Source organism: Neoarius graeffei, chromosome 4 (assembly GCF_027579695.1).
Source record: "Neoarius graeffei isolate fNeoGra1 chromosome 4, fNeoGra1.pri, whole genome shotgun sequence".
NCBI classification, from domain to species: Eukaryota; Metazoa; Chordata; class Actinopteri; order Siluriformes; family Ariidae; genus Neoarius; species Neoarius graeffei.
Window position 1 is genome coordinate 61562855 of NC_083572.1, and position 72089 is coordinate 61634943.

General features: G+C 42.1%; 1 protein-coding gene across 1 annotated transcript; it reads right to left on the reverse strand.

The window, feature by feature from the left end:
• Positions 1-30158: 30158 nt before the first annotated feature.
• On the reverse strand, positions 30159-58059 carry slc2a1b (solute carrier family 2 member 1b). Its single transcript, XM_060919447.1, has 10 exons — positions 57676-58059; positions 44005-44100; positions 39193-39353; positions 38425-38665; positions 38017-38179; positions 36688-36875; positions 35960-36064; positions 35725-35826; positions 32293-32496; positions 30159-32171 (listed from the first exon to the last, which is right to left on the reverse strand). The coding sequence occupies exons 1-10, from the start codon at positions 57688-57690 to the stop codon at positions 31968-31970; spliced, it is 1479 nt and encodes a 492-aa protein (XP_060775430.1). The 5' UTR covers positions 57691-58059; the 3' UTR covers positions 30159-31967.
• Positions 58060-72089: the final 14030 nt, after the last annotated feature.

A 72089-nucleotide genomic window follows, 5' to 3' on the forward strand; every position in this document is an offset into this window, starting at 1 on the left:
TATTCAGACACCTTTACATACTGCTTTTTGTGAACTACTAGAATGGAAGTATGCATATTTGGATGTTGCCATTGATTAAATAAACTTTATGGATATTAATCTATAAACAAAAATGCATAATGACAAAGTGAAAACTTTGCTTTTGGAAATGTTTCTTAATTTATTAAAAACCAAAATGAAGTATTTCATTTGGCGAAGGATTCGTACCCTTGGTTGATGTGCTTCAAACTGAGATCAGGTGCATCCTGTTTGCGTTGATGATCTTGAGCTGTCTCTGGAACTTGACTCAAGTCCACTGATTAACATAATTTAGAAAGGCACACACCTGTGCGTATAAGATCTAACAATTCACAGTGCATGTCAGGCCAAAAACCAAGCCATGACATCCAAGGAACTTTATGTAGACCTCTGCAACCAAATACATAGATCTGGGAAAATGTACAAAAGTTTTCCAAAAGCTTTAAATGTTCCCAGGAGCACAATGTGCTCCACCAAGATTAGAGCTGGCTGTGCAGCCAACCACAATACCAGAGCTAGAAGGTCCTTGATCAGGGAAGTGACCAAGAACACAATGGCCACTCTAAGAAGATTTGGAAAACCTAGTGGAAGGACAAGTATCTTAGAAATGCTTCATCAATCAGACCTTTATGCTAGAGCAGCTAGACAGAAGCCATTCCTTATTGATAGGCATATAGCAAGTAAAGGACTCTGAGAGTCTGAGGAGACTCAGGTAATGCTCATCAACTGAGTAATGACATTCTGGTGGTGGTAGCATGGATGCTTCTCCATGGTGAGATTGGTCACAACTGATGGAAGAACAAATGCAACCAAATACAGAGAGATGCATGTAGAAAGCTTATTCCAGAGTACACATGACCTCAGACTGGTCACTTGAAGGTTCACCTTTCAGAACAACAACAACTCAAAGCATATAGCCAGGACAATGCTGCAGATGCTTGGTGGAGACACCTGAAGATAGCAGTTCAAAGATGTTCCTCATCCAATCTGATGGTTTGGGTTTGAAAGGACCTGCCTGGAAGAATGGAAGAAACAGACCAAATACAGGTGTGTCAAGCTGAATACTTTCTGAAGCCACCGTATATATATGAAGGTCTGGTTAACATCCACAATTCTGATTCATGATATTATATTAAATGTTTATAAGCATATTTATAATCACATAATGATTTTTCATGTTTGTTTATCTTGTTTAGCTCCTGTGACATTTGTGGGTTCCGACTGGGTGTTTAAAAAAATTTGATATCATTTCACAATCTAATAACTTTGCCAATTCTTGTTCAATTGACCTCAAATTTTAACAGCATGTGTAGAAACAGGTCAAAATTTTTACATTTTATGTTTTTTTGTTTTTATCTTTTTAGGTATAGAAATGCCATTCACTGGAAAAGAAAAGGTGTTTTGTGTGTTAGAATACGCTCGAACACAGTTGAACAAGACTGTGCAGCGTGCATTTATGAGAGAATTCTCTAAAAATGCACCAACTGCAATGCAGATTTGGACACGGCACAAAAAGTTCAAAGCGGAAGGCTGTGTGTGTAGGGCAAAAAGATCTGGACGACCACCAGCATCGGAAGAGATGGTCGAGTGGGTTTGCGAATATTGAAAATTTGTGAAATCGTTCATGGAATCCACATACCTTTGAATTTCTAATTCAAATTTTGAGGAATAAATCTTATATTGCTCAACATTAAACCTGTTCCATTTCATTTGCCTAGACTATTGATATTTACATCTCAAATAACATCAAATTTTTTCAAACACCCTGTACTTATATACATTAATTAATAACAGACACTAACAGCAAAAGAAAGAGTGCATGCCAAGAAAAGAAACAGCCATTTCTTTTAGAAAGAAAGGCTGTTTCCTTTCTTTTTTTTCTCCTCATACCTCATACCTCATACTGTACCAGCAGGAAACATGACACTTATTTATGCCCCTGGACTCACTGCTACTCTTCATAACACCTTGAAGCAAATCCTCTTACAGAGTTATATTATATTCTCAAATCTGACTGCTCACATGGTGTTGATTAATGTAATAATACAGCTCTCACAGGGGTAAATCACAGGTTTTTGATAATGTACTCATTCTAACATGTTATCATTTCTATTGTGATCACTCATTCACATGGACTTGAATGGCAGGTGCTCTGCAAAATCTAAGCCAATTAATAAACAGATTTAAAAAGGTGTTTCTATTTAATGTACAATTATGTTGATATGCTGAAGGTTTTTTAAGGACACATCAGTGTTGTAGTCGAGTCACTAAACCTTGAGTCCGACTCCAGTCTCGAGTCCCCAGTGTTCAAGTCCGAGTCAAATCCAAGTCATTCAAGAAAATTTCCAGTTGAGTCCAAGTCAAGTCCACTACTGATCCGAGTCGAGTCCGAGGACAGGACTCCAACTGCACCATTTGACGGTGGCTGTTGCTGCCTTTATGTAAAACCGTCTCTGCTAATGTGTTGGACTAACGTTACTGCTCGACTGCCCCATTTTAGTTAATCGGCTACAGATAAAAAGCTTGTTCATCAATCAGCAAGCCCCGCCCACTATCAACAGGGCAAATAACATGAGAGAGGGTTAACACTAGCTAGTTCATCGGTCAGCAAGCAAGCCACGCTATCAACAGGGCAATGAACATAGCATGTCACTTCCTTCTCTGGGTGGAGTCTTGCCAAATGATGATTGAAATTCGAGGTTGTCCCCGTCGTCTCCTCAATAGTTCTTCTACATATGGAACACATAGCAGTGCATTTTTTTCCCCACTGCATGAGAAGTCTGTATAAGCAAAGCGGACAATCCTAGGGGCTTCTCTCCAGGCATTTTAGCGCCATTAACGTTAGTTTGTTCCTGAACATGACGTATGAGCAGGCGAATATGCATTCTCTTGCATGAAATTAGTATAAAATTAATGTAGATATAAATATCTTGTGTCAAATTCTTATGGCATGTTACAAAAAATAAAGAAAAAAATTAGAGTCCTCGTCTCCACTTTACGAGTCCGAATGTAGTTAATGCACGAGTCTGAGTCCGAGTCATCAATGCTCAAGTCCAAGTCAAGTCACAAGTCCTGGACTTGAGTACAACAAGCCTGGGACACATTTATTTAACATTTATTGACGGAGTCTCCAATGTCAGTATTTTGTAACAAGTTTTCTTCAAAGGGAAAGTCTTCAGGATAGAGGAATTTTCAGTTTCTTGGTAACATGACGAAAATTACTTTTTATAGCTGCCATAATGTAAACGATAACCAAAACTAAATTGTCTTGTGGTCATTCCAAAACTTTAGTGTAACTGTAGCATAGCTGCCCACTGCTCTGGGTATGCATGTATGCTCATTGCTCCTCACTTTTGGGTGCACATGTGTGTTCACTGCTTTAGATGGGTTAAATGCAGAGAGGAATTTCACTGTGCTTTAGTACATGTGACAAATAAAGGCTTCTTCTTCATCATCATAAAAAGCATAAAATGAAAATAATCAGCTTTGTATCTGGCTGCATATCACTACCCCAGTACTGATTATTTTTAATGTACATGTTTTAGTAGATTATTTGTTTTATTCCTTACCTACAGTGTATGTATACTTAAATGTTCTATTAGTAATGATAAACACCAGTGAATTAGAGGCGCACACACACACACACACACACACACACACACACACACACACACACACACACACACACAATACTGACATGCTGAAATTTGTCACAGCTACACAATGTATACCTATGCATGAATGCACATACATGCTGTATACAATTATATGTGCTTTTTTCCCCCCGCAGAAGCTGTGCATTATCAATAATGTCTTTCTGGGTCTACATTTGCAGCAGATAACGATTAAAGTTCTTATCTCTGTGAAAGGATCAAATCAATAGTCAGTGTTTCATTTTAAATTCAATGTACGGTACAGACGTAATACTGTCCATCTCTGTGTGTGTGTGTGTGTGTGTGTGTGTGTGTGTGCGTGTGTGTGTGTGTGTGTGTGTGTGTGTGTGTGCATATTTAACAGATGGACAGTTGAATCAGAGGAGCAGACACATATATTGTGATCACACGTAAGTTACCATGGCAATGCCTGGACACTGAGATGCCACTGTCAGGGCTATTACATTACTGCTCAAGTTTCAGAACGTGAAGACTATTCATTCAGGATCACAGTAAATCCTACCTTGGAACAGTGGTCATGAGGTGGAAACACAGCCCGGATGGGACGCAAGTTCATCTGCATGGAGATTATTTGCTATGAAAATACACATTTCAACTAAAACTCAACACTAGCATGTTTTTGAGGGCAGGAGGAAACCAGAGAACCCAGAGGAAAGCGAGAAACGCTACCTGCTGCATCAGCATGCCACCAACACTGATTTAAATTATTAAATCATCCTTTCTTAATCCATCCATCCATTATCTGTAGCCATTTATCCTGTGCAGGGTCGCGGGCAAGCTGGAGCCTATCCCAGCTGACTACGGGCGAAAGGCGGGGTACACCCTGGACAAGTCACCAGGTCATCGCAGGGCTGACACATCGAGACAAACAACCATTCACACTCACATTCACATCTACGGTCAATTTAGAGTCACCAGTTAACCTAACCTGCATGTCTTTGGACTGTGGGGGAAACCGGAGCACCCGGAGGAAACCCACGCGGACACGGGGAGAACATGCAAACTCCACACAGAAAGGCCCTCGCCGGCCACACTGGACTTGAACCCGGACCTTCTTGCTGTGAGGCGACAGTGCCAACCACTACACCACCGTGCCACCCTTTCTTAATCCAAAAAGTGTTTATTATTATTAATAATAATAAAGTGTTAATTATTATTATTATTATTATTATTATTATTATTATTATTATTATTATTATTATTATTATTAATTAATATTATAATACAGTGCCCTCCACAATTATTGGCACCTCTTGAAAAGACTAGTAAAAAAAATTCATCTCTTGATGAAGTCGCTTTATCTCACACTGAAAAAATGAGAAAAATCCAACCTTTAATTGAAAGAAGTTTATTCAGAAAAAAACAAATCCTTCGTCAAGAAATAATTATTTTCAACAAAAGCACTTGCTACTATTATTGGCACCCCTGGAAATTATAGTGAACACAATGTAACTGAAGCATGTTTCCCATTTAAATTGTACAGTTTTGAGTTGATTGGAGAGTGTAGGAACTTTCAACCTGACTTCCTGATTAACTGGGGAACAAATATGAGGTGAGACAGAGGCCAAATTCCCTTAGTTATCCATCACCATGGGAAAGATAAGAGAACTCACAAACCAAATCAGGGAGAAGTGTGTTGACCTTCATAAGTCAGGGAATTTTTTTTTTTAAATAGCTACTTGCCTGAAAATGCCCATTTTTACTGTTACAGCAATAATAAAAAGAGGAAGAGGACCCAACTTTATTTTGCTCCCATGCACAGTGAGGAGGAGGGTAAGAGATGCAAAATAATCCCCAAGGATCACTGTTGGTGAATTACAAGAAAAAGTAAAATCTTGGGGTTTCCAAGTCTCCAAAGCCACCACCAGACTCCACCTCCATGCCAACAGATTATTTGGAAGTTTTGCCAGACAAAAAAGCCTTTTCTGTCACTTAACCACAAACATAAGCACCTGAAGTTTGCAAAACACTATTACAACTTTGACTGGAACCGTGTTCTCTGGTCTGATGTAACAAAAATAGAGCTTTTTGGCAATAAACACTCACGGTGGGTTTGGTGTAAAAAGAAGGATGGCTAGAATGAAAAGAACCCGATCCTAACTGGTGGAGGTTCTGTGATGTTTTGGGGCTGTTTTTCCTCCAAAGGCCCTGGAAAACTTGTTAGTGTACCTGGCATCACGGACTCCATGCAATAGCACAACATTTTAAATCAAAATCTGGCTGCCTCTGGCAGGAAACTAAAACTGGGTCATCATTGGATCTTCCAGCAGGACAATGATCTGAAGCATATGTCCAAATCAACACAAAAAAGTTCAGCTGACCACAGAATCAAGCTTCTGCCATGACCATCTCAGTCCCCTGACCTGAACCTCATTGAAAACCTGTGGGATGAGCTGAAGAGGAGAGAGCACGAGAGAGGGCCTCAGACCCTGGATGATCTGGAGAGATTGTGTAAAGAGAAATGGGCTCAGATGCCCTGCTTTGTATCGCCAACCTTATAAAATGTTATCGGAGACTCAGTGCTGTTTTACTGGCAAAGGGAATTTGTACAAAGTATTAAATGCAGGGGTGCCAATAATAGTGGTGCATGTGTTTTTGTTGAAAAATACTATTTCTTGATGAGAGATTTGTTTTTCCCTGAATAAATTATTTCAGTTAAAGGTTGGATTTTTCTCATTTTTTCAGTGTGAGATGAAGCTACTTCATCAAGGGGTGGATTTTTTTCTAACACTTTTTAACTTATCTTGACAAGGGGTGCCAATAATTGTGGAGGGCACTGTATAGGCATATAGTAGATATAGCTTGTAATTGACTTTATGTTTATGAATGTGTAAATTGGTACACTGAACAACATTCCCTTCAAGTTGTACATTCAGAGTGAAATAGTTGCCTAATTTTCATTTTAAACAATGACCTTGCCCTGTTCTTGTGTGGTTGATTCATTCATGCCTTATTCATGTGTTCAAGGCATTGAAGCTCAAAGGGAGGCTGGGAAAGAAAACACTGATCATCAATCCTGAAATCCATTCGACCTCACCGACCAAAAATGGTTCTCGCTCTCTTTCTAGATCTCGCTTTCAGTTACATTTTTAGCCTTCCTGTTTTCTCCCTCCCATTCTTTTTCCTCTAACCCTCAACTCATTATCACATGTCCTGGTGCTGCTATAAACCTGGAGCTATCATTAATTCCTCAGTCGTCTTCTTTTTATCAAATGATCCATGTATGCTCTCTCCACCCTATTTGTTTGCTGAGCAATTGGCATGATGATGTGTCTTCTTGGAAATCTGCTGGATAATTAGCGGAGCAGGAAGTTTCCTTTCCATATTTTTTTTTTTTACCCAGAACCAGTGGCATGTTTGAAAAAAGATTGCTGAAACACAACAAAACAAACTCTGGTGCAGAAAACTCCATATCAAGCCGGCGGCTTTTCAGGCTTGCAGTCTGTCAGCGACGTTGCATTTGTCTATATGATTGCCGGAATCAACCCACGTCTTGAAAATATCCAATGGTCTTTTTTCTAAATGGCAGAATTATACTGGTCATCAAGTTGACTTTTTAAGGAAAACTTGGCCAAAAAATTGTGCTCAAACATAGTTGATGAGCAAGACACTTTTGGTATTTGACCTTTGTTGCTTTAGTTTAGCCCTGGAGATACAAGGATCTAGCCACCAGTTCATGAAATCTGTATATACCTCAAACAGTATAATGTCATTAAATAATCTGAAATAGACTTGCATTTGCAGTTTTTGACATGATGGTATACTGATAAGTATCACAAAACAGAGAAATACATGCTGCATATCAGTGGTGAACCGTTACTATCAGAGCTGGGACTTCAGCTCAGCCAAAACTTAGCCAGACACACCAAAAAAGACTCCCAGGTAGCTCTGTTGTGTGTAGTTGTCAATGTTGATTTTAAATGTAATTAAGTAAATAACATAGGGTAATCAATACTTAAGTATGAGTGAAAAATACTGTGGCGAGTGTGTGTGGAAGAAGAGTCTGGAGACAGAAATCTTAGGCCCTGTTTACATTATTTCGAATCAGCGGATCATCAGATTAACGTTTTTAAAACGATTCGCGTACACACACAAAATTTCTGTGCCCGCAACAAAACCGTTTCCCGTGCACACAGCAACGCCAATACACGGATACGCTAATCACATGACTAATTAGACGGCACGTCACATGATCCCAGTGCATATCGGGCATGCGCAAGTCACTCACCACTTGCAAGTGGAAGGATGTCGTTGTAAAAAATGAAGTATGCCAGTCTGTTATCGGCGGTACTGGTACTACAATGATGCCTTTTTTACACTGTGTATGGCCTTCGTGTTTATGCTAGAAGGATCTAACAGTGTTCGGTACACTCTTCACCTCTCAGAACGGCCATTTTTTGCGATTACAACAAGACTATTTAGTGCTACGGTAACCAACACACTTCCTGTATTGCTCATTCACTTAATGACTTCCTCAACACACTTCCTGTATTGCTCATTCACATGACCAACGTGGCATGACCAATGCCAGCGAATCAGGAAGGTGGATGTCACAGTGACGTTGTCCAATGACGACGTCAGCTAGAGCTCAGCACTGCGTATCCTCGTTCCTCAATGTTTACACAGCACCGGATCAGATACGTACTGGGTTGAATACGTGGGCCCTGGCGGATTCAAACTGTTCCGCCTGTGGAGTCGTTTTCTGGCGTTTTAATGTGCACGGACAGTGCATCTGCAATGAAAACGATACGGATACGGTCTAATGTAAACACCACCTTAGTTTCTCGGTCGTTAGCCTGTGCTACTTGATTTCAATAGCACTGGCATGACTGCTTTATTAGCATTTGCTAACACTACTGATGAATGCTACACCGGCTGGAAGGTGACTTCACTGCTGCGCTGATGGCGCCAACTCACGGTTAAGCTCAAGTTAGCCTTCGAGGAGGCCTAGGGCGATAAATTTTCTGTCCCTCCCACTATAACTCAAAATCTGATTGGTTAATTCATCTGTCACTTCCTACATAAGCATACACTGCCATGGCCTTCTGTCCCGGTAATGAAGTCCTAAACAATGAGTGAGCAGCTCTAAACTCTTCTCAGCCTAGAGACAACAAACCAAAAAATTTCACTGGATAACTCTAGTTTAATGTTTCCAGGACAGTAACCCTTTCATTTCTGAAGCAAATTTGATAGAAAATGAGGCCAAATTAGAATTAGAAGAGAATAATTATAATGAAATTATGAAAGAATGAAAGAAATTCAATATAATATTTGAAATGCTGATATGTCTGGGCTTTCTCTGAAGGCAGAGAAGGCCCTGATGGTTCCCTTCTGCTGCATATGTGACTCAGCTGTGTTTACATTAAGTACATTCCATAATCAAGCTACATATATCCATAATGAGAAGGTGGAAATAATTGCTCCAAGTGGTGCAAATGTTCTACTATTGTTCTACTATTCTGTAATTGCCAGTGGCACTGTGGAACTAAACAATGACTTTTATAAGAAGTTCAGTCATTCAGTTTGTACAACAGCCTCATTATGCAGCAGGTGGTCACAGCTCCAGATCCTGAATTAGATCCTGAGTTTGGGTTGGTGTCTGCATGGGGTTCCTCCCAAATCCCAAACACATGCCGGTAGGTGGCCTGGTGAGCCTAAATTGCCTCTAGGAGTGAATGAGTGTGCAAATATGTATGTATTGGTGTATTCCTGCCGCATGGCCTCATGCCCAGTATTCCTGGTTTTGGCTTCCAATCAGGATACAGGATAAATCAATTACTGAAGCTGAATTAAAAAAAAAAAAAAAAACCAGCTATAAGCTGACCTTACTTGTTGCACTGAGGAAGGAAACATAAATTAGTCTTAAACAATTACTTATATTTGAGATAAGGGACTATCATATGCATTTCCTTTTTGTTTATTTTTTTCCAGGTTAGAGAGACTTTCCATCTTTGGATAATTACAGGTTGCAGATGAAGATTCATTGTACAGCACTTGGATAATAACTATCACAGAAAGCATTATTTTCCCTCAGACCTACTCTCAAACTTCTATTCTTGGGTTTCATGTGATGTCACATCCGCCTCATTAGTTATTCAAAACTTTACCTGGTGCTCTACCAAAGCTCAGTTGACAAAGTGTTTGTACGGAGAAGGTGCATTGCTCACGTGAAAAATGCCTTATGCTTGCATTGTTTTAGTTTGTTCGAATCGATCAAACCGTGAAACTGATAAAAGTTTTTTCAGGGTTCCCTGTGAACTAATAAAAAAGGGTGAACGAACACAGGATTTCACAAAAAGGCGTCGAGAAAGGTGGTTTTTGAACCGCTCACTGAAATCGAAAGGAGCCGAGTCGAAGCATGCTCGAGTTTGCAGTGATCACTTCGTGAAAGATTTGTATATCCCTCTCAGATAGTGTTTTCCAAGTACTTTTCTTGCTATGTGTCATTATTTTATGGTACTTTTTTTAGTCATGATGCCATACAGTTACAATGCGCCGTGATCACTTCTCCGTCTTGTTTAACTAAGATCCAGGTCTTTAAAGGGGTTTCTGATGATCTTTGTGAATGATTTACCTGAGATATAAAAGCGAACACAAGTCAGAATCAAGCCAACTGTTGTTTGTTTACACTTCAACTTGCAGCGCTTCATTGTGAAGACGTGAATGAAAAGCTTAAAAAAAAACATACTTACACGGGCAAAAACAATCCAGGATTAATTCGGCAGCAGCTTGATACAGAGGTCCTTTACCCAGCCACATACACAAAAGTTGTAAGCCTCCATACTCTTCCACGCTTTCATCTGTTTTGCGGTGTAGAAGGATGTCTGCAACACCAGATAGTTCGAGATGTCGGGGAACTCGACTGAAGGGTAGTTTTCGAGATCGTATCACAAATCCTTCTTTCCCAGACTGTCGGGGTCGATTCCATTGCACATAGCAATCTTCTGAATATATCTAATGCGAACAGTGGCTTCTAGATTATGAGCGTACTCTGATAAGTTATTGCTAGTTGTTTGCACTACGGCAGCCATTTTGGTTCGCTTGACCACCAGCTGTTTTACCGGAAGTGAAATCGCTAAGAAAAGTCATGTGACTGAAACCCAAGAATAGTATTTGCCCCATAGAAGATGTGTGAACTGGAGGATGTGTTCACCAAGTTTATGTCCTGCATTTTATAAAGGCCCTAATTTCTGGGTGTGACCCATAGATTCATTCCTAGTGCTTCAACTCTTTAAGAAATGATCAGAAATACAGTATCAGACTGCTCTTAAGGCAGTTCATCAACACACACACACACACAGAGAGAGAGAGAGAGAGAGAGAGAGAGAGAGAGAGAGCAACACATCAGGATTTTCCAGAAACACCCACATTATAAGTGATATGGAGGAAAACACTGCATTCATCTTCATGTATTAAAGCACTCTTTGTAATTTGTGCTTCACTGAAGTGTGAACCCAGTGATGCAATGGTCAGTGTTTCAGCCTCACAACTCCAGGGTTGTAAGGTCAACTAGAGGTTTGGGTTACTGGCTGTTTGCAGTTTCTGTGCATGTTCTCCTCATGCCCTCTGGGTTTCTTCCATCTACCAAAGACATGCCAGTAGTTCGATTTCTTCTTCTTTCGGCTGTTCCCGTTAGGAGTCAATACAGCGGATAATGTCTCTCCATCTCCTCCTGTCCTCTGTATCTTCTTCTGTCACACCAACCATCCTCATGTCCTTCTTCACCACATCCATAAATCTCATCTAGATATGAACGTGTGTGCTCGCAGTGCCATGCCCTGGTGTCCCATCCAGGCTCCATTCCCATTTCATGCCCTATACCTGGGATAGGCTCCATATCAACCCGAACAAGAAGAAAGTAATTCTAAATTTTTTGAAAAAAATTATTTTTATTTATTTTTTTGTCATAAAATTAATTTAGTGGCGGCACGGTGGTGTAGTGGTTAGCGCTGTCGCCTCACAGCAAGAAGGTCCTGGGTTCGAGCCCCGTGGCCGGCAAGGGCCTTTCTGTGCAGAGTTTGCATGTTCTCCCCGTGTCCGTGTGGGTTTCCTCCGGGTGCTCCGGTTTCCCCCACAGTCCAAAGACATGCAGGTTAGGTTAACTGGTGACTCTAAATTGAGCGTAGGTGTGAATGTGAGTGTGAATGGTTGTCTGTGTCTATGTATCAGCCCTGTGATGACCTGGCGACTTGTCCAGGGTGTACCCCGCCTTTCGCCTGTAGTCAGCTGGGATAGGCTCCAGCTTGCCTGCGACCCTGTAGAACAGGATAAAGCGGCTAGAGATAATGAGATGAGATGAAAATTAATTTAAAATAAAGCAAAAGCAAGTGAGTTCATGAATCATGGACAAAATCTTGTCCATTGTTGAGAACCGGTTTTCAATAACCATCGCTTATTTTTTTACTTCCACAAATTTGGATGTCACAATAGCTCCCAGAGGACTTATTAAATTATTAAAAATTCAGAACAATCCTGAATTTATTATACTGTAGTTCTTAATAGTTTACTATATATTGTCTTACACAACACTTGAGTCCTTATAGTGCTTCTGACTAAATATATAGAACATCAGTTTCTTTTTCCCCATGAGCTCCCAGAACATTTCTGCCAAAATAGTCGTCGTCAGTTTATTTGTATCGCACTTTTAACAACAGACATTGTTGCAAAGCAGCTTTACAGAAAAATAAAGACTTTGAACATATGAGCTAATTTGATCTCTAATAAATTTATTTATCCCTGCTGAGCAAGCCTGTGGTGATGGTGGCAAGGAAAAACTCCCTCAGACGACATGAAGAAACCTCAAGAGACTCAAAATGGAACCCACCCTCATCTGGATGATAACAGATCGTGTGATTATAAATAACTCACTTCTATAACTGTGTCCTATGGACCCTTTTCACGTGACGTCACGACAAACGCGGCCGCCATTTTGGACATGTACTACCAGTAGTTTACCACAGCCAGCATTGAGGAACGGCAGCAAAGAAAGTGTTTATTTTCAGCAAGACTTCCATCATGCCACTATGTTGTTGTGCACCTGGATGTAGTAACCATCAACAAACAAGGCAAGGGTTATCATTTTATCGGATCCCGGTAGATGCTGACCGACAGAGAAGATGGATAGCGGCATACCAACGCTTGTGTAATGACCACTTTGTTGGAGGTAAGACGAATAAAATTAGCCAGAAAAGGCATTACATTGCTGTTAACATTCCATTCTAGTTTACTGTAATTATGATCTGGCAGCTATTTACACCGGATCCAGTGTAAATAGCCGCCGGAGCCAACGTCCGAGGTTCCGGAGCGCGCTCGCTCGCGGCCCGGCCGGAGCCGGCGGCCGCGGAGCCAGCGCGAGCTCGCTCGTGGCCCGGCCGGAGCCAGCGCGCTCGCTCGCGGCCCGGCCGGACGTTGGCTCCAGCACCTATTTACACTGGATCCGGTGTAAATAGCTGCCAGATCATAATTACAGTAAACTAGTAAATACAGTTTTCTGCATCTCGCTCCTTTTTCTTTTATGTTTGTCGCCTTCCTCGCATTCAAACCGATTTGAGCCGAAGTCCACTACATGTCCAAAATGGCGGTCGCGTTTACGAAGGTCACGTGACTGAAAAGGGTCCATAGAGGCACAAAGTATAACTGTGTAACCAGGAAATTCATTATAGTTTTAACACGAAGTCTGTTTTGTTGAAGTTATAAACTGTTCACTGATGGAAACTCGAGTGCAAAACTGTTCATGACAAATACAGTCCTAAAGTTATTGTGGCAATTGTCGTTCTCAGCCATCATAGCAAAACTGTAAGTGTCCAGAGTATCTTCCAAGTGCGACTTTCAACTGTCCATATGGGCCATGAGCGATGTGATGAGACTCCAGCCAGACGTAGGGCATCAGAATGGATCAGGTACGTCCAAAGAGCAGAAGAGGTCAGCATCACTGGTGCCTCAGGATTGATATGTAACTCAACAGAGGGAGACAGACAGAGAGAGGGAGGGGGGAAGAGAGAGAGAGAGAGAGAGAGAGAGAGAGAGAGAGAATAGATCAGCCTTTTATCTATTCTCTATTGCATTTCCAAGGTTCCTGAATTATTCCAATTCTCTCAATTATTTCCAGAAAGAGATATAGCGAGTAGGAGGCTTTCAACATCCCTGATGCTTCCAGACAGCATTAGAGCTGATGGGGCACTTTATTCACCAATCAGTCTCTCTGACAGAGAAGGTCCAGGGTGGTTGTGATAGTGATCCTCCTTCAGTAATTGCATTGAACACACCTCAGTAAGAACAATTATATACTGTTCAGTTCCTGCAGATGACTGTGATGAAAGAAACATAAGATTAGATAGTACAGTACATACCTTGTACTGAATATTTTTCTTGAGAGTTTGTTTTTTCATCTACTTGTTCTCCTATCTGCAATTTTGTATTGCATAACAAACTCCCCTTTCAAAAAGGAACAACACATGATTTTAATTAGAATTGTTTAAATAAGGAAAATGAAACGGCTTAAGGCAAATCTAATTTACAACCCCGATTCCAAAAAAGTTGGGACAAAGTACAAATTGTAAATAAAAACGGAATGCAATAATTTACAAATCTCAAAAACTGATATTTTATTCACAATAGAACATAGACAACATATCAAGTGTTGAAAGTGAGACATTTTGAAATTTCATGCCAAATATTGGCTCATTTGAAATTTCATGACAGCAACACATCTCAAAAAAGTTGGGACAGGGGCAATAAGAGGCTGGAAAAGTTAAAGGTACAAAAAGGAACAGCTGGAGGACCAAATTGCAACTCATTAGGTCAATTGGCAATAGGTCATTAACATGACTGGGAATAAAAAGAGCATCTTGGAGTGGCAGCAGCTCTCAGAAGTAAAGATGGGAAGAGGATCATCAATCTCCCTAATTCTGCGCCGACAAATAGTGGCGCAATATCAGAAAGGAGTTCGACAGTGTAAAATTGCAAAGAGTTTGAACATATCATCATCTACAGTGCATAATATCATCAAAAGATTCAGGGAATCTGGAAGAATCTCTGTGTGTAAGGGTCAAGGCCGGAAAACCATACTGGGTGCCCGTGATCTTCGGGCCCTTAGACGGCACTGCATCACATACAGGCATGCTTCTGTATTGGAAATCACAAAATGGGCTCAGGAATATTTCCAGAGAACATTATCTGTGAACACAATTCACCGTGCCATCCGCCGTTGCCAGCTAAAACTCTATAGTTCAAAGAAGAAGCCGTATCTAAACATGATCCAGAAGCGCAGACGTCTTCTCTGGGCCAAGGCTCATTTAAAATGGACTGTGGCAAAGTGGAAAACTGTTCTGTGGTCAGATGAATCAAAATTTGAAGTTCTTTATGGAAATCAGGGACGCCGTGTCATTCGGACTAAAGAGGAGAAGGACGACCCAAGTTGTTATCAGCGCTCAGTTCAGAAGCCTGCATCTCTGATGGTATGGGGTTGCATTAGTGTGTGTGGCATGGGCAGCTTACACATCTGGAAAGACACCATCAATGCTGAAAGGTATATCCAGGTTCTAGAGCAACATATGCTCCCATCCAGACGACATCTCTTTCAGGAAAGACCTTGCATTTTCCACCATGACAATGCCAAACCACATACTGCATCAATTACAGCATCATGGCTGCGTAGAAGAAGGGTCCGGGTACTGAACTGGCCAGCCTGCAGTCCAGATCTTTCACCCATAGAAAACATTTGGCGCATCATAAAACGGAAGATACGACAAAAAAGACCTAAGACAGTTGAGCAACTAGAATCCTGCATTAGACAAGAATGGGTTAACATTCCTATCCCTAAACTTGAGCAACTTGTCTCCTCAGTCCCCAGACGTTTACAGACTGTTGTAAAGAGAAAAGGGGATGTCTCACAGTGGTAAACATGGCCTTGTCCCAACTTTTTTGAGATGTGTTGTCATGAAATGTAAAATCACCTAATTTTTCTCTTTAAATGATACATTTTCTCAGTTTAAACATTTGATATGCCATCTATGTTCTATTCTGAATAAAATATGGAATTTTGAAACTTCCACATCATTGCATTCCGTTTTTATTTACAATTTGTACTTTGTCCCAACTTTTTTGGAATCGGGGTTGTATATTGTAGACAAAACTAATCTCTGGGTTGTCCAAGGTGCCGATGAGGGTAATGAGCCTCTGCATTTCATAACCCCTGACTGACCATTTAACCAGAGGTGGACAGTAATGAAGTACATTTACTTGAGTACTGTACTTAAGTACACTTTTTGAGTATCTGTACTTTACTTGAGTATTTTTTTGGAAACTTATGACTTTAACTTCTCTACATTTCAAAGGCAAATATCGTACTTTTCACTCCACTACGTTTCTGTCAAGGTCCTCGTCACTTGTTACTATGAAGCAGCTTTGAAAGTGGATGATTTTTCTTTTCTTTTCTAAAACGTGATTGTTTTTTTTTCACAGGTGACACTGAGACAGTCTATCAGTAATCACTCGGGTCACGTTACGTCCATAGACTGTATAAAATCAAGTTCAACGATTTCTCAGCAGCGTTATTGAACACGATCAGTTGATGGCAGAATGAAAGGAGGCGGTTCTTCTGGGGAATGCACCATGTTTCAGTTTTCTGAAAGGATTAAAGATTTGTTTAGCTTTAAATGTTTGCTTTGTTTGCCAAAAACAAACCACATCACGGCCTACAAAAACTCGCCGTCCGACCTGCGGAAGCATACTAAGGTATATAAATGTTTTATTCCAAGAGAAAGCTTGCAATAAAGTTGCCTGTGCTTTTAGAGCTAGCGATAATGTTGAAATAGCTATGCAGTCTGGTTAGAAAAATGACTTTCTATGGATTTGCCCGTCAAGTTGCCATCGCCTTGTCCACGGCTAACGTTAACACATAGCTAGTTAACTTGGACACTGTTAGTTAGCATGTAAAAACAGAGTTACACTAACATGAATAATGTTAACTTATTTGAAGTCCTTTCAGAAATGTGTTTTAGCATAATCTTGCCAAATAAACAAAATGTAGAAATCTTTCTTTTCTAATAGCGTTAGCTACCCAATATGATTTCGAGTTTGAAAAGAGCTTGCTAGCATGTTAGGTGGTGTTTCACTGACTAGCTAGCTTAACGTTAAACCACCATGATGGCACAGCATGCGTTCATTTTGTGAATTCGCATTTCTGTCTTTGGTAACAGCATTAGGTTTTGTAAGCATTGTGGCAATAATACAACGATGCGTTAACAGAAAATGCACTTTTAATACTTAAGTATTTTTAAAAGCAAGTACTTCAGTACTTTAACTTAAGTAAAAATTTGACTGGACAACTTTCACTTGTATCAGAGTAACATTTGACCAGCGGGATCTTTACTTTGTCTTAAGTAAGGGTCATTCCGTGCCAACTCACCTAAATTTCTGGAAACTCCCCAGGTCACCCTCTCAGATTTTGCTGAAAAAAATTCTTACATGTAGATCTATATGTTTCTACAACCCCTGTAAATTATTAGCTTTCAATTCCTCATAGTTTCTGAAAAACAGGCCTTTGAAATTTGACCCCCAAAAAGCTAAATTTGCAAAACGTGCTTTCTTCCAACTTCAGGAGCTTATAATTTTAAAATGGATTAAACCTAGAAGCCAATATTGCAGATATTTACTAAATGGCATCGAAACTTTTCAATTATGCCATCAGTTAGCCTCTGGGATGCTTATTTATTACTCTATAGGAAGCCAAAAATGGCTTTTCGGCCAAAATGAGCTAAAATAGGGTGTAACTATAGGAGCCATTCTGGAAAAATGGATCAACTCAGACTTTTCTCCTCATAACACAGTAATTATATGGTCATTATCTGTTCATAGATACATTTTTGATGAATTACAAAAGTTTTAACATAAGCCCATCTCTCCGAGGGCCCAAAAATAGCCCATTTTTGCCCCCCAGTTTGACCATGTGGCTAGGGGTTTAGGATCTTCTAATTTTTTCTTGATATTGTCTCCTATAAAATGTATCAACTGACCAAGTTATTTTAGTGAACACCTATGGCTTCACATTTAAATCAATTTTTATGTAAATGAACGTTTTTTTCATAAATCACTGTTTTGTCATATTCAGCACCTTATAAATCTGAAACAGAACTATATAGAAAAGTGATACTGCACAGATCTATAAACTGGCATACACATTTTCATATTCTGGAATGAGAATGCCTGAAAAATGCTTAGTTTTCTATCTATGGGAAACTGAAAATGGTAATTTGTCCCAAACTGGTAATTATTTATGAAGAGGTCCTTAAGTGAGGTTATGTGACAACATTGATTATTCTACTCATAAAGTACTGGTAATAATGTTAGGTACTTTTGCTATTCATAAATATCTTGTTTCAATCATTATCCATACATGTTTGGAGTTTTATTTAAAAACCTGTCCAACAGTACTTTAACAGTTTACTGAAGTCATGTTAGTTATGGCATACACCACCAGATGGAGTGACAGTCTAGGGACAGCAGAGTCAGCCTGTCTGTCTGGACATTCTTTGTGTGGTTGAGGCCCCCGACATAAAATCTGGAGGACGTCAGTATCAACTGTCACAGCATGACTTTAAGCATGTTCAAGATCTGTTTTCTAAGATGTAACATTATGCACCTTTTAATACTAGATATTAAGAGTCAGGACAGGTGAAAATGGCATTAAGGAGTTTTCTAAAAGTGGTAAAAATGACTCTTTGTCTTTGTATACATGCATATTATATAGAGTGTACATGTGTGTATCTGTATGTAGTAAAGAAATGAGATGCTACTCAAATAAACATTTTCTAGAGGTATTCTGATACAACAATCTAAACTGTTTTATGGCAGCTTATAAAACTCTGTAGTACCTCTGTCCAGGATAGTTCCATTTCAGGCCTATAAGCTGATAAATATGAGAAAAATGGAATAATCATAAAAAAAAGTTTGTGTACATAAAAATTGATTTAAATATGAAGCCATGGGTGTTCGTTAAAATAATTTGGTCAGTAGATACATCCTATAAGAGACAATATTTAGAAAAAAAATGAAGATCCTGAACCCCTAGCTACATGGTCAAACTGGGGGGCAAAAATGGGCTATTTTTGGGGAGAGATGGGCTTATGTTAAAACTTTTGTAATTCATCACTTACCAGTGTTATCTGGGAAAAAATGTACCTATGAACAGATAATGACCATATAATTACTGTGTTATGAGGAGAAAAGTCTGAGTTGATCCATATTTCCAGAATAGCTCCTATAGTTACACCCTATTTTAGCTCATTTTGGCCGAAAAGCCATTTTTGGCTTCCTGTAGAGTAATAAATAAGCATCCCAGAGGCTAACTGATGGCATAATTGAAAAATATGGATGCCATTTAGTAAATATCTGCAATATTGGCTTCTAGGTTTAATCCATTTTAAAATTATAAGCTCCTGAATTTGGAAGAAAGCACGTTTTGCAAATTTAGCTTTTTGGGGGTCAAAATTCAAAGGCCTGTTTTTCGGAAACTATGAGGAATTGAAAGCTAATACTTTGCAGAGAGTGTAGAAACATATAGAGCTACATTTAGAAAATTTTCCAGCAAAATCTGAGGGGGTGACCCTAGGTGAGTTGGCACGGAATGACCCGTAATGAATTAGGGTACTTTGTCCACCTCTGCATTTAATGATGATATTTGTGCTGCGATGCTTTCGGGAAACTCGGGCCTGATTTTGTGTCAGCCTGGTTAAAGATCAATATTCCGATTACTGTCTCAGACAGACAGGGTTGTGGGTCACTTTTCAAACAATTATTCCAATAATCACAGTCTGCTCTTATCTTCTTTCAGCTGCTCCTGTTAGGGGTCACCACAGCAGATCTGTTCCACATATTTGATTTGGCTTAGGTTTTACACCAGATGCCCTTCCTGATGCAACCCTATAGACGCAATCTATCCAAGCTTGGGAACGGCACTAAGTATGCACTGTCTTGTACAACCCCAGTGGCTGGGTATTTTTACCTAAGCTGCATGTCTTTGGACTGTGGGAGTAGTGAAAGGTTAATTCAGCAGAATGATAAATCGTCCTGTAATGCCAGCTGGATGGCAGGAGTGCAAACAGATGAGGTGAGTGGGGTCTGAGCAGATGTTCGAAGCTCTCCTCAGATGCAAGCACGAGTAGTGAATCTCTTTCAAGGATAGAAGCTGGAGCCCAGTGATTTTCTCAGAGCTGCTGTTGGCCTGATGTAGAGATTTGAAATGAAATGCTTGCGTATGTTTTAGGTTAATAATCTGATCCAGTTAATATAGCTAATATGGTCCTACGACGATAATTAAGAATACTTGCAAACAATCTTTAGACACCTAATTAATTGGACAGCCTCGGTGACTTAATTGAATCGGTTAATGATTGTGGAATTAAATATCACTGCTTTGCACAAAAGACTATGTGGATCACATTAAGTTTCATGCCCTGTATTCCTTTGTAGTCCAAGCTGCACTGAGTTACCAGATTATTAGGTTTGCACCCTTCTACCTGTATGACGAGTCAAGTTTTTTCAGCATGACATGGACTTGTCTTGGAATTATTGCCATTTGTACTTGGACTTATCTAAGTCTTGGACATTGGTCTCGCTTGTAGAAATAATGCTCATGTTGTCTTTTCTTTTCTTTTCTTTTCTTTTCTTTTCTTTTCTTTTCTTTTCTTTTCTTTTCTTTTCTTTTCTTTTCTTTTCTTTTCTTTTCTTTTCTTTTCTTTTCTTTTCTTTTTGCATGCACCAAGTTTGACAAGAAGTATTTCATTCATCTAAAAAAAATCCAAAGAAATATACAGTACACAGCCTAATCATTACAATAGTCAAGTCAAGTCAACTTTATTGTCAAATATGCTATACATGCTCAACATACAGCAAAGATGAAATTTCAGTCCTCTCTGACCCATGGTGCAAACAGGCAATGCAATAAATAAAAATAGAATAATTGAAAACAAACAAACAATATAAACACTCTAGATAAGAACTAGACATAGACTAAACACTCAGACAATATAAACAGTATAAACACTCTAGATAAGAACTAGACATAGACTAAACACTCAGACAATATAAACAGTATAAACACTCTAGACAAGAACTAGACATAGACTAAACACTCAGACAGACAATATAAACAGTATAAACACTCTAGATAAGAACTAGACATAGACTAAACACTCAGACAATATAAACAGTATAAACACTCTAGACAAGAACTAGACATAGACTAAACACTCATACAGACAATATAAACAGTATAAACACTCTAGATAAGAACTAGACATAGACTAAACACACACACACACGCATAAATTGGTGCAAATAAACAGTCAAGGGCACTTGAGGTATAGCAGGTAAACATGAAATAAGCAGTATAAACAATAAAACTAATGGCTGTTAAGGTGAGGTAGTGCGGAATATTGCAAATGAGCGAGTAGTCCCTGAGTTCAGAGTGTTAATGAACGTTGAGAGTATGTATGTGTGTGTGTGTGTGTGTGTGTGTGTGTGTGTGTGTGTGTGTGTGTGTGTGTGTGTGTGTGTGTGTGTTGGGGGGGAAACTGTGAGGGGGACATGTCAGTTGCTGAAGGGGGGGCAGGGGGGTGTGCGAGCAGAATCTGTGGCAGGGGGCAGAGGGGGGAGGAGGGGCAGAACAAGGAGGGAGTTGAGCCCCCTGACTGCCTGGTGAAAGAAACTGTTCTTGAGCCTGCTGGTTTTGGCCCAGAGACTCCGCAGTCTCCTCCCCGACGGCAGCAGACTGAAGAGGCTGTGAGATGGGTGGGTGGGGTCACCTGCAATCCTGATGGCTTTGCGGGTGAGGCAGGAGTTATAAATATCCATTAGAGAAGGGAGAGAGACACCAGTGATCCTCTCAGCTGCTCTCACGATGCGCTGCAGAGTCTTGCAGCAGGACACGGTGCAGGCGCCGTACCACAGGGTGATGCAGCTGGTCAGGATGTTCTCGATGGTGCCTCTGTAGAATGTGTGCATGATGGGGGCCGGGACTCTTGCTCTCCTCAGTTTGCGGAGGAAGTACAGACGCTGTTGGGCTTTTTTGGCTAGTGATGCGGTGTTGTTGCTCCAGGACAGGTCTTCAGAGATGTGCACACCCAGAAACTTGGTGCTGCTCACCCTCTCCACTGCAGCACCGTTGATAGATAGTGGAGCATGCTGAGTGTGCACTCTCCTGAAGTCCACAACAATCTCCTTCGTCTTCTCCACGTTCAGGCGGAGATTGTTGTCCTTGCACCACATGGCCAAGCGGCTCACCTCACTCCTGTAGATTGTCTCATTGCCATTGTTGATGAGACCCACCACAGTCATGTCATCTGCAAACTTAATGAAGAGATTGGAGCTGGATGTTGGTGTGCAGTCATGGGTCAGCAGAGTGAAGAGGAGGGGGCTTAGCACACATCCTTGGGGGGCCCCCGTGTTCAATGTGATAGTGCTGGAGGAGTTGCTGCCGACCCATACAGCCTGTGGTCTCCCCGTCAGGAAGTCCAGCAGCCAGTTGCACAGGGAGGTGTTGAGTCCCAACTGGTCCAGTTTATGAATGAGCTGCTGAGGAATGATTGTGTTGAATGCTGAGCTAAAGTCTATGAACAGCATTCTGACATACGAATCTTTTGTCTCCAGGTGGGTGAGGGCTGAGTGGAGGGCAGTGGAGATGGCGTCATCGGTCGAACAGTTGGACCGATATGCAAACTGGAAAGGGTCCAGGGCAGGGGGGAGGGCAGACTTGATATGCTGCATGACTAGCCGCTCGAAGCACTTCATGAGGATGGGAGTGAGTGTGACAGGGCGGTAGTCATTGAAGCAGGAGGGAGACGGCTTCTTCGGGACCGGGATGATGGTGGTGGCTTTGAGGCACGTGGGGACAACAGCCTGGCTCAACGAGATGTTGAAGATGTCTGTAAAGACATCTGTGAGCTCCTCAGCGCAGTCTCTCAGGACACGACCAGGAATGTTATCAGGACCCGGGGCTTTTCGTGCATTTGTCATCCTGAGAGCTCTCCTCACGCTGTCTGGGGACAGCGTCAACACCTGGTCACCGGGAGGTGGTAGGGTCTTCTGTGCCGTGGTGCTGTTGTCTGCCTCAAAGCGAGCGAAGAAGTCGTTCAACTGATTCAGCAGAGACATGGAGTTGTCACAGGTCTGCGGCGAGGGCTTGCAGTCTGTGATGGTCTGAATCCCCCGCCACAGGTTCCTGGTGTCTCTGCTGTCATTGAAATGGTCAGCAATGTACCTGGAATACTGACTCTTGGCCACCCTGATGCCTCATGACAGGTTGGCCCTAGCTGTCCTCAGGCCCACCTCGTCCCCAGCTCTGAAGGCGGCGTTCCGAGCCCACAGGAGCCTGTGGACTTCCCCTGTCAGCCATGGCTTCTGATTGGCCCGAATGGAGATGGTTCTGGTGACCGTAATGTCGTCCATGCATTTCCTCATGTAGGCAGTCTCCGTGTACTCCTGTAGATCTGTGAAGTTGTTGTAGGCGGCCGCCTGTCTGAACATGCTCCAGTCAGTGGTGAAAAAACAGTCCTGGAGTGCCTCTGAGGACCCCTCTGGCCACACACGTATCTGCTTTGGTGACTTTAACCAGTGGCCTGTATGCTGGCATTAGCATAACAGTGGAGTGGTCTGAGGCCCCAAGGTGGGGGAGGAGTAGGGCTTTGTAGGCGTCTTTATGCATGGTGTAAAAATTGTCCAGAGTATTGTTTCCACGTGTGGGAAAGTTGATATGTCCATAGAGTTTTGGAAACACGCTCTTGGGGTTTGCATGATTGAAATCCCCAGCCAGGATGAGGTGGGCTGTCTGCTGCTCACTGATGTGCTGATAGAGTTCATTCAGTGCTTCACTCCTGTTGTTATTGGAGCCGGGAGGGATGTATAATGATACCAGCAATATGGCTGTAAATTCCCTCGGCAGGTAGAATGGCCGGCACTTAATAATTATAAACTCCACCAGTGGTGAGCAGTGTTTGCAGACCACAACAGCATCGCGGCACCAGGCATCACTGATGTAAACACATGAATGCATGAATGAAGGCTCGTTGAAGTAAAGACTTGGCCTCAAAAATGATCTCAAGGTTTTTAGCTGTTCTCGCATTTATTTGGACTTAATCTTGACTTGGCCTTAACCAAGTAGGTGGTAGTAGGCGACCTTGACTTCTTATTTTATCTTTCATATACATTACATTTTGCACAGTACATTACAGTACTGTGCAAAAGTCTTAGGCCCCCTAATTTTTTTTCATACAAGCTTTGTTATAGATCTCTCTTTTATGACTTCTACATTATCGAGTGGGGCGGCACGGTGGTGTAGTGGTTAGCGCTGTCGCCTCACAGCAAGAAGGTCCTGGGTTTGAGCCCCGTGGCTGGCGAGGGCCTTTCTGTGTGGAGTTTGCATGTTCTCCCCGTGTCCACGTGGGTTTCCTCCAGGTGCTCCGGTTTCCCCCACAGTCCAAAGACATGCAGGTTAGGTTAACTGGTGACTCTAAATTGAGCGTAGGTGTGAATGTGAGTGTGAATGGTTGTCTGCGTCTATGTGTCAGCCCTGTGATGACCTGGCGACTTGTCCAGGGTGTACCCCGCCTTTCGCCCGTAGTCAGCTGGGATAGGCTCCAGCTTGCCTGCGACCCTGTAGAACAGGATAAAGCGGCTAGAGATAATGAGATAAGATGAGGTATCTGAGTGGCATGCTACATAAGAGAGCACTTTTCAGATAAAAAAAAACATAATGAAGGCTGCTGGATTTTGGTGCAAAATTAAGAAGCAAGTGTCAAAGTGTCCAGAAGAACTGTGGCTGGTTCTGTAAAATGCTCAGTAAACCTACAGCTCATTTCCTTATTAAACTGCACTCACTGTACCTGAGACTACTATTTTTTTAAAGCAAATTGTCGTCTCACACCAAATATTGACTTTGTTTCATTTATTATGGCTTACTGCTGTTTATAGCATTTTTTAAAAATGTTGAAACCTTTAATTTCATTATTTTTAAGCCTTTTTTGGTCTGCAGCATTTCTTTACATGTTCCAAAGACTTTTGCACAGGACTGTGTGCCATTTTATAGTGACTAATCATATCTCATTTGTGGCTCAGTACAAATTATCTTGCCCTCCTCTGCTCCATCTATCAATGGAAAGGCACCACTGAAGCACCACGACTCACATTATTTAAGTGGTGGCCCCGAGTGACATTTACATGGCAGTATAGTGGCATGCAAAAGTTTGGGCACCCTTGCTGAAAATGTCTGTTACTGTGAATAGTTAAGTGAGCAGAAGATGAACTGATCACCAAAAGGCATAAAGGTAAAGATGACACATTTCTTTAATATTTTCTGCAAGATTACATTTTTATTTCCATCATTTACAGGTGTAAAATACCAAAATATGAAAAGGACCTGAAGCAAAAGTTTGGGCACCTGACATGGTCAGTACATAGTAACACCCCCTTTGGCAAGTATCACAGCTTGTAAACACTTTTTGTAGCCAGCTAATAATCTTTCAGTTCTTACCTGGGGGATTTTCGCACATTCATCCTTGCAAAAGGCTTCCAGTTCTACAAGTTTCTTGGGCTGTCTTGCATGCACTGCTCTTTTGAGATCTATCCACAGATTTTCAATGATGTTTAGGTCAGGGGACTGTGAGGGCCAGGGCAAAACCTTCAGCTTGTGCCTCTTGAGGGATTCCATTGTAGGTTTTGAGGTGTGTTTTGGATTATTGTCTTATTGTAGGACCCATCCTCTTTTTAACTTCAACTTTTTTTTTTTTTTACAGATGGTGTGATGTTTGCTTCCAGAGTTTGCTGGTATTCATTCAAATCCATACTTCCCTCAACCAATGAAATGTGCCCTGTGCCACTGGCTGCAACACAACCCCAAAGTATGATCGAGCCACACACATGCTTCAGAGACGGGTACCTGTTCTTTTCCTGGAATTTGGCACCCTTTTTTCTCCAAACATACCTTTGCACATTGTGGCCAAAAAGTTCTATTTTGATTTCATCAGTCCACAGGACTTGTTTCCAAAATGCATCAGGCTTGCTTAGATGTTCATTTGCAAACTTCAGATGCTGAATTTTGTGGCTAGGATGCAGGAAAGGTTTTCTTCTGATGACTCTCCCATGAAGGTCATATTTGTTCAGGTGTCACTGCATAGTAGAACAGTGCACCACCACTCCAGGGTCTGCTAAATCTTTCTGAAGGTCTTTTGCAGTCAAACACGGGTTTTTATTTGCCTTTTTAGCAATCCAACGAGCAGTTCTTTCAGAAAGTTTTCTTCATCTTCCAGACCTCACCTTGATCTCCACTGTTTCTGTTAACTGCCATTTCTTAATAACATTATGATCTGAGGAAACAGCTACCTGAAAACACTTTGCTATGTTCTTATAGCCTTCTCCTGCTTTGTGAGCATCAATTGTTTTATTTTTCAGAATGCGAGGGAGTTGCTTAGAGGAGCCCATGGCTGTTGATTTTAGGGACAAGTTTGAGGAGTCAGAGAATTTATGCAGCTTTGAAATCTGCATCATCTGACCTTTCCTAATGAAGAATTTGAACAAGCCACAGCTCAATAAGCTAATTAAGGTCTGGAACCTTGGTAAAAGTTACCTAAGAACTCAAATGTATTGGGGTGCCCAAACTTTCGCATGGTGTTCCTTTTCTTTTTTCACTCTCCAGTTGTCTCATCTCATCTCATTATCTCTAGCCGCTTTATCCTGTTCTACAGGGTCGCAGGCAAGCTGGAGCCTATCCCAGCTGACTACAGGTGAAAGGCGGGGTACACCCTGGACAAGTCGCCAGGTCATCACAGGGCTGACACATAGACACAGACAACCATTCACACTCACATTCACACCTACGGTCAATTTAGAGTCACCAGTTAACCTAACCTGCATGTCTTTGGACTGTGGGGGAAACCGGAGCACCCGGAGGAAACCCACGCGGACACGGGGAGAACATGCAAACTCCGCACAGAAAGGCCCTTGCCGGCCACGGGGCTCGAACCCGGACCTTCTTGCTGTGAGGTGACAGCACTAACCACTGCACCACCATGCTGCCCCGTGAGTATTTCATTTAAAATTTTTTTTTTTTTAAACACCTCATTGTCACTGCTGGTTTACTAACAGTTTGTGCAACAGAAATACCAACAGTCAACAGTGGTGCTGTAACTGGAAACTCACCACTGAGGAAAAACAGGAACTATCTTGTCTAACTGCTCACCAACAACCCGGACCAGTATGGAAGTAATGTGGAATAATATGGCCATTAGGTGTAAACGCAGCCTAAAAACTGCAATAATGCTGCTGTGCTAAGAAAAGTCCACCACCTAAATAACATCTGTCCAGTGGTAGTTCATTTTCCATTCATGAGATATAGAGAACTGAGATATTTGAGGTTTTTGTAGGTTTACCTGAAAAAATGTCCAATATGTTTGGGTATAAAGGATAGGTGTACTGTATAACTATGTGAAAGTTGAGATCAGTATAAATAATGATCTTAGAAAGGCTCAACATCTGAGCACAGTGTTGAAGGATTATTTGAGTAAAAACTGCCCCCGAGTGGATGAAGTAAAGAACTGCAGGCAGCTCGAATGCTTCTTAATGGAGTGATCAACTAATCAGATATTATTGAATTATTATACATACGGGCAATTTTTTCCATGGAATAAAAACGTGTTCTATTCCCTTCTAGTGAGTTTATTGATGGCATTCAATATTGTTATCATTTCGCTTATCCTCCATGCCTTACGCCACTCTCCCCAATGGACAATGAGCATGCAATATTGTTATAATATTGCATGTTGTCAAGACAACACGAAGTCACACATCGGCGCTCATGCGAAGATCCAATGACAAAACTTTGCTGCAGCGCATGTGCATGCACTTGCGCACAATCATTTATTTGTCGGCCAGGAAATAGAGAAGATGAGGCTAATCCAGCTCTCGGTTTAAGCACTAAATAAATAAGCTGAAAACTGAAACTAAAGGTGCACTGAACACCCGAAAGGCTACCAAAACTTCGTTATATATTCTTCACACATATTTACAAGAGAAAAACATACCAACGGACCAGTGGCGGCTGCTGGTTTTTAAAACAGGGGAAGCCCATTTTACGCATTCATCGTAAAACCTGTAGGCCGGATATCAAAGCATAGAAAGGTGTGCCCCATTAGCATAGTGAACTAGACAACCCTACCTAGTGGCAGAAAGTATTTTTGCTTGTACATTTCATGTTATAGTCTGGCTTGCCAGGCTAGTGCCTCATATCCTTAATCAAAAATATCAAACATCCAAAAATCACTGGCTATTCAACGAAGAGCCTTGAACATCATACCCTGATATGCAACACAGAGTCTTTAACACAACACCCAGCTGTGCAACACATCCTTGAACATCTTCTGCCACACAGTCTGGAAATTCATAACCAGGTAGGCTATGCAACACACAGAACCTTGAATATTATACCCAGGTATAACCTATAACACAGAGCCCACCATTCTCTTAACATTACTGAACAATATACACACTTCAGATTCATGAACATGAACACTATTTATACACAAATTCTGCCCTCCGCTCCTTTTCCAGAAAATGGTCTGTGACCCTGTCATACTAGCTGGTTGTGCTTTCCAGAGACTTCACCAATTTCTGTTAGCAGCTAGCACTGCAGATCCCAATAAGGCTCAAGCTAGCCTACAACCAGATTGAACTACAAATGAAATAAACGAGTGAATTCACGAATGATCAAACTGATAGAATGGATGAAAGTTAACGGAGCACAACAAGTAATATTTACATTTATTTACAGAGTAATGTACAGAGACATCAATGAGAAGAAACATTTATATGAATTAGAAAGTCGGACAGCACTTTGGCACACGACTACACTTTCTCGACATCCACTAGGGACTGACTGATCATGCTTCCGTGTTCCTCGCCGAAGTAACGCCCTCCTCATGTCTTTCAAACACTACCTCCAATAATCCTTCATCAGCCCGGCTTCTTGCCCCTCCCACTGTCTCGTTTAGTCCCGGAGAAGCCCAGCTTCCCTGGAAGTGACGATTTTGTCGATTTTAACCAATAACAACTAGCTGAAATTGGCTGTTCAGAGCCCTCTCATAGACTGCAACGGAAACCCGGCTGCCAGCGCATAGAGCCCATTGAAATAAGAAAGGTTACAGCCAGTGTTGCCAGATTGGGCGGTTTTAAGTGCATTTTGGCGGGTTTTGAACATATTTTGGCTGGAAAACGTCAGCAGTATCTGGCAACGCTGGTTACAGCCTGGCAGCAAAGGTGATTCTCGTAGCGAACTGCAAGTTTGTCAGACATCACTCAAATAAGTTACAAGATAGTTATGAACGTAAATACAATCTTGGGCATATATTATGTTATGCAAGTTATTGTTTTAATGAGAATTCAATGTCGTAGATGCCGCAGTTTGGGGAGAGAATTTTAGGGGAAGCTCGGCTTCCCTTGTTGTCTCTGAGAAATCGCCCCTGCAACGGACATCAAAAAACTGGAAAAGAGACACGTCGGAGGTGTAAAACTTCTGCATTAGTGAGTGACTGTGACAGTTTGTAAACAAACATGGCCGCCAGGTTTGCTTCGTTAAAAGCGGAAGATTTTGAGAGAATTTTGGCTGCCAGGTCACTCCATTGTGTGTAGTTGTCGATGTTGATTTTAAAAGTAACTAAGTAAATTACACAGGGAAAATAATAATATTCAGCTTGACTGCGCTAGCACTGGCCTACGCTAACATTGGCCTTCGCTAACACAACACCAGAAGGTAACTGGACTGCCGCACTAACAGCACCGAGTCGCAGGTAAGCTAACGTTGGCGTTCGAGAATGCTGATATGAAGTGTGTTTATGTATAATAATATGCGAGGGCTTTTTTTCATGGTCTATCAGATATATTCCGTTCAGCTAATCGTCTTTGACTCATTCAGTATCATGCTAGCTGAATGGAATATATCTGATATACCACTCAACGCCAGCCAGTATTATTTAAATATTTAATCTTAGCTCAGAATTCAGTGTCTCATCTCATTATCTCTAGCTGCTTTATCCTTCTACAGGGTCGCAGGCAAGCTGGAGCCTATCCCAGCTGACTACGGGCGAAAGGCGGGGTACACCCTGGACAAGTCGCCAGGTCATCACAGGGCTGACACATAGACACAGACAACCATTCACACTCACATTCACACCTACGCTCAATTTAGAGTCACCAGTTAACCTAACCTGCATGTCTTTGGACTGTGGGGGAAACCGGAGCACCCGGAGGAAACCCACGCGGACACGGGGAGAACATGCAAACTCCGCACAGAAAGGCCCTCGCCGGCCACGGGGCTCGAACCCGGACCTTCTTGCTGTGAGGCGACAGCGCTAACCACTACACCACCGTGCCGCCCGAGAATTCAATGTAAGCATCAAAAAATGTTTCAAGAAAGAAGGTAGAGAAGTTTTTTTAAACATTTTATTGATACTATAAGACACTAAAAACTAAATAAATTAGGAAACTAATAAATACAGTATTTACCAGTGAAACTATACAAGTTAACACTTCAGACTATCTTTACAGTATTACAGCATTACAGTCTAGTCAAAAATTCAGTTTCAGTATTATTTGGGAAAAAAAATCTTCCAACAAAAACAAAACATATAAGGCTTGGGAAACAACAAAGCAGTTTTTCTTTATACATATTGTCATGGCCACTTACTGTGTTAAGGCAATGATAAGCTCACTCTTATGATATGATCAGTTCACCGTGTTCATTACGCACACAGTTCTTTAGGTACAAAGAGGTCATAAAACATTGTTATAGACTAAGTACATCCTCTGAGCCAACCCCTGATATTCTGCTGTGATACAGTGCTTTACATATGCAACAAGACACACACACACACAATTTCTGGAATGCTTTTGCCAATTAGCCTGAAAGCCCTCAACACTCTGACACACATGCTATGTGCTGTTCAAACTGGCCATACAAGCTCTGACTTGAAGAACGCAAGAGTCTGATTTTTCATGCCTAAACTCATACGCATGAAAAATAGTTTACAAGAATTGGTAAGTGTGCAAAACATGAATATTTCAGTCTTTCTTCATCAGAATGCGTCTTACTTTCTTACATCACAGACATTTAGCACATGCTCTTATCCAGAAGAGCGTTAGTGTGAGTTTATAACAAACTCACATTAACGAACCACACTGTGTTAGCTGTGGTTAAGATCAGACGAGACGTGAGTGATCAAGAGAGCTTCAGGAAGGTCTCAGACTCCCATCTAAATCAAGACTAAAAGTCTATCTTTTAAAAACATTTTAAACCATAAAACAGTAATTATAAAGCTGTCGACATGCTGGTTTCTTTTAGAATATCTTTATGGTGATGAATCGATGTGTACAGTATATGTGCTGTACAGTAATGGCATAGTCACATTTTCATACATGATAAGGAGCAGTGCAACTCAGATTTGTTTCAGAAGATTGTAATTCAAAGCTCCTTTAAAAACGTAAATACATTCGTAATTATAAAATACATAGGACTAAACTTTTATTGTCCATAACTGCTTATACAGTTGAGGGGTGTGGTGGATCCGGAGCTTATCCTGAAAACCCCATAACACACACACACACACACACACGCCAAGTGTTTAAGAGGTGGAAGGAAACTGGAGAACCTACACACTCAACGGAGCTCAGGATCACACCCTGAACCATTTTATAAAATCGTCTGTAAAATAAATATAATCTCTATTTGATATTCCAGAAATGACAGGAAGGGATGAAGTCTGGAAAAGGAGATTCCATAAGGACCACAGAACACAACACTTGAAAGCTTTTCCCTATTCTATCCTCTCATTAGCTGATTCGACATCCGTTCATCATTCATACTGCTTTGGGTTTTTGTTTGGGAATTCAGTACGCCAACTAGAAGCGATTAAGGCCACGTTTTTCGGTCTTGATAAAAGTATGCTGGTGGACAACAGGAATGATCGTTATAAAAATAAATCTGTCTGAAATACAGATAAGGTAACAGATACAAATGTTAAAAACGTAAAATATTTTCTCATGTACATATAAAACAATGCTGGAAATCTCTAAATACAGCATTCCCGCCTCGCGTCACCTATGTACACACGCATGGAAAAGTTAGAACAGAGGCATGGAACAGTCTGGGTTTCAGCAGAGAGAGAAAGGTTTTCCAGCCAGTTCCTCTCTCAGTAGTTGTGTTAAGGAGCGTTAGGGGAATGAAGGAGGTAGGGTTCAGAGCTCAGAGTCTGCCCCCAGGCTGTTCAGCTCTTCAGGTGATGCCTTCTCTATTTCTCGTGTTGCAGGTCGCTGGGAGAAACCGGCAGAAATCTCCTCAAATGTCCGGCCTCTTGTCTCCGGAACTTTGAAGTACGTGAATATGAAGAAAACCAGTAAGAGGACGGTAAAGATGATAAAGACGTATGCACCACAGAGGCTCTGTGAGAGAGAGAGAGAGAGAGAGAGAGAGATGATAACGTTAACCATGAACCACAAATTGTGAAATCGTGGAGATGCTCAAATAAAGAATCATATAATAATCAAAATGCTGATGTCTTACCGCCACATACTGAAAGCACATTCCCACTATGAAGTTGGCCGTCCAGTTGCAGAAACCAGCCACGGCGATGGCAGAAGGCCGAGGGCCTTGACTGAACAGCTCAGCTACAATGAACCAAGGGATGGGGCCTGGTCCAATTTCAAAGAATGCCACAAAGGCAAAAATAGCAACGATGCTCATGTACGACATCCATGGGACTTGAACCTGTAAGGTCGACACATGACATAGACATGAGAACAGCATAAACATAGAACTGCCTGTAACCGCTGGCTGCCTGTTCAGTATTAACAATCAATATAAAGAGAAAAAGACATCCAAGAGCACGTGCGTGTAGCAGTCTGATACCCCTTTTCCACCAAATCAGTTCCAGGGCTGGTTCGGGGCCAGTGCTGGTGCTGGTTCACAACTCGTTCAACTTGCGAGCCAGCTGAGAACCAGCTTGCTTTTCCATAGTTCACGGTGCTAAGGGGAGCCACGTCATTACATCACTGTATACATCAGTTACGTCGCTGCGTTTGCATAAACCTTGGCGCGAACATCGAAGTAACAACAACACGGAGAAGCAGCAGCAGCAACAACAATAATAATAATGGATGACTTGGTGTTTGTACAGCTGCTGCTTCTCGTTGCTTAAAAATGGCGATCTTTCACGGTCTTACTATTGTTGTCTGTCTTAACAACTCCGCCCCCCCGCTGACGTAAGCGGTTCTTTCCTCTGGCCCAGCAGAGAGTTGGTGCTAGCCTGGAACCGGTTTTTCTGGCCCCAGAGTCAGTTCTTTGTCAGTGGAAACAGAAAACCCGGTTCCAAACTAAGCACTGGCCCCGAACCAGCCCTGGAACTGCTTTGATGGAAAAGGGGCATGAGAAAACCTATCAGATGTCACAGAAACATCAGATATCGGAGTAAATGTAACAGTTTGATCAAGTCCTTGGATAGCTACATGCCATACTGAGTTACTGTTTCCCTCCTGGCAGCTCGAACCAATCTGTGGTGGGTTTCTCAAAAGCCTCTTAACGCTAAGAGCAGCTTAACTAGGAGAGAGAGAGTGCTCATTGTGCTGCTCGCGCGACCATTTAACAATGATCTTTGTGCGGCGATGCTTTTGGGAAACTCAGGCCTGGCCATTTTCCTCTGACTTCTCTATCAACAAAACATTTCCGCCCACAGGCCTGTAGCTCACTCAGTGCTTTTTTTGTTTTTTGCGCCGTTCTGTATAAACTCTAGATTGTGTGTGTGTACAAATCCCAGGATATCCGCAGTTTATGAAATACTCACACCAGCCCTTCTAGTACGAACAATCATGCCATGGTTAAAGTCATAGAGATCACATTTTTCCCATTCTGATGTTTGATGTGAACATTAACTAAAGCACGTGACCTGTATCTGTACGAGTTTATGCACTGTGCTGCTGCCACATCATCGGCTGATCACATAACTGCATAAATGTGCAGGTGTAGAGGTGTTTCTATTAACGTGGATGGTGAGTGTATATAAGCCTAATCAGTTCAGTTTGTAGTTAGATACCGGTTCTCAAAACGTCCGTGACGCTCAGACAGATTGGAGTTTTTAACCCTTTCAATGCCCTTGGACGAGTCACGTACGGCATGAAATCTTTTACCGCTGTGCCTTATGACGTACGCTACTCGTCATAAACACCTCCTTTTATGTACCTTACATGGCGCATTACTTTTACTTCACAGTGGCACATTACCGCGAGTTGGCCTAGTGGTTAGCATGTCTGCCTCTTGATCGCGAGTTCTATTCACGGTCGGGTCATACCAAAGACCAAATGGTACCCAGTTAGTTGGAATACATGGACCCTTGGTGTACACAGGTTCTCATTGACAAGACCCGTTGTCTTGGTTTTTTTTGGATGTTTTTGAAGTTGTTTTTGATTACTCAAGTTATTTTTACTCTACAACAGTGTTTTTTGTGATTTTTCTATACAAATATTAACCAGATAGAACTCGACGCCAACGGCGGCGATGGGGATGCCTCCGCCCGGTAGACTACACGCCTTATTAAGTTGTGATTTGGGGATGGACATTTGACCTCACAGTAATCTTGACCTGGTGAAATTACTTGTATCAGCCTTGGAGATATTGTGTTCACAAGGTTTTCGGACAGACATTTGACCTCACAGTGACCTTGACCTTAGAGCAGGGGTGGGCAATTATTTTTTCCATGGGGCCACATGAGAAACAGAAAATTTTGTGGAGGGCCGGACCAAAAGGCTGAACTAAATTCTGCATGATATTAATTGTATTTCTTTATATAAAGCAGTAAATATCATTGTTTTTACAAGCTGCTAAGACGGGTAAGAGTCTGGAAAAAACGAGGTTGCCTTACAAAAAATGTCATTTATTCAATCAAATTTCCCAAAACAATGGTTAACAAAATGTGAACGTTTGTACCAATTTTTTTTCAGTCACATTCACCCCAAAACACAATAAAGACATCACAATATTGTCTTTCTACTCCAAATATCAAGCAAGATACATCATATTATAATAATGATGCCCACATTTGTAGTCTAATCACCTCATTTGGTGTTTTTTATTTGTTCAGTGAGAGAAATCTAGTCTCTGTTGGTCTTTAACGAGTGCATCAAAGTCAGGTTGAATGTCTGAGGTGGAGATGCGAAGCACAGCTGACAGATGATCATCAGTCCATTCGGTGTAGGTATCAGATCTACAGATTGGCTCGGGCTCCGGCGCCTGCTGGTGACGTCACACTACGTGATTGGCTGGACCGTTTGAAGGATGACGTAAAAGTTTGTGGTTGGTCTGGACAAATTACGGAAGTAGTTATCGCGGGATTAGGTTTCGTGGGATTTCATGTCATTTTCATGTCGCGTGCGTTGCGTTTTTGTTGAACACAACTTCAAAATAAAAGCAATGCACATTCAGTCCATGCATGAGGTAAAATTAGAAAATACAGAAAATACATTTATTTTGTAATTTCTAATTAACCTTACGCGGGCCGGTCAGAATGAACCAAAGGGCCGGATGCGGGCCGCGGGCCGGGAAATGCCCAGGTCTGCCTTAGACTTTTTGATCTCAAAATCTAATCAGTTCATGCTTGTCCCAAAGCGCACAAATGGTGAAAGTTTGGTGAAATTCCTTTCATTAGCCTTTGAGATACCGCGTTCACAAGGTTTCGGGACGGACGCACGCATGCACGCACAGACGGACGGACGCACGGACAACCCGAAAACATAATGCCTCCTGCACCTTACGGTGGCGGGGGCATAAAAATATAAAGTTCTGAACAAGTTAGAGAAAGATTATCAAAATATCCCAATTTTGACCTACATCCCCGGCACATTACAATTAATTATGGGTGGCAGCCAAGAGGTGAAACCCAGTTTTCTATTTTTTCACTTTTAGGGGTAACTCAGATTTTTAAAATGTGTGTGCACATTATCATACCTGCACTGCTTGGGCAATCGTCATCAGGACTGCAGACACCGCCATACCCATCAGTCCTGTTAGGTGCAGTGACCTGCGGCCAGCTCTCTCCACTAAAAACAGCTACAGGGGAGAAATGACAAGATCAAGACAACGTTCACTTCTGATACTTCGCATTACACTGAAGACTTTACATTCGTCGTTATTAAAATGATAGCGTCATGGACATCGTGAGATGTGTTCACACATGACTCACCGACACCACAGTGAACGCTGTGTTAACAACTCCAGCTCCGATGGTGGCATACACAGGCTGTGCCACACCAGCTGTCTCAAAGATGCTCGTGGAAAAGTAGAAGACCTGCGCAAATAAACACTATCGTTAGCCAACACATACAAACATCATCTGCAGCATGTAGAAACCCCAGTGCGACGAAATTCAGCATTTACTGCTGTTCGAATTATTTGCATGAGACAAGTGTAGCGTGTTTTCTGGTGCAATCAGAGACATCATGTTGACTCTAGTGCATTAATCACGCTATTGCTTTGTATACATATCAGTTTTCATCATCTCTTTGGTGCCAATCTTTCTGGCTTTGGTAGGCTGTAGATCTGCCAAGCAGTGTTTATAAGCTAATAACGTATACGTAGGGTTATTGAGTAACATTAAACCAATTCACGAGCTCAGATTTAACACTAGTGTCAAAAATGCAAATTAAAAAAAGTCTACAAAAGAAGTAAGACTGTATTGTTTGTCTACTGATGTCCCATCCAGGGTGTATTGTGACCAGTGCTCCTGGGATAAGCTCTGTATCCACGGCAACCATGCCCAGGATAAAGCAGTTAATAAAGATGAATGAATTAATGGATGAACCTTGATTTATTTGACCCTGTGAGACTTTATATGGGCCATATTTCACACACAGTCTGAAACATGGTTGTGTATGTGTGCCCTTGTGTACGTGTGTGTGTGTGCGCACTTACAGCGTTGATGCCAGACAGTTGCTGTGACAGCTGCAGTACGATGGCGACGATTAAAGGCTGCCGGTAGATTGGGGAGCGGAACAGCTCTAGGATGGTCACTTTCTTCTCCCTCATCATTTGCCTGCTCTCCTCCTTCATCTCCTGCATGTCTGAACTCACATCTGTCGTCCCACGCAGCTTTTTCAATACTATGTGCACAAACAAACAAAAACCATTATGTAATCACTGATACATTACAAAATAATATGGAAATTATTTTTGCGTCAGAACCTTTGAAAACTAAAACTGAGTGGAAGATTTACTGCAGGCGTTACAAACTCGTATTGACAATCTACTCCTGTAAAGGCATCTACATGCCCTTGCCGTTTTTGTTTTCTGCTCTTGAATGAGTAATCACCATTTAAAGGATCAAATTCGGCTTTTAACGTTTTAAGGTGTGTGTAATTATACATAAATATGTCTAATAGCTGTGCATATATGAATACTAACTACATGAATTTATTATTCAGGTTTCTTTTTTACCATCAAAATGATTGACAGTTTGTCAATCCATCCATCCATCCATCATCTGTAGCCGCTCATCCTGTTCTACAGGGTCGCAGGCAAGCTGGAGCCTATCCCAGCTGACTACGGGCGAAAGGCGGGGTACACCCTGGACAAGTCGCCAGGTCATCACAGGGCTGACACATAGACACAGACAACCATTCACACTCACATTCACACCTACGCTCAATTTAGAGTCACCAGTTAACCTAACCTGCATGTCTTTGGACTGTGGGGGAAACCGGAGCACCCGGAGGAAACCCACGCGGACATGGGGAGAACATGCAAACTCCACACAGAAAGGCCCTCGTCGGCCACAGGGCTCGAACCCGGACCTTCTTGCTGTGAGGTGACAGTGCTAACCACTACACCACCGTGCCACCCCCAGTTTGTCAATAATAAGGACAAAATTTTTTTTTTTAAAGATTTTTTTGGGGGGCTTTTTCCACCTTTATTGGATAGGACATTGTAGAGACAGGAGAGGGATCAGGAAATGACCTCGGGTCGGAATCGAACCCAGGTCCCCAGATTTATGGTATGGTACCTTATCCACCTGAGCCACGACGCCCCATAAGGACAAAACTTGGTCTGATTGCTAAAAATGGCTTTTCATTCAACACATGTTCAAAAATACTTTTTAAATGTTAGGACTGCTAATGATGACAGGAGTATCAAATCATAACATCTTACATTGTTCAAATTCTTCTAGTATTCAGATGTAATCTCAGTGTTTTGGAGTAGAAGTCTTACCTTTAGTTTAAATATGAGTACGGTGTGTGTGCTCACCTGATCTGGCTTTGTTCTCTTCATTGCAGTTGATGAGAAGATAGCGAGGACTCTCGGGGCAGAGGGGTAACAGGAAACACTGCAGCAGTGCTGGGACGAAGGTAAAGCCTAACAGTAAGGGCCACAGGGCCGCGGTGCCCATGATCACGTCCAGACCAAACACCTGCACCACCACACACCAAACACAGTACAGTTCCTGTTCCGTCATATGCTTAGATCCTCTTTTTGTGTCATCAGTTTAAATGACCTAAGTCATACATTTTTGTATTTCTGCATACTGTGAATGCAAATAAATCTAACATGATTTACTGGCAGATCCGGACTGATAACATGGTTATGATATAAAAGAGAGTGCATTTAAACTTTTGGACTCTGTTACTATGTGGGTCAGGTGTGGCCAATCTGTACCTGCGCTATAAGGATGCCTACAACAACGCCAAGTTGATGCAGAGTTCCCAAGGCTCCTCGGAGGGCAGTGGGTGCCACTTCACCCACGTACATGGGTACAAACCCGGTGGAAAGACCAGAGTAAAGCCCCACCACGAAACGGCCAATGATCAACATCTCCCATGAGGCTGCCATTTTCGAGAAGCCCATCAGTGCTGCTGAGATGAAGGCTAGCACATTCACCATGAGCATCGAGTTCTTCCTGTAGAAATGCAGAATATAGAAGGAAAGAATGATCAAATGGAAATGAAAATTCTGTTACCGACTTCTATACCGGGCGGCACGGTGGTGTAGTGGTTAGCGCTGTCGCCTCACAGCAAGAAGGTCCGGGTTCGAGCCCCGTGGCTGGCGAGGGCCTTTCTGTGTGGAGTTTGCATGTTCTCCCCGTGTCCGCGTGGGTTTCCTCCGGGTGCTCCGGTTTCCCCCACAGTCCAAAGACATGCAGGTTAGGTTAACTGGTGACTCTAAATTGAGCGTAGGTGTGAATGTGAGTGTGAATGGTTGTCTGTGTCTATGTGTCAGCCCTGTGATGACCTGGCGACTTGTCCAGGGTGTACCCCGCCTTTCACCCGTAGTCAGCTGGGATAGGCTCCAGCTTGCCTGCGACCCTGTAGAACAGGATAAAGCGGCTACAGGTAATGAGAGATGAGATGAGACTTCTATACCAAATATATATAGTCTTAGCGCAATACAATATATAATGCTAAAAGAAGTGCTTGTTGGATTTACCTTCCAAAGCGATTGACAAAGAGACCCACGGAGAAGGAGCCAAAGATTCCACCCACAGAGAAGATGGCCACTGAGAAAGACCACAGTGACGTGAGGGATGTTTCAGGTATGGGCTCATTATATCGGTCAAACCACGTCTCATTGTAGAAGCGCTCGATGATCTACAACACAAGGGCAAAACATTCACATAAACCTCAAGAAACATCTCTGATTTATCAAGACAAAAAAAAAAAAAAAAGTAAAACAATCCTTCTTCTGTGGATAGTTTTATGTTCAAACCAGTATGCTGGATTTAATGCAATCTTTGTCCTGTAGATGGCGTTAAGAAACATGTTTACTCTTTTGGTGCAGGAGGTGTTTGTTTCCATCTGTTGCCGTGGGACTGGATGAGGAAAATGTCAGACGAGAACTCGGGTTACGTTTCTGACTTTTCAATGGAACACTTGTTCTGACAGGCACAAAGGCCGTGACAGAGGATGAGAAGCTTTGCTTTGAAAAATACACTCTTATTCGCACTTTTCTTCTCTCACCTAGTTTTCGCCGTCTTTGCGAGGGTAAAGAATGTCCTAAAAGCAATGCATATCCCGAATAGGAAGGTGAAAGGAGGTGTTAGGGGAATTGTTTTATGTTGCACTGTCGAGAAGCTTGGCAGGGCAATTATTTAAGGAGATCGGGTTTCTGCAGTTTGGTTCAAGTGCTCGCTCTCGACTCCGAGCATAAGACGAACCTATCTATGTCCTCAATAAAATGTACTGTATATTTAGCATCGTGTGCTTCGGTTATGAATCTCTCCCCTGTAAACGCTGAGACATATTACAGCATGGTAATACAGTATGGCATACTATAAACCATACCACGTTGTTTGTAATTAATACAGAGCGACATTTAAAAAAAAACAAACAAACAAAAAATTCAACTTTTTTTTTTTTTTAAAGGCTCACAGAACACTAGGCCTTTACCGAGTGCAGTGTTTGGATGTGCAGTGTGGTGCTATAAACCCTGCTACAGCCGAGTCCATATTTGAAGTTCCCAATATTTCGGTCATGACATATTTACGAGGTGGTGTGTTACCTCATGGAACATTTAATCAGCATTCACATACACCCCTTTTCCACCAAAGCAGTTCCAGGGCTGGTTCAGGGCCAGTGTTTAGTTTGGAACCGGGTTTTCTGTTTCCACTGACAAAGAACTGGCTCTGGGGCCAGAAAAACCGGTTCTAGGGTAGCACCAGCTTTTTGCTGGGCCAGAGGAAAGAACCGCTTACGTCAGCGGGGGGGCGGAGTTGTTAAGACCAACAACAATAGCAAGACCGTGAAAGGTCGCCATTTTTAAATAAGCAACGAGATATCATGGATGCAGTAAAGCAGCAGTCATCCATTATTATTACTGTTGTTGCTGCTTCTTCTTCTCCGTGTTGTTGTTGCTTCGATGTTCGCGCCAAGGTTTATGCAAACGCAGCGACGTAACTGACGTATACAGTGATGGAATGACGTGGCTCCCCTTAGCACCGTGAGCTATGGAAAAGCAAACTGGTTCTCAGCTGGCTCACAAGTTGAACGAGTTGTGAACCAGCACTGGCCCCGAACCAGCCCTGGAACTGATTTGGTAGAAAAGGGGTAATAGAGAGAGAGAAAGTACAGGTATGGAGGAATAATTCTTTTTCACGTCACAGCACTGAATTATTTACCCAGTCCCTCATAATGGTGTGTTTTTCCCTGAAATGCTTGTGATTACTACTAATGCCGCTTTTCCACTACCAACGCGGCTGAGTCGGTCTGAGCCGTGCCGTGCTGAGTCGAGCTGAGTGGGGCTATTGAAGTTGCATTTCGACTACAACCGCGCTGAACCGTGCTGGCTGGAAGTGGGTGGACACATTGGGTGGAGTTAGCGAAAGTGGGTGGACGTCAGGTGATGTCGTTAGGCGGCGCAAACAGTGACATCAGTGACCTTTTAAGCGGTAGTCTCACAACCCGGAGAGTAAACAATAAACATGGAGGACATGGAATCGTTAGTGTTGCTGGTCTTGGTGCTGTGGCTTGTTGTCACCGACAACGCCAACAGATACTGGCAAAAGCGTATAGATGAGGCGAGGCGCATAAGGCTTCATAATTCTCGTAATTCTCCTTCTTCCGGGTTTACAGATCCCAGCATGCTCGCGGGGCGTGTGAGGACACTCCTCCTCACCAATCAGTGCACAGGGGAGTGTCTGCTCACGCCCCTAGCCCCACTCGGCTCGGTTTGGCTCGCTTCAGCCCTACTCCAAAACCGTGCGAGTTTTGGGTGCTAAGCAGGGCTGAAGCGAGCTGAGTCGTGCTGCTCTAAGGTAGTCGAAACACGAGCCGTGTTGGGCTGAAGTAAGCTGAAGCGAGCTGAAGTGAGCTGAAAAAGGGTAGTGGAAAAGGGCCATAAATAATACTTGAAAGAACCGAAGTACAATTAGATTTGTTTAAAGAATCTTTCAAAAACTGAATACTGAATATGACATGGACTCATTCGAGCAGCTGAGAGTGTTTATGATTAGTGTTTGCGCAACTGTAAATGTACGTTTGCCTTATTGCATGTGTGTCTGTGGAGCTTTTTAGACAAAGTACCACTAAAAATGTATCAATCTTATCAGAAACCCTGTGTACACAGCAGAGGTGCAGCACAGGCTTGGCCTTATCGCTCCTTATGACTCGCTTACGCTTTACTGTTCTCACCTCTGGAGAAGGAGAAGCCACGAGCAAACCTGACTGACTGCATTGTGAGTATGGTTTTAGAAAAGAGAACTTGGTCTGGCACCAATTCTCATTTCCCCTGTGTGTTCATGGGAATTTGATTTTATCGCCATCCCATTTGGTAAGAGACGATGTTACTGAGGGTTATATCTCTGTTTGCTTCATCTATATTATCTTACATGAATCGTTGCTTCCTTTTAGATGTTTCAGGCCAGGTAACCAAGTGTGCATGTATGAGGTACTTTACACTAGTTGAAGTATATATTATTTTTTTTTAAAGATATTTTTGGGCTTTTTTCACTTTTATTGGATAGGACAGTGTAAAGACAGGAAATGAGCGGGAGAGATCGGGAAACGACCCCGGGTCGGAACCAAACCCGGCTCCCCGGACCCACGCCACGGCGCCCCATCCACCCGAGCCACGGCGCCCCCCCAAGTATATATTATTGCCAACATGGCCTCATACACACATCAACGAGTTTTTGTGTCCTTGGTTAGACCGCACCTCTCCCTGCCTCGCTCCTGCACTCTAATACGAGAGTTAGTGGCTGGATTTGCAGATATTAATCCTGTTTCTCAAAATGAGTAACAGTCTAATGCAATCTCTTTCTACATAAACAGAGTTAACAGACTTTTGCCTAATTGTTTTTGTTTGCGGTAAATTAAAGGTTTGCTCCCCAACATCTGGAACTCATCATTCATTCTCCAGGGAGGAAAAACAAAAAAACAAACAAAAAAAAAACCCCACTGTCCTATTCTGTTCTAAGGACCTACTCTGGGCCCCTAGCAGTACTGTGAACACCGCTTTGCTCCATCTTTTAAGCTGACTGTTCTCTCCATTGTGCTTCAGTTATCAGATTAACATAAGCCCGAAGTAAAAACTAAAAAAAATAAAGGAGGAAATAAAGCAGTTAGAAATACTACAATCCTCTCTTCAAACTCTCAACTAAACATTTCGTTGGTTTCGACTGCTTAGTGTCATTATATTCGCAGACATGTTTCATATCGGGTGGTTAGCGCTGTCGCCTCACAGCAAGAAGGCCCGGGTTCGAGCCCCGTGGCCGGCGAGGGCCTTTCTGTGTGGAGTTTGCATGTTCTCCCCGTGTCTGCGTGGGTTTCCTCCGGGTGCTCCGGTTTCCCCCACAGTCCAAAGACATGCAGGTTAGGTTAACTGGTGGCTCTAAATTGAGCGTAGGTGTGAATGTGAGTGTGAATGGTTGTCTGTGTCTATGTGTCAGCCCTGTGATGACCTGGCGACTTGTCGAGGGTGTACCCCGCCTTTCGCCCGTAGTCAGCTGGGATAGGCTCCAGCTTGCCTGCGACCCTGTAGAACAGGATAAAGCGGCTACAGATAATGAGATGAGATGAGATGTTTCATATCACAAAACGTTATTGGCTGTGGTGGACATTAATCATGTCCTTCATTTCACATGCTCCCTCAGTTCAGGAAAAAACAACAACAACTTGGTTCGCATTATGAATAGGCGAGCAAAGCAAAAAGCTGAATTTAACAGGACACAGTGACAAAATACAACACGTTTTCGTTTCATAGGCCATGGAAAAAAAAATGAGGAGACATTTTGAGGGAAAAAATGAAATAAAAACACCCCGCAATTACACAACAGTGCAGGTAAACACTAGTGGAAGTCGTCTAGGAGGACAGGAGGATTCTCTTAGGATCAGAGGTTAGGATTTTCTTACTGAACCATGTCAGGCAAAAGACACACCCTAGTGTCTGAAGTAATGCTGATTTGTAAAATCAATAAAACTCTGTCGGGTTTTTACAGAAGGTAGATGAGCGCATAATAAATTTTCGGTGACATCTGAAGCATACGGTCCTGATAGCCTGGAGAAAACACTCGCGTCAGCTCTGAGACACGGCTATGAAAAAGCTGGACGTCTTACAGAGTGCTAAATGGAAATGCTAAAATTAGCGACCTTTGTCACGGGGCTGCATCGCTTATGGGAGTCAAAAAGGTTGGGGTGGTTTTTTTTTTCCTATAAATGTGGACCCCTGTGTTAGAGGCATAAATATGGCGGTCCAGGGTGTTTTGTGTAAATTGTGACTCTGTGCGTGCGTGTGTGCGAAGCTCACCTTCTGAGGTGCGTTGATGACACCTGTGTTGTAACCAAACTGAAGAGAGCCGATCACAGCTGTTCCCACAGCCAGCAACAGCTGGAAGGTCACTTTCTGCAGGAGGAAATTAAAAAGAAATCGATGAATCACTGGCAAACACAAAGTATCACAGCTTACACACAGAAAACAATTTAAATCGTACGCTGGAGAGGAACGTCAGCCCTTTATAAGTAGCCTTTCAGGGGAAAGCAATGGGATGCCTGGAAGCTGACATGTATAATTTCTTATCCCTCTTTACCTCTCTCTTACAAAAGGGCCTCGAGTTCTTCTGAACCTACAACTGCATAACGAGGACAACTTTAAGTCATACTTCTGTATTTTTCAAGAAAATAAAGAGGACTTTTTCTCTCTGGGTCAATAGTTACTATTTAATTGATTTGTTGTACATTTTGTAGCACAATATCATCCTTTTTTAAACATATATTTTTACATACAAGAGTCTTGAAATCATTTCTGAATACTGTATGTATTACAATCATTGTAGGCACTTGTTGTGTCGTCATTAATTAACTGCTGCTGATTTGAAGTCTTTCTTTGACTGACTGAACGAATGTAGGGCTCCGTGTCCTGATTGGTGCTCTGTTTATGGTCTCCATGAATAATATTGCACTGCAATCCTGTAAAGGGGTTGAGACATTTAGGCTACGTTTACACTAGACCGTATCTGTCTCATTTTCTTTGCGGATGCACTGTCCGTTTACATTAAACCACCTGGAAACGCCTGGAAACAGGAATCCGCCAGCGTCCACGTATTCAATCCAGGTCGTGTCAGCTCCGGTGCTGTGTAAACATTCAAAATACGCGGATACGCTGTGCTGAGCTCTAGCTGGCGTCTCATTGGACAACGTCACTGTGACATCCACCTTCCTGATTCGCTGGCGTTGGTCATGTGACGCGACTGCTGAAAAACGGCACGGACTTCCGCCTTGTATCACCTTTCATTAAAGAGTATAAAAGTATGAAAATACTGCAAATACTGATGCAAATACTGCCCATTGTGTAGTTATGATTGTCTTTAGGCTTGCCATCCTTCCACTTGCAAGTAGTAAGTGATATGCGCTGGGATCTCACACACAGCGGCTCAGTCCCGAATCGTGGCTTGTTCACTTCACTCGCGCGCTGTGTGAGCTGCGCAGGGCCGGAGTGCGCACCCTCCAGAGGGCACTCGCTGTTCAGGGCGGAGTGATTTGGAGCGCAGGATGCCTGCGGAGCCGAGCGTATCCGCGTATTGGCGTTGCTGTGTGCACGGCTAACGGTTTTAGTGTAAACGCGAATCGTTTTAAGAACGTTAATCTGATGATCCGCTGATTCGACGTAATGTAAACGTAGCCTTACTCCCACATCATGAAGCGTCATTAACTAACCAGAACAAATGAGTCACAGAATTCACAAGAATGCTCTCTAAAAACTGAAGTCCGTCCCTGTGTCTGAAATCACTCCCTACTCACTATATAGTGAGGACGCCATTTTGTAGTGCTGTCCGAAACCTTAGTGAGGATTATTACACCCTATATAGTGCACTCAAAGTATCCCACAGTGCATCACGAAAAGTAGTGTACAACAATGGTGACTAACCAAAGCAATATATCCCATCATGCATTGCGGTTGCACTGAAACGAATCAAATTAAAAATCTGAAATTTGATAAAAGGCAGCGGCAAAGAAGAAAGTATTCAGCCTTGATTTAAAAAAACTGAAAGATGCAGGTACTTTGTATTGATTAATGAGGAAAATGCGCTCAGTATAATATGGATTTATCACAAAAATACATGCATGTATTTATTATTTTGAAAACCTACCAGCCAACTGATCTGGCACGTTTTAATTGTGTGACAGTAATGACGTAAATACCAGTGCGACGGACTAGTGTCCGAAAGTGTTTCTTCATTTTACCAATGAGCTCACTATATAGTCCTCTATGTAGCAATTCCCTCTACGAGTGAGCGATTTCGGACACAGACCGTACGCGTTTCAACGTTAGACAAGAACAAGGCAGTTTTCCAGAAAATACTGTAATTCATTAGCCTGGCAAGCCAGACTAAATGTGAATATTTAGTCTGGCCTCAATCCGTAGACATTTCCGAAGCGGGTAGGAGGAACAACCCGCTGTCTTTCAAACTGTCTCTGTGCGTATAGGCCAACGCTCTGACCAATCAGCGCAACAGTGACTGTGACGTAGTCAGAGCGACAGAAAGCAGTGGGGGAGGCCTTGAAATAAATTATTAATTAATAAACAGGTTCTAGATATTAAGAAGTTTGGAGATAATGACCACAAGTTTGGAGTCTGTACCACATACACATTTTTTTCAAGTGTTTTTCAAGGGTTTGCTTAAACTGTGTTTGAGAGTTTTTATTTAGTGGTGTTTGGTGAAATAATTTCCCTTAAATTTAAAATAACGGGAAAATAAGAAACAATCAAAAAGTAATGTTTCAAAGCTGTTTATTAATTCTTCGTACTGCACAAACTAGCCCCATCCTTTTGGCTACGAGCGGAGCCAGCTGGTAGATCAGACTTTTGCCATAGCCGGTCGGCAAAACAGCGAAAACGTCCTTCTTGAAAAGGAATGAGCGGAGAGCCTCTTCCTGCTCATGTTTCAACGAAAACTCCAAGTCTAATTCTTCTAAAACTGATTCCAAAGCGGAGTCAAACGCGCGCTGTTCTCTAGCTGTAGCCATCTTTCCTGTTGCGCTTTCTCCAGCGTCGCGCAGCCTTGTCGTCACTCCTGCAAAAGCCCGCCCAAAGAATCCAAACAAAAACCTTGCGTTGTGATTGGCGGGCACGATTTGATGCCTGGGGTGTTCTGTTTATATGGTGCGAGGCTAGACCCATTCGCTAGGCAAAAATATTTTTGGCCGCTAGGCAGTTGGGTCTAGTTTACTAGGCTAGTAATTCGTTCAATACGACGGCTTGACCGTTGTTTTAAAAGAAATTTAAAGTAATAATCACAGCAATTCAGGTCAGCTGGAAGATTTTCAAACACTAAACATAAGTTTCAAAAACTCAATCTAAAGTTATCAGACATACAAATTTACATGAACAAAATAATCTGGAATTAAAATTGGATTTCCGGCAATATTTAAAAAGCAATGCTTCAGTAGGCCTGGGAACTGAAACTCGGTTTCAAGTCAGAATCGAATCCAAAATGCCAGGTACCAGGTACCCAAAAATAAATTTAAATTCGGTTCTGCGATAACAGTTTATTATTGTAAATAATGCTACATATCTGCAAGGACGTACATAACTATCTGCCAGGACCTCTCTATGTCATTACGTCACACATCAACGTGTCCATTTGTTTCGGTACGAGCTAGCACGCATGGCTAATGTCTCAACGGTGTGAAAGATGGACTGCAGTAAACAATCAAAAGTTACGCTGTGGATGCCATGGCCTAATGGTTAGAGATACAGCTCTGGGACCAAAAGGACATCAGTTCAATTCCCTGAAACAGCAGGAATAGCTGAAGTGCCTTTGAGCATGGCATCTAGCTCCCATGCTGCTCTGGGTATATTGTATGTCACTCTGGATAAGAGTGTCTGCTAAACGCCTGTAATGTAATAATCTGTCACCTAAACGTTTGACCTTTTTTTCTAACCGTTTTAAACTGAAGCAAGAACTGAAATTGATAAGCAAAATCGGAATCAATAAAATCCAAACCGTACAGTCTTAAGTAATCTAACAGCGTTAAACCGTCAGTTCCACATGGCTCAGTGAAGAATCTGATTTCTTTGTAAACACAGCCGAAAAAGGACAGGACATGGGTGGCAAATAGCCATGAACACAACACTGTCCTTCACTAAACGGTCTCTGTTTTAATCCAAACAGCAAGACAAGCCTTTTTTAGAACTCGACCTGGACACTGTAGAAATCATCTTTTACCCAAATTTCACCGAGTTAAAATTGTCCAAATTACTGAGTCTTTGCTGGAACTCCTGAAATCTGCTAATAGCTTTAAGGTGCATATTCTGGACCAATTTCGTTTTTTTTATATGAAAGTATGTCCCTTTAGGACATCAGTTCAATTCCCTGAAACAGCAGGAATAGCTGAAGTGCCTTTGAGCATGGCATCTAGCTCCCATGCTGCTCTGGGTATATTGTATGTCACTCTGGATAAGAGTGTCTGCTAAACGCCTGTAATGTAATAATCTGTCACCTAAACGTTTGACCTTTTTTTCTAACCGTTTTAAACTGAAGCAAGAACTGAAATTGATAAGCAAAATCGGAATCAATAAAATCCAAACCGTACAGTCTTAAGTAATCTAACAGCGTTAAACCGTCAGTTCCACATCCCTTTACACACTCATCCAGAAGGGTAATTTTGCACAAGGCCATCTGTCTACAGCAGAAAAAAATAAAATAACAAAACACGTCTGGAAAAATCCCAAGGGAGTCTGGAGCCAGATTCGTGACGTTACCTGCGGAAGCGCCAGCAGGCTGTGAGAGCTTTGCACGGTTTCAGTGCACAGCCTGTGTAGACCAAGCGCTCCCATTTCTCTCTCATTGTCCGGTCTTTTGGGAAACGATGAGTACTAATCCCATCAAGATTGGTGTTGCTACACCCTCCTACAATACATCTGTTAACCATTTTAATAATTATGCAATAACGTTGAAGAAATTTGCAGAAAACCACCAGGTCGTTTTCTCATAAACAAACCAGCGCTGGCGTAGGATTCAGAGGGAGGCGTCCCGCACGTGACGTCACGAAAATCAATGTTTGCCGGGAAATCCAAATGCCAAGTTTTTTCAGAGGCGGACCAATTCACCTCAAATGGCTTGATTTCAACTGAATTTTTCTGATATTGCGCAAGTAAAAAAAATTGCACAAAATGCAATATGTGACAGATATTTGACCAAAGTTTAATATAAAATAGGAGAATTACATTGATCTTGCTCCTGAATTTACCCGTGATATGCACTTTAAGTCTACTTTAGGTCACTGTACTCCACTGTGACATGCGTATAAATGGTATCATTATTCCTACCTTCCATTATTTGCATACCGCCTGAGCTTTCAGTCATGTTGCAATACATCCACGCCAGCCATTAACCTTCATTCCACTTTCATAAGTTCTTACCTCATATCCACTCATCCGTATTTCACTAAGGACTACGAGTATTACAGACTGACAGTACATAAACTAAACCTAATTAAAAAAGAAAAAAAGTTCTATGAAACAAATAGGCTGTTAAACCTTCAAGGGTACATAGTTTACTGACATCACTGTTCTGCCTTTAAGTAGCACCTTCACCTACATTTGATGAAAAAAAAAAAGATTAGTAAGGAGGGAAAAGTTTTGAGGCAGTGATTTAAAAGGTATTTGCCTTCAAGAGTGTCGCTGATGTGTGTTATGGGCGTTATCAGGGAGACTGTAAGCACACCGCCGAGCACGACATATTCCTCACCATTTACGTTTTGGAAAAAGTAAGCACGGGTTTGAAGTGGTCACACGTCTCACTTTAGACAAGGCACCCACCCGCCCAGACAAACTTCAGAACACACAAGTTGGCTTGAGTGGCTGAGAAAATGACGCAGGAACACGCTGATGCTGGCTTTCCTCCAATAACACTGCATGTCTGAAAAGCTGCTGGAGGTCAAGGAGTCCATGATGACGCTGTTTAACCATCTCAAGTACAGGATGTTATTTTGCACACACAGACACACCCCAGAAAAGTTAGCTCTGTGGATGAAGTCTTAAAGGAACCTTGTTTCTTTTAATCCTGACAGCAAAAATGTCATTCAAATTAGAGCTGTCATTATCGATTATTTTATGTACCGATTTATTTATATCCTGCTTGCTGTGACATGCCTATAGCGTGTAGCGTTATCACAGAGCAGTGTGTTACATTCAAACTTTGCTGTGCGTGATCACCACCGTCTGGAGCGTCGACTGCTGAATATTTGATTCCGTGAAATTTTCATCGAGGATTTTTTTTTTTAGAATCTAGTAGTCAATGATCATCGAGTCATTCTAATAAAAGCGTTACCATTTCAAACTTCATACACTACAACACCAAACAATGTTCAGAACCAAAGGCTGAATGTACCGTGTGGTTTTCAGGCATGAACTCCTAAACAAATGGTCGCAGGGCCAACTTTCAAACAGTAACTATATCCTTCCTGTTCTCCTAACAATGCTGCATGCAGAAGACATTTCACTGGGTGTGTCGCTTTAAGAGAGAGTCGGCTTTGGAGAATTCTAAATATGGAGTTCAGTGCTTGCTTTGCGTAAGGCGCTGCATAATTCACATGTATACACACGGAATACTTCACTGTCACATTGTCATCTTAATCCGACATTACTAGAGGAGGCACTTCACGAAGAAAAAAACCCAACAATACAGGCACACGCATACACAAACACGCATGTACGCATAAGGGCTTAGTAGTGAGTTCATTTAATACATCCTTGATTCTGAAGGTTCATATATGTCTTTCCATTTACCTCTAATCATTTTGCCTTAGTTCCTTTTTCAATTAATTCCATTCAGTTGTCCAACAAGCCACTGCAACTATGTGGGCAACAGCTGGCAAATAAAATCAAGTAGTGGGTGAGAAAGGAATCTAATTTCCTTTCTCTTGATATAATCTCTGGATATAATCTGCTAGCGTGTGCATCGTCTCAGTCTTGAATAGGCCCTGTCAATAGCGGGTGCAAATTGAGAGCACAGAAAAGCAAACAAGGGAAGTAAATGGCGAACTGTGGCGCTCCTCACTCAGTGCGTTTACATGCACATAGAGAAAATCGAATTTCTGCCGTTGCTCGACTGAAATCGAAGTTCTAAATGCCATGTATACACCTTAATTCGGCTGAAATTGAACCGAACTTGATTTCTCGGAATCGAGCTACACGACCTAGATTATGCGATTTCTGCCGAGCTACTTAGTGCATGTAAACCCTATCGAGCTACGTATTCGAGCTACTTACTTCAGCACTGCCCCTTCCGGAAGTGACGAGTGACGAGACCACAAGCGGGAAACACAACAGCCTCGGTCGGCATGACAACGGCATGAATCTTTTCTTTTTGTGGCATTGTTTGCACTGTTAAAATTTAGCTCACTTACTGTATCACCAAATACATCTGTACAGCTGTTGCATAGCTGTGAATTGTGTACATAAACAAGTCACTGTATTTGTGTGTGTGCGCGTGTGTATATTATAGATGTCCAACATCTGAAGAACTTTTTGTGTGTTTATTAAGACATAAGTTAAATTGTAAGCAAAAAATGGACTTTAGAAAAATATTTTTTGTAAGCAAAAAATGGACTTTAGAAAAATTTACAATTGTGCAAAATAAGTTGTCTTACAAAACAGTGGTCTGCGCAGGACAGTTTGTAGCCATACAGCCTGTTAGAGCAAGCCTAACAGCTTCAGCACGGAACGTGTGAACACGGAACTGCCAGTGTTGCCAGATTGGGTGGTTTTAAGTGCATTTTGGCGGATTTGAACATGTTTTGGGCTGGAAAACGTCAGCAGTATCTGGCAACACTGCTGATAACTTTGTTTATACTCTTGAATAGCTCTTCTTCATGACGACAACCGGAAGTGTATCAACACGATGGGGCGTGTAGCGCCACCTGTGTCTCGGGTGCACAATGCACCTCACACAATAGCTCGATTTCATTGTGTGCATGTACGATTGGATTTCTCTGGCACCCTGCTGGGACCTTCAGCTTGATTACCAACAGCAGCTCGATTTGGATGTGCATGTAAACAGTCAATGAAATAAATGTCTATCCAACATAACGCACTGGCTACACATGATCACTGCTCGTGCTGGTCACATTTTTGACCAGATAGAAAATAAGCCTTCTTGTTGAGCACTTTTTAAATTCATTTATATTGTGCAGAATGCTTTGCTGCTTCACACTGCCTGTTTTCACCGAAAAGCCAAGGATTTTTTTTTCCTTTCCAAGATTCCTCACATGTACACTTGTAGAAAAAAAAACAAGCAAGCGTCATCAGGAAATGACGTATCCCCTCCCCACTCCAAATTTTCCTAAGTTGAATTGGTTGCCATGGAAATATGGAAAACTAGATAGAACTCGACGCCAACGGCGGCGATGGGGATGCCTCCGCCCGGTAGACCACACGCCTTATTAAGTTGTGATTTGGGGATGGACATTTGACCTCACAGTAATCTTGACCTGGTGAAATTACTTGTATCAGCCTTGGAGATATTGTGTTCACAAGGTTTCCGGACAGACATTTGACCTCACAGTGACCTTGACCTTAGACCTTTTGATCTCAAAATCTAATCAGTTCATGCTTGTCCCAAAGCGCACAAATGGTGAAAGTTTGGTGAAATTCCTTTCATTAGCCTTTGAGATATCGCGTTCACAAGGTTTTGGGACAGACGCACGCATGCATGCACGGACAACCCGAAAACATAATGCCTCCTGCACCTTACGGTGGCGGAGGCATAAAAATTTAAATCACAGAAATCCCAAAATGCCCAAAGGCACAACTCCTCTAGTCACTTAGCATAACTGAGGTTTTGTGCAAAAAAAAAAAAAATCCTAATAGTTTTTGAGTTATGCTCTGGAAACTAAAAAGTATAGTATACATGCAATGAGTAACCCGATGATCAGCTTAAAATCCAGGCATTTTTGTCAGATTTGTTAAACCCTGATAATCAAGAACCGTGGTACATTGTTTCTACGCCCAGATGAATAATCTGATAACAGGCAAAACCAAATGATCCAATTATTGGTGCAAATCGAAGAACACCCAGTGTTAAATCAGACTATGGACGGATTGTTCCTCATTCTCGATACTTCCTGGTGCAGCGAGGCTCCTGAAAACGCTCACACCCATCAGCTGATGATTTCTCGTGAATTAGAATGGACTGTTTACACTGAACTACAACTTACTAGGAAGCTCATGTTTTTTCTGCTATAATTATCAGTGTGATAAGAGCGCTCCAGCAGCAACAAGGCTGGCTTGTGACAAGTATGTCGCTTAGGGGCGATACATATGAGGAATACTCCACAAATAACGTGAACGGTATTCGCGTTCTTCTGCTCTGAAAGAGCTTCGTTGAGGATGGAAGACCCAATATGGCTGATTCTACTCGACAGGCTCGAGGCAGTAAAATAAAACCAGCATGCAAATCCGTTCATCACCTTTGTGTGTTTCGGCTGAGTCAGAGTGATGCCGTGCCATTTTGTCTTCATGCTTGCTTTGACAGCCTTCTCTGAACAAGTAGTTTTAGCTTTGTAATAAGACTGACACACGTGTGTGTGTGCTCACACACTCAAGCTTTCTATCCTGATAACTAGCCGCCACTTGAGCACTCCAGCTTTCTTTCCTTATAACACACTGATGTAGCGCGTCAAACGCCCTGTAACAGCAGCAATAAAGGTCTTCAGGTTTAAAAGGCCGTGATCATCGGTGAGTCAACATCGCTTGCATTGTAACGAGAGTGCCTGAATTTCCTACTGCACCTTTGCTCTGTTTTTACTTTATTTACACCGTGTCATGTGACACAGGCAGCCGAGAAGTCTCGACACTAGCTCGCAGACAGGATGTAATAAAGATTCATGACGAAAGAATGTCAAATGATTATTTAAAAGATGGGTAGGAAGTCAAAAGGTTTCCTGAAAGATACGCTAAAGGAATACAGCCGTGTATAACCAGTAAGCCCTGCCTTTACAGTCGGGCATATAATTATATCTAAATGTACTGATCACGGTGTCTGTATGTGTTATTAAACACATAATAATGATGTACTCACTATAAAAATATCAAACATAAACAGTTTTACTAGCTGACTGTGCGACGTGAATGTGCTCAGAAAAAAGAGCACTCGGCTCTAAATATAGCTCAGTCGAGGCGTAACTTAATGCAAAGCGCCTCCGAAAGTGTGCGATTGCGTCATTCACACTGTCAGCCTCGAGCTGCAATCTGTGACACTAATCGAGCTGAAGGATAAAACTAAAATGTAGATTCTTAAATATAAATAATGACTTATTATTATCACTAGGCAATGACCTCAAACAACATGACTGTTTGGGTCATAATTCAAGCGCTATAAATAAATAAATAAATAAATAAATAAAGAACATCCAGTCCAAAAAGCAGAATGAGCAGAAAGAAGACCCCATCCTGGTGGCACTGCTGTGTGAGTCACGCTGATGGCTGCACTGGCCTCGTGCTGAGTATCATGTTCGCTCTTTTCTTACTCTCTGGCTCCGTGTCACAGTGACACCTCAGTCGGTACGTTCGCCATCTTTGACTTCACCTCCCTCCCATCACAGGAAAAACCTGGCATCCATTTTCTACCAAACGCAGTTCCAGTGCTAGTAAGGAACCTTTTAAATGATCAGCTCTGGTAACTGTCGAGTGAAAAAGACTATGAGCGTATTGGATAACTTAACACTTTTATCCAAAATATATTGTCCTGTGTCGTCATTTTCTATCCTACGGCAGCCCTGAAACAGACCTCGTCTTTGATAAGATGACAATACAAACATAGCTCGACGATACAAACATGCCACTTTATTTTAATCCTACTATCTTTAGCAGTTATTCCACGAAATCCGAGTCGTACATGAGCTGATAGCCGACGAGGCGTGTAGCACCGAGTTGGCTATAAGCCATGTACGACGAGATTGACTGGAATAAGTCTTTTACTCTGTCCACACTCACTGGATTTTGAGAAACGGAGCATTTTTACTGTTTTTTTTTTTTTGCAAATTCGATAAAAACTTTACACAAAATGTTTGACAAAATCATTTCCGCTTAGAATGTAATGGCAAAATGACAGGAGCAATTTGTGAAAAATGTGATAATAATAATAATTCTTGAAATTTTTTTTTTTTAAAGATGCGTTCTTACCATCAAATACTTTTATTCCATATTTTGGTGCTTTTTTTGGGGTTTCGTTTTTGAGCAGTTTTTATTTCATCCTCGGTTGGTTGAGCAACACACTCCGTCATTTTGTTTTCCTCTACTCATGGTATATGAGCTGATAGCCTAGTAGTAGAGTAGCCAATCAGAGCGCGTGATGGCTCACATCCAGTGAATGTGGATAGAATAATTATTAATATTCATTAGGCTTCATGTGAAAAGTATATCCGAGTCGTATGAATGATGTGAAATGGAATGCAGCTGAGCTACAGTTTGAAGAAATTACATAAGTAATGACACCCTCTTGTGAAATTACATAACACATGACAACACCTTGAAATCGGAAATGACTCTTTTGGGTAGTTCCATCCATCCGACCTTTATCTATACAGCTTATCTGTCAGGGTCGTGGGCTTTTTGGGTAGTTAATTCAGCTTTTCTTTTAGCAGTCAAAGAGCACATGTCACAATCACATGATTTTGCAACAATACAAAGGTTCCACATCTGCACTCTGGTGAAATACTTGTAATGAAGATTAAGAACTTTAAAACAAGCAATGACACATAGCTGTCCAAGCTCTGTGTCGATTCATAAAGAGATTTAGGTTCAGCAAGTAGACAGAGAGAGAAACAGCAAGTGTTGCCGCACGAAATATGGCACAATTCTCTACAATCAACAATGACTCATGTAAATTCATGTAATATTGTGTAACGTCATTAGTTAAAACAATGAGGAATTGTGAAGTGAGTCCGGTACAGAGTCTCCCCACACAAAAAGCCTCTTCCCCCTTCCTCACATGAGCTCTTCACATGCTCTGATGTGGGATCAGAGCACAATTCAATATGAAAACCCCAAGAACAAGGATCTTACTAGTACACATACAAATGTAGGATATTTTAGACTCATGTGTGGAAAAATAACTCTCAGCCAAACACTTCTGAGAAAACAGCGGCTCCGTGACCCTCGCTCTGTGGATGAGATGTATTCTCCTTTCTGAACCGGACAGCTGGATTTATATTCTCCCTGAGGAGACCCCAGCCATTTCTCAGCACGTCCACAAACAAACCCCATGACAAAACCTATATTAAACATATCTGAAACTAGAACTGAAAGAAAGGATATCCTCGTTGTTAAAACGTCCTCAACTAAGTATCCATAACGTGGCTTGAAATACATTTTTAATTTTAATTTCCCAAGAGCGTTTCTTCGGAAAACATACTGAGCAGTATTAAAACAAAATACTACGGTTTTCAGTCCACCAGATTACCAGGAAGGAAGTTAGCAAGGGCCTGTCTGGTTAACATGTGGCTCACCTCATTGTGTGAAGAGCGCTACAGTGAACCATCTGCTTACTAGGTCACGTACGAGTTTCTCAGTTCATGGTAATCAACTTTCTCATTCTTTGAAATACAAAAGGTTGGCTGAGCTGAAGAAATAAACACAAACTTATAACACTCTTACAACAGCACGATGAAGCTGTTTCTTTTACAAAGCACACATGACAAACTCCAAGAGACTCTTCAGACCGATTCGTTAATTCCTGGATGATGGTAGTTTATCTTTGGTTCTCATAGAAATCAAACTGACACTTAAAGAGCTGGATCTGAAATGTGATTCTGTAATGGCCTGATATACACTACCGTTCAAAAGTTTGGGGTCACTTTGAAATGTCCTTATTTTTGAAAGAAAAGCACTGTTCTTTGCAATGAAGATCACTTTAAACTAATCAGAAATCCACTCTATACATTGCTAATGTGGTAAATGACTATTCTAGCTGGTTTTTGGTGCAATATCTCCATAGGTGTATAGAGGCCCATTTCCAGCAACTCTCACTCCAGTGTTCTAATGGTACAATGTGTTTGCTCATTGCCTCAGAAGGCTAATGGATGATTAGAAAACCCTTGTACAATCATGTTAGCACAGCTGAAAACAGTTGAGCTCTTTAGAGAAGCTATAAAACTGACCTTCCTTTGAGCAGATTGAGTTTCTGGAGCATCACATTTGTGGGGTCGATTAAATGCTCAAAATGGCCAGAAAAATGTCTCGACTATATTTTCTATTCATTTTACAACTTATGGTGGGAAAGAAAAGTGTGACTTTTCATGGAAAAAACACAAAATTGTCTGGGTGACCCCAAACTTTTGAACGGTAGTGTATCAGGACACCATGCTGAGGGTAGTAATCCCTCAGGGATAAATTACAGCAGCGATCATTTCAGCAGCTTTTAATATTAAAACCAGCATCCAGATGTTAGGTGTGTGACGTCACTGCCTGTTGGACCAATCGCACGAGTGAATGGGGGTCTGATGAATAGAGGATCAGACGTGAGTACGTGCTGAAGCACACACACCTCCATCCTACACAACTACACCATGCGTTGCCATAGCAACACGCCTTACCAGGTTATGCTTTAATACTAATGCGTGTGTGTGTGTGTGTGTGGTTCTGGATGGACTCAGAGCCAATTCATCAGACGACTTCCTATTATGCACGTACTACATGGTTATTAATGTTTTAACAATAGATATCCGTATATCAGACTTGCATCACGAATACACGTCACTGAAAATGCTAGTAAGAGTTATGCTAGCCGCTTAGCTTAGGTCACCTTCAGCCTGTGTCAAAGTTTTGACTCGAAAACCTTTTAACTACTATATTTCATGTGTAATATATGTTTTCTTTAACTTTTCCTGAAACCAACTCCCAAAGTAAAGACTGAATAATCACCAGGCAATATAAACTCCATTATCTGTTGTGTTAGCATCACATTTCTAGCCTTACCTTTTCCCGGTCCATTGTGGCGTGTCAAAACTTGCTCAGGCAAGACTTCAACTCGTTGGTCCTCAGGTATTGTTGTTGTTTTTAGTAAAAGAAACTAAAATAAAATGTTCAGGCTGCTATTTTTCACTACTTATGAATTCAAAGACCTGACCAGAGCCAGAATACCTCGAGGCAATTTCCTGTACGTGCTGGAATCCCAGAGTAGTTAATGTTTGTGAGAAGAAGTATTTTTTCTGATTTATCCTGTTCAGGTTTCTTCTGCTTCTGCTTCCGCTTCTTCTTCTTCTTCTTTTTCTTCTCTGTATCCTTGAGCGCGAGCGCTTATCAGCGATGAAGCAAATCTGTGGCGCTCGCGCTGTTCGCCGGTTAAATGGAGCTGCGCGCCTCTGAGACCCCGCCCCCTTCTACGCAACGGAAAGGGTGGCGCGCACTGGTGCCTTCCGCAGTGATGTAAAATGATACGAACCCATATCCTCACTTTGATGTTACCAAAAAATTCGAAAGAGGGCGCTATCTAAGAAATCTAAGTTTTTTTTTTTTTAATTAACACATTATTGAAAAAGTACAAGGCTGTCGCCTCACAGCAAGAAGGTCCGGGTTTGAGCCCCGGGGCCGGCGAGGGCCTTTCTGTGTGGAGTTTGCATGTTCTCCCCGTGTCCGCGTGGGTTTCCTCCGGGTGCTCCGGTTTCCCCCACAGTCCAAAGACATGCAGGTTAGGTTAACTGGTGGCTCTAAATTGAGCGTAGGTGTGAATGTGAGTGTGAATGGTTGTCTGTGTCTATGTGTCAGCCCTGTGATGACCTGGCGACTTGTCCAGGGTGTACCCCGCCTTTCGCCCGTAGTCAGCTGGGATAGGCTCCAGCTTGCCTGCGACCCTGTAGAAGGATAAAGCGGCTACAGATAATGAGATGAGATGAGATGAGATGAGACATTATTGAAAAAGTACAAGGCGGCACGGTGGTGTAGTGGTTAGCACTGTCGCCTCACAGCAAGAAGGTCCTGGGTTCGAGCCCCAGGGCTGGCGAGGGCCTTTCTGTGTGGAGTTTGCATGTTGTCCGCGCGGGTGCTCCGGTTTCCCCCACAGTCCAAAGACATGCAGGTTAGGTTAACTGGTGACTCTAAATTGACCGTAGGTGTGAATGTGAGTGTGAATGGTTGTCTGTGTCTATGTGTCGGCCCTGTGATGACCTGGCGACTTGTCCAGGGTGTACCCCGCCTTTTGCCCGTAGTCAGCTGGTATAGGCTCCAGCTTGCCTGCGACCCTGTAGAAGGATAAAGCGGCTAGAGATGAATGAGATGAGATGAAAAAGTACAAATGTACAAAACCAAAAAGGCAACATCATTTTTCCGTTTCCGGTTGAGAGTACATCGTGCGCGTTTTGGCTGCCGCTTCTCACCGGAGCTCTTATTTCTTTTTCTATTTTTTTTCTTTCCTGTGTGTTTGTGTAGTTTGATGTTTGTTTGAGTGTTTTGTCTGCCGGTTGTGGTGTAGCTCCGGACCCAGTTTGGGGCGTCGGTTCCCTCCAGGCCTTGGTTCACCGTGGGCGATGCCTGTGTTCCCAGCTGTGGACTGCAGTGAACCTGTTGCTCAATTTACATCGTGGTTGTCCAGCGCTCTGTGCTTTAACGCTTGGCGTGATGTTCCGAGCGATGTTGCTCGGTGGCGTCGCAGCGGCTGTGCAGGCGGTTTGGGACACACCAGCGCTCTGTGTGGCGGAGCTTCTCTGCTCGCTGTGTGGATCCACGGCGTGGTGTTCGAGCGATGTTGCTGACGGCGTCACGGCAGCGGCGATGCTGGAGATGTGGGACTTGTTTTCGTGCGCCTTTTGGTGGGACTGTGGCTGCTACACCATGGGAATTACATCCTGACCCCTACTTGGTGGACTTTTTACTTTTTATTTTTTATTATATTTCTATTTATTTATTTATTTATTTATTTTTTCTTTCCTTGTCTATAATTGTAAAGCGTCCTTGGGTTTTTTGAAAGGCGCTATATAAATTTAACTTATTATTATTATTATTATCATCATGTAATCAAGCTACACTACCGTTCAAAAGTTTGGGGTCACTTTGAAATGTCCTTATTTTTGAAAGAAAAGCACTGTTCTTTTCAATGAAGATCACTTTAAACTAATCAGAAATCCACTCTATACATTGCTAATGTGGTAAATGACTATTCTAGCTGGTTTTTGGTGCAATATCTCCATAGGTGTATAGAGGCCCATTTCCAGCAACTCTCACTCCAGTGTTCTAATGGTACAATGTGTTTGCTCATTGCCTCAGAAGGCTAATGGATGATTAGAAAACCCTTGTACAATCATGTTAGCACAGCTGACAACAGTTGAGCTCTTTAGAGAAGCTATAAAACTGACTGTAGCGCGGATCAAGTGTGGGTGGAGCACAGAGGACGGCAAGACAACGTTTGGAGGCAGATAAGGCTTATTTATTTTTCCAACTTTTCAGTCGAAGCAGCGTAAACACACATACACACACCCATACACACACACTCTGCATCCAATCCCGGGTCGCGCTCCCTCTGCTCTCTCTCAGCCTCCTTAAATAGGGAGCGGTTTACTGGGAAAACACACACAAAACACAGGTTAATTACCGTCAGGTGTAGCGATGCTGCCACTCACCTTCCCTGGCTCCACCCTTCTGTCACAGACCGGCGCTTGACCACGCCCCCGCTGCCACACTGACCTTCCTTTGAGCAGATTGAGTTTCTGGAGCATCACATTTGTGGGGTCGATTAAATGCTCAGAATGGCCAGGAAAATGTCTCGACTATATTTTCTATTCATTTTACAACTTATGGTGGGAAATAAAAGTGTGACTTTTCATGGAAAACACAAAATTGTCTGGGTGACCCCAAACTTTTGAACGGTAGTGTATATGGGTGGCACAGTGGTGTAGTGGTTAGCACTGTCGCCTCACAGCAAGAAGGTCCTAGGTTCGAGCCCAGCAGCCGGCGAGGGCCTTTCTGTGTGGAGTTTGCATGTTGCCCATGTGGGTTTCCTCTGGGTGCTCTGGTTCTCCTACAGTCCAAAGATGTGCTAATTGGTGGCTCTAAATTGCCCATAGGTGTGAATGGTTGTCTGTGTCTATGTGTCAGCCCTGCGATAACCTGGTGACTTGTCCAGGGTGTACAGTACCCCGCCTCTCACCCATAGTCAGCTGGGATAGGCTCCAGCTTGCCTGTGACCATGTAGAACAGGATTAGTGGCTACAGATAATGGATAGATGGATGTTTTTATGAAGAATTATTTAAAATGTTCTCAATCAAATGATTTAGTATTCATCAGCACCTTTGAATAATACACCCCACTACAGAAGTAAAAATAAACCAAATATATACATTTTGAACTGCGATTTTGCACCTTTCATGGTCACGTCATACATCTTTATTCTGTAAACATTTAGTGTACACACTGCACAGCTTGGCTATTTATTTAACCCATTGTACATATTATCTTCCTCTCACACGTTCATGTCATGACTTTTCTCCATCTTCATCATATTTTTGCACATTCCGGACATCTGGACATACTGTATGGCTTGGACTTCAAAACAACTCATGCACATACCCCTTAAATATGTCCACTTTTCAAATTTGTATATTGTAGATTCTATCTATCTATCTATCTATCTATCTATCTATCTATCTATCTATCTATCTATCTATCTATCTATCTATCTATCTATCTATCTATCTACTTTTGTTTTTGCTAAATTCTTCTATCTTAACTGTTCTAGCACCAATCACCAAAGCAAATTCCTTGTACGTGAGAATGTATTTGGCAATAAACTTGATTCTGATTCTAACATTTTATTTTGATTCTGATTCTAACATATTTGATTTTTATTATCCAGTCTGCACATACTGGATAATAAAAATGATAATGCTGACATTGTTGGTAAAATATTGTTCCACTTCCTGTTGACTATAGTGCTCCTAGTAGTCAAAAAATTGGTGTGAATAAGAGTATGAATGTGTGTGCATGGTACCTGCAATGGACTGGCATCCCATTTACGATGTATTCCCACCACATGCTCAGTGTTCTTGAGAATCTCTTTCCGGTAGCCTGACAAGGAAAGTGAAAAAGCAGTTACTGAAAATGAGAGAGAGAGTTATTTTCCCTGCCATATCCAGATCAGGGAAATGATAATGCAGGAATGTGAAAATGGAGCACTATCCCTACTGTGCATACATGTCAACCCCTACGGATTTCCCGTATTCCCTACGGATTTTGGCATTTTAAAAATGGTATGGGCGTAGTAGTATTCAACTACGGATTTTTCTACATTTTCACCTTAAAATTATTTTGATTTATTACCATCAAAAAAATCGTCATGAAATACGAAAATGCATGGGAGCCGCCATTTTCTACATTTAGAATTACTCAACCGGTACTTCCGCTAGTACCAACAAGTCATTCCGAATGTCTGAGCATGTGCAATTGTGATTTTCCTGCACACCGAGCAGGAAATAACAGCACATGTAGCGTAACAATAGACAGGTCAAGAGGTCAAGATGTCGGCAGCACCGAAGAAAAAACTCAAAACATCTAAAACTGGAGGTCGCTTTCTTCCCGAATGGACAGAAACATTCAATGGAATATTTATCGCTTCCAAAATGGGTGCTGAGTATGTCAACTGCACAATTTGTTGTAGAGACATGAAAGTGTTTGCCTCTGGAATTTACGACTGTTCATCTTGCAGACCAAGATGAACAGTGACTTATGCTGCAAATTAGAGATAACCCATGAACATGTAAAGTTGGGCAGAAGTGCAACATGTTCATACAATCAGGAACATTGCTGAACAATGTGCCAAGTGAACCCCAAATTATTGGATTATGTGAGAAGAGACACTAAATTTTGTTGAACTGATATAGGGTTAAGAAAACACTGACTGTTGTTTAATTGAGTGTTAACAGTACATATCACGGGCGATTGCTCTAAGACAACGAGGGAGGCTCAGCCTCCTCTAAAAATGACGAACATCGTGTAGGATGAATTGCGCTAGGCTTATGTCATAGCCGACCTTATAACATTGCTATTTCAGATCCAGAGTCATAGAAATATATGTGCTCAACCCACTACAGTGCGAAATCATTCCGTTATAACTTTCCCCAGTTCGCCTAATGTGTGCGTGAGTTTTTCCCCCTCGTGACAGCGCGATGCAGCCCAGCCTCAGTGGATTGGGAGCTTGTGCTTGTCAATCTCAAAATGCCAGACAATTATTGGACAAATACTGTGAAAATGCCCGCCCACGGAGTCTCACGAACTCCCAGCCTCAATGGACTTCAACGGCATTTGGGAGCTATGTGCTTTTCAATCTCAAAATGCAAGACGGTTATTGGACAAATACTGCGAAAATGCCCGCCCACGGACTCCCAGCCTCACATGGGAGGGACATGGCAGTTTCCGCGAGGAGACTGGTGAATGGTGAAAGCGGCCGGATATTTTCTTTGATTGACAGCTCGTTTCAACTATAGACAGGCAGCGGTACAGTGTTGCCAGATTGGGGGTTTCCCGCCCAATTGGGGGGTTTCAAGTGCATTTTGGCTGGTTTTGAACATATTTTGGGCTGGATAACGTCAGCAGTATCTGGCAACATCAGTTCAGTCCCATGCGGATTCGCAAGTGCTGTGGTGTATTGTAAGAGATCGGCTTACATTTCGATTTCATTCATTACATACGGTTTCTACCAGCTTTTTTAGTTTGTATATATTTTCAGTGTAAATAAAGTGTAAATATAGTGTTGTCAAGTTTGCTATCTTAGTTCCAGAAATTTTGTTTATTTGAGTGACTGAACTTGAACTTGAGGGGGCTAGTCAGCTAGCAAGAAAACTGCGCACGGATGCCAAGCATTGCTGATTTAATTTTGGCGAAGCCATTTGCCAGTCTTCCTTTCGAGGAAAAAATTAAAATTAAAGAGCAGGGTAGACCAACGCCTCAAATTGACTTGGTGAAAAAGGTAGGGAATAATACTCGTTCCTTTCAGCTCTCCTGGTACGAGAAAGTGAATTGGCTAACAGCAAGTGACCCACATCAACAACAGTAAATAGGCTACTTTAGTAATATGTCATGGATGGACCAAAAATATAGAATCTATTTAAAATGTTTATGCTGAGTATATTATATTGGAATATATATTTCTCTGGATATGAATTAAACACAGCTACAATTTGGAAAACATTTTTAAACAAAAACACAGCCGAGAACATTTCACACTACAGACCTGGATTAAAAGTGAAGGGTTATCAAAATTGTCAATAAAACATTTCTCAGTCAAAATAAGTAAAATATAGGGAAAGTGTCATTGAATGAAATGTGTGGCACCCAGCTCTACTGCTGAGGTTCCTGACAAAGAGCTGCTTTCAATAATGATCAATTTTTAAACAACATGCCACAATTTTAAAATATAAAATGTTAAAATATACCCCCCCCCCCCCCATCATGTATATTGGACAGTAGGCTAATGGGCCAAAAGAACATGTTATTTCACAGTTTGTGACCCTGCCAACAATCAGCCAGATCAGAGGCAAGAGTATGGGCAAAATTGATGTTTTTTCTTTTAAAATCTGGAAATATCGTAACCGACCAGCCTCCCCTGTTTGAAAGACTACCAGCCGCCACTGGTACATATGGATGTACAGAAATAAACCAGTGCATATATTAGGTAAGATCTGATACATTTTTATTATGCATGAAATATTACTATGGATTTGGTATGGAAATTATGAATTTCTTTACCAGGGAGTACAGGTGAGAGCCGTGAGAGGTTGGCATGTATGACTGTGTACTGTGTAAACATTTGCTGATGTAATCCTTTAAACTTAAGATGAACTTAACACCTTAGGATGTGACAAACATATATACCAAATTTGGTGTTAGTGTACAAATGTATTGACTAGATATTGCCTCATTTCCTGTAGCACCACCTGGTCCAGTTTTGAGGGAGAGGTTTTGAAAGTTTATTGACACTGATTTCACTGTAAATAAGAATGAAAAATTCAGCCAATACTGTGTCTCCAAGATGTACAAGTTTGTAAAGTAAATGTTTTTTTTGTTACCGCATTGAAAGCAAACCCAGACATGATCAAGAAGCACTTGTCTACTCCTGTTTCTCTAACACCCACAAAGACGTTTCAGATGATGAGTTAAAAAGAAGAGAAATTAGTAGCACTTCACACTGCCTTTGAGATATGGGAAAATTATTCATTTACTGCACCAACAAACAGAAACAAAATAAACAACTCAGAGGAGCAGGAAAAGGCAGTGCAGTATTGCAGCGATCAAAAAGATGTCAAGACTGGGAAAGGCCTACGTAAGATGTAAAGCGTCATTTCTTGTTTGCCCTATTATGCAATCCCTTAAAAAAAACCTACGAAATGAACAAAAACAGACATTTATGGAGCAATAACTGATGGATGTTCTGAATGTGGGTGGCTTTGTATCAAATCAAAAACCGTGCTTGCCATTGCCAAAATGTTGAATTTTGTCCTCGAGGAACATTTGAATGGAAAACTTGACACAATGATTTCTCAGCTAATTTTATTGAATCTTCGGCACTAATGCAGGATCTGACCAAATATCCTTGCTCATAAATGCATGTCACTCTGATTAAAGATTATATCTCAGAGCAGTTGAGACAATATAAACGAGTCTGTATTATACATTTAATAAGATTAGTTGAATAGCAAACTAACAGGAGATAACACAGATCAGTTTGTCATGAATCAGTAGTGATACCAGAAATGGGTTTTTTTTACATACCAGTGTATTTCATGCTGTTATTTATTTATATAAAGTATAGTACAGTTTTATTATAACTGCACTCTTCTAATTATTCTTTTGCCCGTAACTATATTACATCAAACTCAAACATATTACACAATTTAGCACAGAATGCTTGAAAAGAATACACTACCGTTCAAAAGTTTGGGGTCACCCAGACAATTTTGTGTTTTCCATGAAAAGTCACACTTTTATTTACCACCATAAGTTGTAAAATGAATAGAAAATATAGTCGAGACATTTTTCTGGCCATTTTGAGCATTTAATCGACCCCACAAATGTGATGCTCCAGAAACTCAATCTGCTCAAAGGAAGGTCAGTTTTATAGCTTCTCTAAAGAGCTCAACTGTTTTCAGCTGTGCTAACATGATTGTACAAGGGTTTTCTAATCATCCATTAGCCTTCTGAGGCAATGAGCAAACACATTGTACCATTAGAACACTGGAGTGAGAGTTGCTGGAAATGGGCCTCTATACACCTATGGAGATATTGCACCAAAAACCAGCTAGAATAGTCATTTACCACATTAGCAATGTATAGAGTGGATTTCTGATTAGTTTAAAGTGATCTTCATTGCAAAGAACAGTGTTTTTCTTTCAAAAATAAGGACATTTCAAAGTGACCCCAAACTTTTGAACGGTAGTGTATGTTAGTTTTTATAAAATGCTATCACTCTTCAAATGAAATTATGCCACAAAACCACTGATACTTCCTGCATGTAGCCAGTCCCTTTAGTTCATATACTGGCCTTTTGTTGCATTAATGCTGAGCTTAGCTGCCAGTCCTCCTGCAGTCCACTCCTGTAGTGCATGTCAAGCATATCTCTTCTTTCCTGCCTCATGCAAATTTGACTATAAATGTTATTACTGTAACAGCTTTCTTTGTTGGAACAATGAGGAACTGGGAGACCAGCGTGACTGTTCAAGACACATTTTATTTTTAAGCTTGCACTTTTCAGTGATTTTGGCTCTCACAAATGCACTCATACACACTCTGGGTGACACAGCTCTCTCTCTCTCGTACTGGCTATCTGAAAGACACACAGAGATGCATTAACAGACAGTCAGTAATTAGACACAGGTGTGACTCATAACACATTACCTGCTGGTTCAGCCTGACTCCTTGCCGTTCACATCCAACACTCAACCACACCCTCACTGCCACATACCTCCACTGCCCAACTCAGGCCAGGGAGCCAACCAGCCTACAGCTAACACCCCCCAGTGGGAGTGGTAATCCACCACCAATCTGTGCCCCCAGCCTGTGGACAACCTCAAATTTAAAGGGCTGAAGAGCTAGATACCAATGAGTGATCCACATGTTGGCATCCTTCATGCAGAGGAGCCACTAGAGCGGGGCATGGTCGGAAAAGAGGGTGAAAGGGCATCCTAGGAAGTAGTACCAGAGAGTGAGGACCGCCCACTTGATGGCCAGACACTCCTTCTCTACAGTGCTGTACTTACTCTCTTGCATCAAGAGCTTGCAGCTGATGTACAGCATATGGCATTCCTCCCTCTCCACCACCTGGGACAAAACTGCCCCCAGCAGTTTTGTCCAACAGGTCAGTCTGTAAGAAAAAAGGGCAAGAAAAGTCAGCTGAATGCAACAGCAGGCCCGCACACAAAACCACTTTAACCTGAGCAAAAGCCCGTTTGCATTGCTCTGTCTACTGGACCAGATCTGGTGCACACTTTTTAGTGAGGTGAGTAAGCGGGCTGGTGACATCTGAAAAATTAGGTATGAACCGCCAGCCAGCCAGCCAGCCAGCCAGCCAGCCAGCCAGCCCCAGGAACTGCCTCATCCCCTTTTTGGTCTTAGGTCTCAGGCAGGTGACAATTCCTGTAGTCTTATCAATTTGGGAACGCACCTGCCCATGATCCAAGTGAAAGCCCAGGTACCATACTTCCACCCACCCAATCACACACTTTTTTGGGTTTGCTGTGAGTCCCGCACACCTCAGGACCAGTCATTACTATAAATATTGATGTCGGTTAAATAGGCAGCAGCATAGACACAATTCTGTCCATGGAATGCTGAAATGTTGCTGGGGCCCCAAACAACCCAAACAAAAGGGTGACAAATCAGTCTACCTAAATGGAGTGGATTAAGCCTTGTTTTTTTGCGGGATAATGAAGTCAAGGGAACCTGCCATTATCCCTTAGTCAAATCCAGTGTTGAATAAAAGTGAGCCGTGCCTAACTGATTGAGCAGTTCATCAATGCAAGGCATTGGATATGCGTCAAATTTAGACACCGCATTGACTTTTCTATAGTCTACACAGAATCAGACCGTCCCATCAGTCTTGGGAACCAAGACCGCCAGGCTGCTCCTGTCACTGTGCAACTCCTCAGTTACCCCCATGTCAACAATTACCTTGAGTTCCTCCTGAACCACATTTTTCTTGTGTTCAGGGGGAGCCGATATGGGCGGCTGTACACCACCACCCATAGGGGAGTCTCTATGTGGTGCATTTTGAGGTTAGTGTGACCAGGAAGGGGTGAGAACACATCGCAGAATTCCTCCTGTAACCTGATAACCTGTGCTTTCTGTGACGGTGAGAGGTGGTCTCCACAGGGGACTGTGGTGAATTGGGCCACACTTTTTGGACTTACCTCCAGTCCCAGCTCGGCCCTCTCGGGAACTACCATAACCAGAGCAACAGGAACCTCCTCTCTCCACGGTTTCAGGAGATTGAGGTGGTAAATTTGACATGCATCGCCCCATCTGTGCGCCTGACCTCATCGTCAACTTCCCTGATTCTCTGTGTAACCTCAAAGGGCTCTTGCCAATTGGCAAATAATTTTGAGCTCGACATGGGTAGTAAAATGAGCACTACAAATTCCCTTATCTGTGTTCCTCTGTTCTGCAGGCGGGATTGACATTCTTGCACCTGTAGCAACTTCTCACTGTGACTCAGTGCGTAGAGTTTTGCTCTCAGGTCAAAAACATACCAAATTTCATTGTTGCTTTGAGAAGGTTCCTCTTTCCAATTTTCTTAATGATGTCTAAGATACCATGAGGCTTGCGCTCATATAGCACTTCAAATGGGGAAAACCCTGTGGAGGCCTGTGAGACTTTGTGCACTGCAAACAACAGAGGCTCTAGCCACTTATCCCAGTTTCTAGCATCCCTGTGAATGAACATACAAATCATACTTTTAAGAGTTTGATTAAGTTGTTCAACCAGCCCATCCATTTAAGGATGGTAAATACTGGTACAAATCAATTTAATCTCCAATAGTTTGTACAGTTCACATAGTGTGTGTGACATGAAAGTAGTGCCTTGATTAGTCAGGATGTCTTTCAGAACCCTGACTCGGGAGATAATGCCTCCGGAACACTACGTGTAGAAATATTGTGAAGAGGCACTGTATCTGCGTATCATGTTGCATAATCCACTATGACTAACACAAAGCAATACCCTCATGCATATTGGTCTAATAGCCTGAGGAGATCCATCCCAATTTTTGTTAAGGGGATCTCATTTAATGGTAATTGGCGCAATGGCGCTTTTGGTGTGGCTGCTGAGTTCACCAGCTGACATTTGTGACAAGCCGCACACCCCTTGAGGACATCGGCGCAAATCTCTGACCAATAGAAATAGGCCATGAGGCAATTTAGTGTCTTATCCTGACTTAAAAGCCCAGCTATCAGATTATGATAAGCCGCACTGAATAAAAGTTCCCAATGGCTCTTTGGGACCAACAGTTGTGTCATCTCTTCTTTACTCTGAGTGTCCTGTGTCCTGTGTGTCTCTTTGTTTCCAAAGTTATACCTTTCAGAGTAACCTTTCAGACACATTTTTTCTTTGTGTATTCAGGACCTGATAGCTCTTAGATCTATGAAGAAAGGGCCCAGTAGAAATAAGCTTTGCTGACAAAACTAAACTAACTGACACCAGAAGCTGTGACAATACTATGACTCTTATGCAGTTTACTATGGACAAACAATCACACCTTGTATCCACTGGTGGTCTTCCTCCTACTACTGTGGCATACACAATGGTCTTTCAAAGAATAATAAAAAAAAAAAAACTACAAACAACCGCTTTTTATTATTAAGGAATTGCATCAAAAGTCAAGTGTCTGATCTTCATTTGTGTATCTTAGTTCTGTAGTAGAGTGCACAATGAAAAATACATCACATTTTGAGTTATTTATTTATTTATTAACCAGGTTCTAAAATCTGATCGGTTAAGCCACATTCAAATTCAGCGTAAAATTGCAATAACTGAATTCAGCATTAACGTGCCAGGTTTAAAACCAATGAAGATCTTCTACCACAGCCATGGTTCTGTCCATAGAATATCCTAATCTTAGTCCATTATTTTGCTTAGAGAAACATACTAATGCCGCTTTTCCACTACCAACGCGGCTGAGCCGTGCCGTGCTGAGTCGGGCTGAGTCGAGCCGAGTGGGGCTGTTGGAGTTGCATTTCGACTACAACCGCGCTGAACCGTGCTGGCTGGAAGTGGGTGGACACATTGGGTGGAGTTAGCGAAAGTGGGTGGACGTCAGGTGATGTTGTTAGGCGGCGCAAACAGTGACATCAGTGACCTTTTAAGCGGTAGTCTCACAACCCAGAGAGTAAACAATAAACATGGAGGACATGGAGTCGTTAGTGTTGCTGGTCTTGGTGCTGTGGCTTGTTGTCACCGACAACGCCAACAGATACTGGCAAGAGCGTATAGATGAGGCAAGGCGCATAAGGCTTCATAATTCTCGTAATTCGTAATTCTCCTTCTTCCGGGTTTACGGTGTTTACAGATCCCAGCGTGCTCGCGGGGCGTGTGTGGACACTCCTCCTCACCAATCAGCGCGCAGGGGAGTGTCTGCTCACGCCCCTAGCCTCACTCAGCTCGGTTTGGCTCGCTTCAGCCCCACTCCAAAACGGTGCGAGTTTTGGGGGCTAAGCAGGGCTGAAGCGAGCTGAGTCGTGCTGTTTTTGGATAGTCGAAACGCGAGCCGTGTCGGGCTGAAGTGAGCTGAAGCGAGCTGAAGTGAGCTGAAAAAGGGTAGTGGAAAAGGGCCATATGGTTCCTCATCCTCCACAAGACCATTCTCAGTTACTGCTACAATTTAAGGCCAGTTGCTGTAGAGAGAACTTCTTTTTCGGTAGTGAGAATTTAACCATTCAGATTATATTATCAACATCCCATTTACCTTCACCAAGCAACACTTGGGTCAGAGGCAAAGTGGACATCTTATCTGCATGAAGGAGGAAGTGGATCACCAGAGCTACTTGACCATAGTGACCCTCTTAGAGAGCACAGCTAGGGGAATGCAGAGGATTGATATTCCCTTCTGAGCCAACAGAGGCATTTAATTGACCTCAGAGAGACACTCTGCTGCAGGATGTGGTGGAAAAAGCCACTGCTCCTTTATGAGGTTTCCATCTCCACCATTGCAGAACCTGAGAGGAGAGTCACTCGATTTTTAAAAAATTGAAAATGTATTAGCTTTCCTAATGGCTTGACATTTTGCGGTGAGATTTTTAAGGACTTGTTTTGGAGAATGTGTTCAAAAAGTCACAACTGTAAAATTTATAGCAATTTCTTACAGTATAGCATATGAAATTACAAAGAAAGTTGTGTGCTATGTTGTTTATATGGAGAGTTACAGGAAAACTTTATATCTTATGAGAGAATTAAGTCACGCTAGAGTGTGTTTAGTTCAGTCAGGTTCCTCGGTATTTAGTACTGAAATTAAACCTTTTTAAAATATCCTTATATAAGAAAACCTTTACCTTTATTCGTCACATGCACACTTCAAGCACAGTGAAATTCATCCTCTGCATTTATTACAGGAAGGTATAGTTAGTGTTTTGTGCTTTGAATGTGTTTGAATTCACAGTATCCAGCCTGGTGAAAGACATTTCACTTGTTGTATTTAGGAATTAACTCAATTTCCTAAATATGTGCTTCAGGTCATGATGTAAATGAACGTGACAAGACAGGAAGTGCTGATTACAAATAGTGACCCATAGCAGTATGGACTCTCCTGACTATTGATCTACCTTCAGCCTTGAAATAACCTACAGCATGTTTTTCTGATCCATTGTACTGTAACTTATTCATCAATTAGTTACTTTACTACTTTAAGCAACAGTCTCAAATCTACTTTTTTCTTTATATTTCCATAAAACCATCATTCTAAAGCAGATGACAACTGAAATTGGCCTACAAAGTGAACAAAACCTATCAATAAAGCACATTCCAAATCAAGGCCATGATGTTGTGATGTTTGTTTCACATGTACAGTGTCTTGCAAAAGTATTCATCCCCCTTGGTGTTTGTCCTGTTTTGTTGCATTACAATCTGGAATTAAAGCCGCAAGCGGCCTCGACGGGCCCTCGCGCCAGCGGCCAAGGGGGGCGGGGGCATGCGTCCCCGCGAAAAACCTTCCACAGCTTCTTCGGCAAGAGACATTACTCCCGCAATGGCGACAAAGAACAGAATTGGACACATGGCAACGATAGGGTCTCGCACTGTACGGTGCTCGGGCCCTAATAATAATAGCGCCCTAATAAGGGTCTTGTAAAGAGTTTGCTTGCCAAGTTTGACAAATCAGAAGCTGCAATATCATTTCTGCCATAACCAGCACCCCCAGGGGCGA

Coding starts and splice junctions, on each gene's coding strand:
- slc2a1b (XM_060919447.1), bottom strand. Junction 36,876..38,016: donor AGAGAACAAAGCCAGATCAG/GTGAGCACACAC, acceptor TTGTGCACATAG/TATTGAAAAAGCTGCGTGGG. Junction 35,827..35,959: donor CAGCGTTCACTGTGGTGTCG/GTGAGTCATGTG, acceptor TCTCCCCTGTAG/CTGTTTTTAGTGGAGAGAGC.